The sequence below is a fragment of the Platichthys flesus genome, chromosome 15 (genome assembly GCF_949316205.1).
Source record: "Platichthys flesus chromosome 15, fPlaFle2.1, whole genome shotgun sequence".
In the NCBI taxonomy this organism is placed as follows: Eukaryota; Metazoa; Chordata; class Actinopteri; order Pleuronectiformes; family Pleuronectidae; genus Platichthys; species Platichthys flesus.
Window position 1 is genome coordinate 7,172,369 of NC_084959.1, and position 72,089 is coordinate 7,244,457.

Below are 72,089 nucleotides of genomic sequence, written 5' to 3' on the forward strand. Positions count from 1 at the left end.
CTGTCCAGGGTGCTGGACTGTGCTCCGCGAGGCAGAGGAAAGTAGAGGAGCTGTCCAGGGTGCTGAGAGCGTGACGTAAAGGAAGCCATGCCTGCTGCTCATTTCCGGGGTTTCCAAATACATCTATGGGGCATTAGGGCACACATGACACACACACACAACACACACACACACACACACACACACACACACACACACACACACACACACACACACACACACACTACCATGTACTTGAACTTCTATAATGCATCTGTATCTACAGTAAAAGCAATTCTTAAACCTAAAGCAGCTCATTGGAACTTGGTCAGAAATTGAGGTACCACCAAAAAGGTATCACTTTCCCAAAATGACTTCAGTCTGTATTACCTATAGGGTCAGACTAGTCCTCACAGAGATATCACAGGTTTGTGCAGCTATCCTTATAGAGACTTAGCATTGACTTATATTCATTGGTGACAGCCCAAATCTGTATCCCTAACCATTAAGGGACAGTTCACCAAAAGAATGAAAATTCACTCATTATCTACTCACCCCTATGCTGATGGAGTGGTTTGTGAAGTGTTTGAGCCCAAGGACATGCAGGTGCGTGGTAGCATCGCTACTTCCGGTAACGGACATTTAGGCTGAACTTCTTTTGTAAATTATGCCATTTCGGGTTGAATTTGATGTTGGTGCTTAGGGACACTTGGATCCCATCACAGCATTAAGGCATGTTATGCTTTTTTCTGTTGTTTATATACGTTTGAAGAAGGAGTCCCCATGTACTTCAATTGTATTGGATTTGAGTGCGAAGCTGTTTACCCCTGAAACTCCGTAGGTGTTTTGTGGACTCTAACACTTCACCCAAACCCTCCATCGACATAGTGGTGAGTAGATAATGAGTGAACTGTAGTTTGTTTGGTGAGCTATCCCTTTTACCTTAACCTAACCTATAACCACATTTCAGATCTTACCTCTAACATTAACCAGGGCCTCAGAAATAAAGTTACGACTGAGCTTTGGTCTGACAACGACCCAGCCAATGTTGGAAAAGATCCTTATGTGGTTGCAAAAATGATTTCAATACAGGTTATTTACATATCATAATCTGATGGTTTTACTTGTTTATACGTGTATGTAGGAAAACCAGTGGGCAGGAAAAATGATTTAACTGTGACATAACTTCAGTCTCTCATCATTAACCTGGTATACCTTGTGTATCACATTGTAAATGTAATTGTGTTATTTAATGGTAACTACTCTTACACCAGTGGACGATTGAAGATCAGTTTAAATATTTGTTTTAATGATAATATTTAAAGAATACCCCTGTGCTGGTGTTTATAAATAAAAAACAAGTGGAAACATTTAGCATAAAGCAGCAAACTCCAGCGTTTTCCTCCAGTTGTGTGGAGCTTCCGCCTGGTGAGACCACGCATGTGTTGATCGGTGCTGCGGCAACGTGCACCAGCTCCACTCTGACCCCGGAGTTAATCTGCATTCAGACCGAGGCTCCGCTGCTTTTCTCCGCTGCCTGATATTAGAGCCGGCTCATTACGTGGAGGGGGGCTCCGTCGTCTGTAGAAGGTTTTTTCAGGGCCCTGCTCGGCTCTAGATACAGAACAAGGAACAACAAAAAAAAGCCGATCGATGCCAAATCAAGCCTTCGACTAGCATCGCTTGTGTTTTGGCTGATTTCATCCCCACCGCGCGTCCGCCTCGGGTCTAGATCTGCAGACCCGCCGCTGCATACGAGCACAATGTATCGTTGAGAGGAAACACAGTGAATAGACGGACATCTGCACGAAAGAGAGAGACACACTCAGAGAGAGCGAGAGAGAGAGAGAGCGCGCGAGAGGGCGAGAGAGCGAGCGAGAGAGAGGAAACGAAGATGGTGATGATGGCTTCACCCAGTTTAGCCTCCAAATGCTCGGCAGCAATGGCGAAGCCTTCCCTGCCCCTGAAGCTGCTTCTCTGGGTGTTTATTGCCGTTAATCTCCCCGCAAGGTAAGAGACTGACGCGTGATATGTCCTCTTAAAAATTCCTCCATCGTGTGTGCGCTCCGTGTTCGGGCTGCGTGTTTGTCTTATATGTGCTTTTTGTCCCCCTGCGCCTCATCCATGTAACGGTAACACAAACCCGCTATTCGCACGACCGCAGCTGAGATTCGCCTTTATCAGAAACGCAATGTGGTGAAAATAGGGGCCTAGATTACAGGTGTGGATTTAACATGGAGGTGTGATATTGTGTTGTATGCGCCGCCACAGCGACACAAGCATCGGGTGCATCATCATATTTTTTTCCATAACACAAAACCGAAGCGAAAAACAGCTGCACGGCCACAAACATTCCTCCGTGGCCATCAGGGGATTTGATGCTGATTTGCTGGTGTTTATTTCTGTAAGGTTTGTCCAGTGTGTCTGTGACAATCTGTCCGGTGATGGAAATAGCTCAGTGGCTGAAGCTAAGGCTACACACAGCCTCTGCTAAGCTGTCTTCAAGGATCAGGTCTATTCTAAGAGCCAAAGCCTCGTTATTTAAAACGCACCGGTCGCATATGGCGTCCACAGTGGTCAGGAGAAGTAGCCTGTGATTGAGGACACACGTTTGATTCCCCACGCATTTGGAATAATAAAGAAGAAAAAAAGCCTTTTTTCAAAATGGCAGACAATCACACAGAGAATACAAGTGTAAAGGCACAATAAGGAGAAGGATAACACATATGACAGAGCCTTGTTTTCACAGAGGGAAGGGGAAGGGAGCTCCACTTGAGCTTTAAGACGCAGATTTTGAAGGGGGTTGTTGATGGAGGCTGCTCGGCCGCCCCTTATTATACATTATTCCCGTGTACTCAGATAAGGGCAGTCAGGGGGGGAAGCGGATGGTTAGGCTCCTCGCTTCGCCGTCCCCCTGTGCTGCCGGAGAGTGAAAAATGGAGGCAGATAAATCAGCCGGCGCTCAATCACCGTCTTGGTGATGGCAGCCACTGGGGGGCCCCCCCTTGCCCAGCCCCCCATTTCAGGGCCTGTGCATTTCTAATTGTATGCGCCCGTGTAGTTCACCGCATGCTTGAGTAAACACTGCACCTTGGCCCAATTGGATTACACCCAGCATTGAGATGAATGGGCAAGTTGTGCTTGAGTGACTGAAGCTTAATCAACAGAAGCAGATCAATGTCAGTGACATGTGGCTGCTTCTTAAACAACACCAACAACAACAACAGGGCTGAGTGAGAGCTCTCCTGCTTGAAGGTGATTTACATGGTTCAGAACTTGTCATCATCATCATCCCCGGGTGACAGCGAGATGTTCCTTCTTTTTGTTAAAAGTCTTGGCACTATGAAACGGTGATTGAAAGACAGCTGCATTGTAAGATGCATTGGAAGTGGTTTGTGATTCATGTATGAGACCTCTTACATAAGCCATCTCTCAAGGCCTCGGGCACGCTTTCAGTAATCTATGCTACTTTGTGACTCATTGACAGTTACTATGTGTGGCGATGCCCACAAGCACCACGGTACGTTAAGTGTGCAGCCGATTGTCGTTTCACATATGTCCAAATAAAAAATCACCAGGTTTGGCACATAAACACACCTCTGTGCTAGCCGACTAGGTATAGAGGACCCGGCACATTCAGGGTCATGGCAGGAGGAAGTGATGTCAGAGTGAGGAAGCTTTTGTCATGCTCCGGTGATTCAGTTGTGCAAACTCACCTCTATTATTTCAGATGGCAGGGGAAGCTGATTACATAACCACATTTGGAACACGCTGAACATTAGTTTAGTTTTATAGCTGCACTTGAATACATTTGACTTCTTATTTCTCATGAAGATATCGAAAATATTTATCTAAGATGCAAATAACAATAGTCACAACTGATAAAACACAAGTTTATGATTTTGAGCTTCTATAAGTGGCGATGATGTGAGACAAATGTTCACTGGAGAATCAACTACAATCCAACTTCATGAATTCAACCCTCACTCCCACCTGCCACTTGTTGCATCCCAGTCATCCCAGTTTGCCTGATTCATTATGAAATGGCCACTGTCTAGAAGGGAGCTGAGCTTCTCTAAAATACCATCACATACTATCTGCCTGTGGTCTTCTTTTTTGGATAATTGGGACATGTAAACTATCAACTTGTCATGTATCCCATAATGACTTTCCCCTCATTATCGTCTCAGATGTAATAAGCTAGAGTTCATAGTGTACAGATGTCAAAGCTCATATCGGGGCCTTGGCTTTACAATTTAGAGACAAGGATCACAAGAAACCTGAAGTAGAGTTGTAGTTACTGGGACATAACATGACTTTTTATTACAGAGCTAAAAGAGTCTTTTCACTAGGACCAATATCTGCCCTCCTCATATCACTGTCCATAAAAGACTGTGGATAAATATTTTAAGCTTCTTTTACTCCAAAGGGGTTGGTGAGATCCTTTCGGGATCTTTCGAGTACACAGCAGGTGAATCGAGGATCCTTTTATCTAGGTAGTCCTCGTCTTGGGGGAGATAACTGACAGTATTACTTACATTCACCGTAGCATGTTGACCAATCATATTTCACTGCAGTATCTACGTTCATGTCTAGAGCTAGACAAGTTTACACGCAGAATTTGAACCTTCTATCACTTTCTTATTGAACATCAAGTTTAATCCACCAAGTAAGGATCAATATCATATTCATATTTATGTTGCCGTTATGTTTACATCTAGTACATTTACATCTAGTACATTTACAGAAAAAAAAACTGTTTATGTCAGTGACGTTGCATTTTAACATCCCAATAAATTACTGATTGGACCTTTGAAGATATTGGCCCCATTGTGACTTTTGCCTAACCTGTTTTACTGTAGTTCACAGAAACAAGTCAACCTTGCACAGCACTGTAAACTAATATTTGTGATCTGAATCAGACTGGACTGAGTGGAGCCTGTACTGGTTCTCTCGGCCAGAGATCATAGAAGAAGAGCAGACCTGTATCTGAGCACCATACCTGCTTTGTATATTGTTTGCCAAACTGAAAACTTGACTTAATAAACCCCGAGTGGAAGTTAATGTTTCTTTTTAATGATTACAGTTTGTTTATAAGTGAAACCTAATCACTTATTAAAGGCAGAGCTTGTGAAATGAGCTCTGCGGCTATAAAATGATGAGGAAAGCTGGTTTGTTCTGTTGTTGCCATGAGCGCAGCACCAATTTTCTGTTGTGTATTAATAGCAGGATTCCTTTATTAGCTACGATATATAACATGCAAAGATAATAGCTCAAGGGAACCAGATGTGGACGCTAATGGTTGGCACGTTGTTGTACAGGATATTGCATCCTTTCCTTTCCGCCTTAGACCTTATTATGAATATGGCATAGGGCTGCCATACAGGCCACTGGCTGTCAGATTTACCTTTAGCTTCAGTGACCCTCAAGTTCGGCCTGAATGGTTGATCACAAGGCCAAAATTGTTAATGATGCTAAGGTGCACAACTGAAGTTATGTTCCTAGCTTCCGCTGCTTCTACATCTACTGGTAGCTGGTAACTTAGATTGTGCAGAAGACTGTACAAGGGATATTCACCATCATGTCCTGTACTTAAAAGGTAAAACTGCAGAGGAAGGGGAGGGGGAAGGGGATTGCCACGTTACATGAAGCCTGAGATGAGATTTGGTGTTGGATCGGCTCGATGGTTGAGACAGTTGTTTGTTGCATACAGAGCAGGTTAAGTTAAAGTGGTTCTCGTGGATGCCCAGGGTAGAATGCATGGAAGCTATCAGATCGGGTTCAATACGGGGAGCTGTGAGCACAACACTCCACGACTCTCCATCGTTAGACACACGGACACGGTCATACATATGCATGAAAAACAAACACAAACACACTGGTGCGTGCCTCTCTGTGGGCCTTCAGGTACCAAATTAGCAGGCAACCTCAGATCTGCCTGCAGTGGAGAACACATGGCTCTGCCTTTGATCTGCTCATCTTTGGAGCATTTCCATATATACAGAGCAACTCTGCAGGATGAATATAGATGATAGAACTGCAGTAACCTAAAAAAAGATGTTCAGGTTCTCACATCCCTCTGTACAGCTGGCTCCTCTACGGTCCGTCTGTCTGTCTCTCTGTCTGTGTCAGAGACACGCTTTCTCTATTTTGAAAAACATATATCTAAAAAGGGTTTCAGCCTGAGTAAAAATAATTTAACATTTAATGTTTTTAGGCTCTGGTGCTGTGATGGAGATGGATGGCACTTAATGAAGTCTGGGAAAGCGCGCTGGTCAAAACATTATTCCTCGCACCCAGCCTTTGAACACGAGAAAGCTATCAGGGCTTCTGTCCTTGTCCTTTACCATGGAAACTGTCTTCCTCTCACCATTTCCACTTTCGCCATTCTTTATTATTTCATTCAGACGTTGCTTTTCCTCTCGTTGCTATACAGCCCTGATGAAAGCTTGCGGTGTTTCAAGGTTGCTTTTTTGTGCTGTTGCCACTCGCCCTGGTCGGATCCAGTGGTTGCTGGAGGTGTTTGAGTGATCCAGAGCCGGGACAGATTGAGGATGTGACACAATCCACCTCTCCATTGCGTCTCTCTTTTTTCTCTGCAGTGTTTGTGATGCATTATGTGCCTAAATTAATCTGTGATTTATTTATTAGCTGCAAATACACGTTTGCTCTTATCTGAGACGCAGTGTGTATGTAATTAGAAGAGTAGGCATCTCTTTAATGCATATGCACATAGTAGGGATATTCTAATAACAGAGGCAACACTCTTAGTGCAGATAACATTATATAATGCTACGTCTATACTGCCATTGTCAAGGAAGCATGTTGCCACTGGAGACCATATTCCTCCATCTCCTATCCAGTTCTCTAAGGTGGAAGAAATCATTTACCAAGATCATTCTTGTGCTTGAGAAAGTACAAACATATTTATTGCTCCACCATAGTGGTGTTTGTGGTCAGGGGCTCTGGAGGCATCATTACCTTTTCACTCTAAGATGTCTGACATGGGGACGTAAAGGGAGGAAGATTGACATGTCCTCTTCAGCCTGCACAGAATCTCGGGGGCCATAAAAAATTATCTTTTATCTTTTAAACAATCTCTTTTATTATCCAACATATATTTCTTCCTCCAAGTTTTTAAACCCTGACGTCTACGAATTTATTCATCATTTTTTCGTGAGTCACTGGATTGAAAATGGAGGAGAGGTGTAACTGCAGCTCTTACATTGGGGTCGAGGCAGGTGTGTGGGTGGAAGATTAGATAACGTTTTGTTTTCAATGTTAAACTATACTCTGCAGTAATTGAACCATTATAAATCGTATTAGTAGAGCAAGTTTTACCTTAGTCACTAAGAAAGTATTCGGTTGTAGTAGAAGGAGTGGAAGTAGGTGTTTTGACAAAGATTTGACAAACTGAAAGGAGTGACATTCATTTTTAACTTGTCCAATTTTGTGATATGAAAGACAACAGGTTAAAAAATGGGTTATTTTGAATCTCTCACTGGACGGACCAGTTCGTCCAGTCCAGGTTCTGAGAAGTTAAAATAGCCTAGAGTTACCTCGCTTCTTATTTTACTTCTTTGAAGTCTTATCAGAACATTTCACATTGACAAAGACTTTGATTGAACTTGTTTCAATCTATACAGAGGAGGAGCTTTTTTAAATAAATCTTTACAGGTGTGAGTGGAACTTTACTTCTAATTAACTGGTGCTGTGTGCTAAAGCCAAAATTTCCTTTTCTGGGGCCATTTCACATTTTCTCACCTGTGTTAATCAAGGCCATGTCTCTGCTGATATTAGGCGTAAATGGAAACTTTCCTTGCATCTTTGTGGTTCTAGGCATGAGCTCCTCGCTTTGTCTCGGCCATCACACTCTCTCTCCTGTTTGCACTCGCTCCATTTCCTGTTCATATTTACTCTTTTTGTTTGTGTTGCCCTCAATGAAGCCCTGCCATTTCCTGCCTGCACCTGTGTTGTATGGAAGAAAGCAACATGAGAAAAATACTGCTGTTGACAGTGTAATATTAGGCACAACAAACAACATACACAGATGTTTAATAATATGAAATGTTTGTCACAGTAAATGTTGAGTGCACGGCGCTAACCCTAAACATTAACACCACATCTCAATGGTGAAAACAAGTGTTGAAGGCTAAACAGATTCACAGATTACTGTTGCTCAAGAAAACTCAATATATTGAATTATCTCATTAAACCATGTAATGGCTTTTTCCCTTCAGAGATAACATCATGTCCATCAACCAGAAGATGTCTATATGTCTACTTAATATCCTCTTACATGTTGATGTGCGTTTGAGCCTTATGCTATTTTCAGGTTATATGATTGATTTGTGCTTATGTAAGTTTTGCATCTCGGCAGCCATTGATACTGAGAACCATTGAATTATGAACAGTACAATTCAGATGTCGTCCTATGCATGCGGGGAATGCATAGATCCAAAGCAAATAGGTTCGTCCCTTTCATCTCATCAAACATCCGATAACACACTGTTTGTCTTATGTGCGATATAAATACATGAAGGGACTGGTCTTGTTATGTTCATGTTTTTCTCTATGAAAGAATAAAGATACCTGACAAGACTCTTCTTGCAAATTAAAATATTTGCTCAAGGTGGCAATGGTGCAAGAATTTAGAAATCTCAAGGTGAAAGAAACTGTTTAGACTATGGTGCATAAAAAAGAAACAGGATTATCACTCCGGGCAGCAGGGATGGGCAGACCAAACCAGTGTATTTGATTAATGAGATCCTCATAGTGTGAAACGATTGCATTGAACATGTATGTTCTCCATCACGTGTGCTTTGTTGAATTTGTACCGACTGTGTGTGAAATAACCGCGACAAAGAGGAAGGGGAAGATTCATCTCGGTGTGAGTGATGAAACGCTCAGAAAAATAACCCAAGTTTTATCTCCAGACCTTTGGTTGAGATCTTCAAACGACTTGTCACTCGCTGTGTCTCACATCTCCGAACTTGCCTCTGTGAAGGAAGCAGAGCAAGTGCTTGCTCTCCATTTGAAATAAATTATTGACTGCATTTCTCCCCCTCTCTCTCTCTCCCTCCGCTCGCCGCAGCTCCATCCAGAATGAGGACGACGATGAGGCGACTAACAAGACGTGGGTGCTGACTCCCAAAGTGTTTGAGAGTGACGTCACACACATCCTAAATAGCCTGCTAGATGGTTACGACAACAAACTCCGACCCGACATCGGAGGTGGGTGCTGATTCTTCTCAGATGATCTGTTCAGTCACAGGATCCACACTGCAGTCAAACACAAAGCTGTGCTCATGAACTGAAACACGCTCACACACGTGACCTTCAGCCATTAGGTTTAAGAAAAATAAGGATCTGCGATGTCAGCTGACTTCCAGAAGGGGCTGTGATCTTTTCACTTGTGAGAGGACTGCGTGAAGCCTGACACACTCGTTAATGAATCCCAGAATATACCTCTCTACTTGTTTAATGCCTCTTTAACTCAGTCACATGCCTTTGACTTAAGTCCGAATAAAGCCATGCGTCTGACTTTAAACATCATTTTTAGAAAAAAAGTGATTCATGGCTTCACTTGACAAAGACACATCTACTCTTAGATTATTAAGTGCATGTTAAAGTAGTAAATGCACATTTTGAAGAGCATTTATTAGTTCGGTAATTGTTCATCACCGGCATTGAATTTGGTAAAAAACAGGCATGAGTTGGACCCAAAACCTAAAGTGTTATATTTGGACTTGACTTTATACTCACAAGTTGCTTCACCTTTATTGATAGCTAGTAATGAGTCATGGTATCTGAGATGTATTTGAATATCTGTCATGCAGATCTCACATTTTTTTACTTCTTATGAGCAGAAGTAGAAACAATCGTAAAGTAGGATTTGCCTGTTCACATCCAATTGCTGCATTCAGGCTGAAGTCTGAGCACTGAGGATTTACCGCACACAGCACACAGTTCATTATAGTGACTGGCTGGGCAATATAAAGTGTGTCAGTGTTTGCCAGTGTCTACTCTATGTGTGTTTTGTGACATGCCATGGATTGTTATAAAGAGTGTGTACCTGTGTATACTTACGTGCATGTGTTACAGTGGGGATATCAGTCTGTCAAAGTCCCGCGAGCTTTCTCTTTTCAATGTGAGAAGTCGACAAGTAGCTTACCCCCCCCCCTCGCTGTGACAGACAGCTGGGCAGGGCTCTCCTGTCTGCACAAGAGCACATACATTCTAAAGCCTGTCACGTCCAGCTGCAAGTGCAGAATGGGGAGATGTTCAGCATCTTTGAATACGTGATTCATGGGTCAGTATTCCGGGGGAAACTGGTTTAAATCATAATGTGTCACACACACTCTTATAGAATGATAAAGATGTACCGCTCTCCATATGACAGCAGTGAAGGGCCTCTCCATCTCCTGTGGTGCTCGTGCTGGATTGGGGGAATCCGACGAGTGCGAAAGATAGTTTGAAAAGAGGGCCTCCGTTTTATCAGCTTACGTCAAAGAGTTACAGTTACTCTTTACATTTGTCTCTTTGGCCTAAATTAAATTGTGTTTCTTGTGGTGGACATGGGGAAACAAGTACAGCTCGCACCCTGGAAGCAACGGAGAACTCTTGGGTACTAATGCTGATACTAATATTAGGTACATCGCCCAATAAATGAAAAATATCAAACCCTTATATATTGAGCATAAATACAAAAATTTTCTAATGATCTAAGCAGGCACTTTTTCCACAGCCAAAATATTCAGCATGGTGTATTCTGTCATATAAAAAACAAGGTCAGGCTCTCATCTTTAATAGGATATTCATGAGCCACTGATGCGCAATCATTTCCTGTCAGGTTTCTTTTTTTAAGTTTTGTTTTGGTATTTTTTTCCCCATTTTCTCCTGATATGAAATTCACCGTGGTCTTCGCCGCCACACTCACCCCACCAGTGACATAAGGACAGAGTACATGTGCTGCCTCATCAATTTCACATCGGACTCTGAGAGGTTTATCCTATGCCCCCCCCCTCCCGATGCAGCTTTAAAGTACGACCAACGAACTGAAGGAAATGATGGCGCAAGATAAAGGAACGGAGTAACAGGGCTGTATAAAGTAAATCCCCATTGCGCTCAACTGCCTTCATGGCATTTCCATATATTGCATGATATGTGCGGCACCGCAGTCCAGTCCATGTGACACGTTTCATGAGCTGCATCATCTTTACTCTTAAGACTTTAGAAGTGGGCCTGTGCTATAAAGAGCAGCTCATATCTGCTTTGAGGTGCAGCTTCAACCCAGAGAGCCGCTGCGTCTCAGCCGTCTTCTTCAAACGCGCTGTGATGTCGAACTCTCTCAGCGTTGGTCCTCTTGCCGCTGCCAAGCTGCTCAGCTACAGAAGGATTATAATTAGCCGCATCTGAGCCACCAACCAACCAATCAACCAACCAACCAACCAACCAACCAACCAAACTGAGGCGAGGCAAAGTTTTGCGTTTCACTCCGCGGTGCAGTGAAATGCCGAGGATTTAGAATCACCGCTGATTGTGCCACAGTTTCCCTTTGAAGTCCACTGTGATGCATATTAAGCTGCAATGACCCTGCAGTCTGTAGATGTAAACTGAGGCAAATAGGACAGAGACAGTGAGAGATTAAGAATTTGACAAGGCCTTTTTCTAAATACATACAGAAAGAAGAGGTTTATGTTTAATAGAGTTACACTGAGGGTATAACACTATTGTGCTGAGAGATTAATGGATGTTATAAACAGGGTTAACAGGGTTCGTTACCGAAAACATACACGGTTGGTATCTACAGGACTGAATCCCGGTGCAGGTTTTGATGCTTCATTTCAGTCCTCTGTAATGAAATAGTTTCCTGGCTTTCAGGCAATTTAAACATGACCGCACATGCCCAGTGAACATCAAGCTTGACTCTCGTGGCAACACATTCCCTACATGGCTCTGGCTGGTAGCTGCCTCAAACCAAAGTCGACACCACAACAAAATGCCTCGAGCTGAATGGCTTGAAGCTAAGAAAAAGCTTCGGTTCTGGCCCAGGAACAGATTTAAAAGGTTTGATTCCGCATCGTTATCGGAAGAAAGAACAAACATCACGCAAATCCCAGGTTTAAATGATTGAAATGCATTTTGCTGCTTTCGATCATTCGGATTCTTTTTGCTAACTCTAGGATCCTTCCACCAGGAAGCCTGTGGTGGGTGTACTGGCATTTATTATGACGCCTCAAACTATTTCAGCTCAGCCACTTGATGTTCACTTGCTTCTTGGAGAGATGTTTCCCTGGCACCTGTTTGGGCGTTTATGAAAAGAACACTCGTTGCAGTTGGCTTCTTACAATAATTATTTTTGCTTTTAAATCCTGTTCAAGCCATGCCTGCGACTTAATATGAGGTTGTGCTACTAATGCAGTCCAGGCTTGTATATTTCAGGCATTGCTTTTTCAGTTACATAAATACCAATGATGCCAAGGTGATGCCAATAGCATGAACTTTTATTCTTAGTCACTCGCTAATGTATCCGGCCAAAAGCAACACCAACTTCTGTGTGTTTGTTCAGTTACGCGTGTGTGTGTGTGTGTGTGGGGGGGGGGGGGGGGGGGGGGGGGGGGTTGCAATGCACGCTCATGAAAAATGGATGCAAACCCGCACACTCTGCCCCTGTGTGTCTCTCACACTCACTATAGCTTTCACGTCAGTCCCGGAGGCCACGCGAGTCCTCCCTCAGACATTAGGGCCGCTCATCCATACACATACACATTAGACAAGCAGGCAAAGTGTAGAAGCGGGTCCGGACAGAGCACGGAGGTCCATTTGAATCAAGCTGCCCAGTTCCTTCAGCCATACGTTGTTGGACGTCTGGCCGTCCAACAAAGTATGGCCGCTGACGCCAAGTGGTGTAATTCATGGCGTTGGACGCGCAGAAAGATTATTTATTCGATGCACGCAAAGACGTCCATGTATTTGCATTTGTTTACTTGAAAGAACATTTTAAAAACCAAGAATTGCAAAGTGACATTTTCCTACTGTAGCTGCTGCTCCTGGGTCGTGTCATACATTTGTCCTACGTTGATCTCATTCGGCCAAGAATTGTCATCTTGCATCAGCATATTTATGCTCATAACCAACAAGTGCATCTCTTTGTTAGTGCAAAGCAAACAGCAGCAGGTCTGTGAGTAAAGAGAGTAAATGATTCACAAGCCTCCAGCGTGGAAGGACAGGAGGAAAAAAAAGAAAAGGGTTGGATGGGATGTTGCACCGGGCACAAAGGAATCCTGGTAAATGGGTCAGGAGTTTGGCCATAAATACCGACTAAGTGTGCGGTTCACTGACAGCCTGTTTGAAGAGGAAGTCGGATGTAGCCAGGTTTCTATATCGTCAGCACAAGTGAACATATCCTAGCAGAACCCCTGTAATGTAATACAGTTCTATAGATGTTGAATGGGGGTCCATTTTAATCATGAAACTTGCTGTGTATAGTTGAATGGAGTGAACAGAAGTCTTCCTTTAGAGGCATGTTTTTGTCTAATGCTCCTCTTTAGCTGCGTTTCGGCCAAAATCACCTCGAACCTCTGGTCCGAGGAACGTTTATCAAGGAGCTGAATGGTTCCTGCAGATCAAGGGGTCGGCAACCTTTACTATCGTAAGAGAAATTTTACCACCTCTTCCCCTAAATTAAATCTGTCTGGAGCCGCAAAAACATATTTGATAACACAGGTTATAAAGTTATATATATAGTTATACAATATACATAAAAACTATAGTTTGTTGCATTAATTACATTATAGAACGACTATAAATCGAACTGTAACAGGTAAAACAAATATGCCTGTTACAAAAAAGGAAAACACCAAACTCTTATGAAGAGGAGAACAAAATACATGTGTAGGCCTACTTTGAAATAAATGAAACACAGAACAATGCTTTTTTTGCTCATCCACAGCTTGGTACTTTAACAGAGGCTGTGTGCTTGCTCTGGAAATGTCTTTAAACAATAAACATTTTTGTTTGCCAATTCCTCGCCACATATCAAGCACACAGGTAAGTAAGCATCGTTGGCAGTGAAAGCAAATGAATCTGTCCCTGAGAATTAAACTCTCTATTTTCCTCACAGACTTTTATTTTTTTGGGATTTATCCATGGTTCTGTTACCGAGGCTGGGGGTCTGAAACTGTAGATTAGCGACCTGCAGGGAAAAGCGCCAGGACGTAATAGGATGTGACGCATATTTTAGCTGACGAAAAATGTTAACAAAACGTGAGAGCAGGTCAGACCAGGAACAAAGCAAATAAAAACACACAAAATGACAAAACTTAGGAAGCTGATTTCACGAGCTAATGCTATAGAATGAAAGGCTGAATTAAAACTTGGGTGTACTTGACCAATCAGGCATCTTCACTGCTGCAAGCCCCTCCCTAGAGGATAGTCCGTGTGGTGGAAACGCAGCACTTGTAATGAACTTGACTTGACAGTGTGCAGTACCAGGTGTTTCTCTACCGAAAACTGAGCAGGGATGTTTGCAAACAACTTCATATTGACACACACACATTTATTTTCCTCTTGTTGTTCAATCATGATGATGATAATTATGATGATAATGACAAAAAGTGACACGCATCTTGCTCTTGCGTGATAGATGACTCCTCATCCCAAAATTGTCCTGTGTTTCTTTGCAGTCAAACCGACAGTGATCCACACAGACATGTTCGTCAACAGCATCGGCCCGGTAAATGCCATCAATATGGTAAGTAGCGGTGAAATTTGATGTTTGTGTGTCATTGTTGTTATTAATACTGATACTGAATGTGTAACTAATACTAATGCATAGTGGGGAAGTATGTCTTTGGCCTGCCTCCATCCTCAGCGAGGGGAGAGTATCGAGATCCAGAGAGTCCTTCTCTTCTCTGACAGCGATTCCGTGTCTTGCTCTAGGACACTTCAGCAGGGGACAGGATTTCTGTCACCGCGCCGCCCCACTGCCCATGTAGTGTAGCAACACAAAAGCACAGGTGTCAATCAGCTGCTTAACCACTGCATTGGCCTTTGCACCGCAGCGGATGAATATGGTCCATTCCACACGTCGGATTCCATTAAACACCTCTTATTCTGAATTAGAACACTCATTAACAGCTAACCAGTTGTGTTGCTCGACACACGGGCCCAGGCTCAAAGTAGCATATTTGCAAATGAGTGTGTGCGCTGGCAAATCCGCCGATGTTCTCACTTTTCACTTGCCAAGACTTGCATCCGCTGCAATCTGAGGTGTCACCTGTTCAAGGACTTTGCAGTTCCTTCACAGAGATTCAACAATTTGTGATTTTCCTTGGATCTGGTTTGATAAAAAAAATTGTTCAGGTGTTTTGATTGATTTCAGTCTGTTGTTGTGGCTAGTGACAGATTCAATGTGGACTGGTAGCTCTACGTTTTTGCAGTGTTGTTCATTTTCTATAAACATTTGAGAAAACAGAAGAAAATATGTTTAAACCCCTTTAATACTTTATAAAGCTGTCTGTGTAACATTTGATAAATATTTTCGTTGTACAAAACATTGGAGCCTGAAATGGATTTTTTGGGGGACCAATGCTGCCATGAGTAATAAAAATGTATAATACATTTTTCCAATATAGATATATCTGCCAATACACACACACACACACACACATACATATATGTGGAAAAACAAATTGGCAACGACCCCTCAGATGTTGTTTTCAAGTTGAGGCTTGATATTTTACAGTTTTACCATAAACTTTATTATACCCGTTTATTATCCATCCATTATCCATACCGCTTTTCTTACTAAAGGTCACAGGGAGCTGGAGCCAATCCCAGCTGCCATTAGGGAATATCACCAAACATAGGCACGATACTGATACGTCTGTGAAAGGCTCATTTTTATCAGCTAACTAATAAATCGATCGTGCTCTATAAAAAGATATACAGAACTTGTTATTATCAGTGTATTTCTGAAAATGAAAATAAAAATTTTAGAGTTTAGATTTAGAAATGCAGGATTTCAACTGGCGGATTGCGATAGAAAGACCTGAGCCCATGATGCTCTTTTTATTACTGCTGGTGAGGTTGTAAATAACACAGTATCGGCAATAAAGGAACATTTAGCCGTCGTGCAGCTGTCATGACTGAAATAGGCCAGGACTGGCTGTGTGACAGCGGAGAGGGGAAAATGTTTATCTGAGACGAGGAAAGAATCATAAATTGGGTGTCTCGTAAAACTCACATCAGCATCGTTTTCGGTGTCTTTGTTTTCCTCTGCATGTCCCCGCGGAGAACCCGTTTCTGCTGTGATGCTGCAGAGCGGGCTGCTCTACATGGCGGTGGCGTTCCATTTCACTTAGTCCTAGCTGCGACGCCCACTCTCAGTAACTGCATTCACAGTGAAGTTGAAATTGATGGGATCAGGTAGAAAGTGTGCATATTGTGCGCACGTGAGGGAGTCTGCATGCATGGGTGGGCCTGTGTGTGTGTGTCCGTTTGTGTGTGTGTGTGTGTGTGTGTGTGTGTGTGTGTGTGTGTGACGAGGGCAGTCTGCTGACATGAAAGGTTGACTGATTGCTTTGCATTAATTTGTAATCAACGAGGTGGGGCCAGCGCGTTCAAGCCACCGTGTGACAAACGTGGTGTGTGTGTGTTGGGGGGGGGGGGGGGGGGGGGGGCATCTAGGCACTAACACTATTGGATTTTTTTGATCGCGTATTAAGGATCTTTGAAATAATTTTCATCTTGAGTGAGTGTGAACGAGGGGCAAGAGAGAAAACGAGAGAGAGCGAGAGGAAGATCAAGGTGTGAAGAAGAAAAGGAATCGTAAATGAATGCAGCCACTGGAGACGAGCGCCTCTTAGCCCTTCTCAGATGTTTGCAACCGCTCGAATTGAAACAAGTGTGATTCTGTGAAAGATCCCCGAGTATATTTAATATTAAAATAAATAAAAGATACCTATATCTCTCAGCAAGGGCCCAGTTGAGGATCCTAAGGCATTCAATCTCTCTCTCAACATTGGATCTAAACTGTATATGTGTCCTTTGTGGGGGGGAATTAAATAAATAAGGGGGGGTAGGTAGGAGTGTTGTCGAGTGAAATTTGTTGTTTTCAAATCTCGTTTAGGACTCTTTGGCATGGATTTTGACTTTATTGTTGGACTAAGCTTTGTCAGGAAGTTAATGCCTTTATGCCCTCTCGCTCACAAATCCCTATTTGTTTGTTTTCTTTCTCTCTCTCTGTGTCTCTCCTGCTGTACTTCACTTTGAACCATAGGGCTCATGTTCCGTTCTAACCCGGTCCTCACCAGTGGCCGAACCGGAGACAGAAGGTTTTGTGAGGCTCACGACAAAGCAGCCGAGTATGAAGTCAGATTAAACTCCAGCCAAACAATGGGAGTTCTTAATTGCACTGTTGAACATTTCCTTTTCAGGCGGGGTGGTCTTCTTTCAACAGGAAACTCTTTAGTAGTGACAAAGGGACTTTTTTGCAGAGGCTAGGAAATGTATCTTAAAATGTGTTCCTGCATTGACTTCCCACGGGTGGAGGAACAGCAGCAGAGTGTTTCTGGAGCGCAGGCTTTTGATTTGATGGCATCGCTTCTTGCAGTTAAAACCCGCGCCGGTGACAGCAGCGGCTCCCATACAATGCTGTTTTGTACGCTGCGAGGCTTTTCCTGACAAAATTTTATCTGGTGTTCAGCATTTAAACTGAAGTCAAACATAACGGTTGCGGGTGGATCTGTGTTTTGTCTGTCGTCAGGAATACACCATCGACATCTTCTTCGCCCAGACCTGGTACGACAGGAGGCTGAAATTCAACAGCACGATGAAGGTGCTGCGTCTCAACAGCAACATGGTCGGGAAGATCTGGATCCCCGATACGTTTTTCCGCAACTCGAAGAAGGCCGACGCCCACTGGATCACCACGCCCAATCGCATGCTCCGGATCTGGAACGATGGTCGAATACTCTACACCCTCAGGTAAAGCTCGGCGGATTACTGAGGTGGGAATCTGAGGAGCTGATTTAGGTATTTCTCATTCATATGTGACCCGAAGCTTGATTGATCGTGTGATTGGGCGGCGGGCTAATCCAATTTGATGGTTATCACTGCTTTGTTATCATATTCACAGTTCAATTGTCAATTGTTGTTACATATTCATTTGCTTCGAGGAAATTTATAATTTTCCTTAACACTTCAAGATTTATCATCGTTCTTCAGGGAACGTTTTGTAGATCTTGAAAGGCTGACATATTTGAGATAGTTTGGCCTCTACTGAGTTTTCTATTTTTATAAATGAGTTTTCATTGAGGTCCATCTGGGTCTTCATGGAGTTTACCAAAAACAACAAGCGGAGTGTGCACTATAGAGAGCAATCTGAAGTACCCGACCAATTAGGGCCCCTCTGCATTAATGATTTATGATGCTGATTATCCTGAACAGGCCCTGGGCAACCTTAAATTTCAGCATTTTAAAGTTGACATGAATTAGCATGCAGGAAATCTGTCTTGCCGAATGAGGCTGGAAGTTGTTATGTGGGAAGGGAACACTGGAACTACGTCGCCCTGGGCTTATTATTTTAGGTGCTCTTGCATGGAGGCTCGAGAAAAATCATTTTAAATTTTGCTTTCCTATTTGAGTGGTTTGACCGTCTGAACTCCTCTGATGCTTTTTTTTTAGAATTTACTAAATATCATACCAATTGTAAATATCTGCAATATTGTCTGATGACTCATTATTGCCTGAAGATCTTGAGACTTTAGGATCACATCCAATTCAGATGGAAGTGACTATAAATATGTGTCATGTGTAAAACAGCAGTGGAGATTAAAGGGAAATATGAATGTGCTTATTATCATATTTTGCGGGCCATCATAAATACAGCGGAGGTTCACACTGACAACACAATACATCACGGGTGGTAATAAGAGAGAAAGTGGACTCTTCTGGACTCAATCAAGCCGTGATGGATGTTGTCCATAGCAGAACACCACCCCTCCACTTCATTAATTTGTTAAGGAACTCTAACCACTGGTTAATTAGGATGACCGCTGCGATGCCGAGGACAATGATACATGACAATAGCGAGCACATGGGTGGGTAAAGTCATTTAAGGTCATTCTGTCATTAAGGGGAAGTTTAATGACTTTGCCTGCGAACTCTCTCAAGTGTGAAGAGGAGAGACAGATGTGTTGCCGTGGAAAACATGAATTTATTTGAGTGAAATTTTAATTAATGACGCCAGGTGTTTCTACCGATAAGGTTAGAGGTTTAATTCTGACTATTTCAACACAAACTTTAGGTTTATTGTTGTTTCTGAATTGTCTATAGAAGGTAAGTGAGCAGATCCTAATACTGTGTCTCTGCAGGTTGACCATCGACGCCGAGTGCCAACTTAAACTGAACAACTTCCCCATGGATGAGCACTCATGTCCCCTGGAGTTTTCAAGCTGTAAGTCTGGCCATGTGCTGATGCCCCACTGTCTTACCCCTCCCCCTGTTCCTCTGTTCCATCTCAAGGACACACAGACACACACAAACAGACAAACACACACAATGAGGCCTTGAAAATGCGACATGTGAGCCTAACAGAGACACAATTTAATGAAAAATTATGCAACAGGCCAAAACCAAGGAATTTGAGCTGCAGTAATCGCCGAATTTATTTTTTCTCCTGAAAAACAATCACATGCATCACATGTGAATTTAAATTGACCCCATTGCTGCGCATATGAAAGTGTGCGTGCATTTGCAGTATGCACAGAACATCTCACAGTCTCTGCCTGCTAGAATGCTCTCTCAGTCTATAAAGAGCTTTATTAAGAAAATTATATAAAAACTTTAACAATATGCATTCATTCATAAAGACGCAAATAATAAAATGTGTTAAACCATCCATCCATTAAAGGTACAGTACGTACTGGCATTCAGTAAAGGTATTTAATAATAGATGGTTCATTACCCACTCGATCAAAGCCAGAGAGGTGATTGATTTCCCTGCACGAAGTCGATGCTGTTCCAAAAGGTGACCTGTCCATGTTTGTCAGTACCACAGTGCGACGCCCAGCCGGGGGGGGGGGGGGGCAAGTTATGCTAATGAGGCTGCCACGGATCTAGAGAGAGACGCACCATGGGACGCTCTCCAGATAACGCTTCCTAAATAGCTCCAGAGCAACAAGAAAGAGAAACCGGGGGGCTGGTGGGGGGGAGGGCGAGCAGCCTAAGAAATGGAACAGAGGCCTTCATGTAAATTTGATGAAAGCCACGGATGTTTTCCGAACTTTGAAACTCACTTGATGTACACACATGAGCTGGATCTCAGAAGACGCAGGCGGGGCAGTGTGCCGCTTTTCCTCACGTGGCCGTGCTCTCTCAACACGTGCCACGGAGCGGCCTCTTCACTGAGCGACTTATAGACGCCTAGATGAATTCCAGCTGCTCATTTAAATATCTTAATTAACGCTTCGACTTGCACAAGTGGCTCCAGAGTGACATCCGGACACCGAGCTCCAGGAGCACTCTGGCTCCCCAAAAAGACACTAAAAGAATCCTTTGCCCCTCATGCATTGCCGGTGAGGGAGCCGACTGCCCGCCTGGCCGGCAGTAATGTGGCAAATGGGCCGATCCTTCCATCCCCTGCTCCTGTGAGATCCGGCATTATTGGATGTCTGAGAGCACTTTAGTCGTAAAGCCGTTTTTTAAGTTTGCATCCGAGGAAAGCTCATGTGCATTATTCAATGGCTCACCGCGAGAGTGAAGACGACACCGGAGTGAAATCTGAAGAGGTTTGGCCGAAGATCGTTAAAGTCCAACTTAAATCTCTGCTTTTGGGAACAGTTAGTGAGGTCCATTCACAGCAGAAGAGTCAGGAGCCTTCAAGGTCCGGCTTAAATATTTTTGAATTTAGCTACAAGATAGAAATTCAATAACAACAAATATGATTATATATTATAGTAATGCATCTACTCATCTAAGTGAATCAGTATCAGACATTTGAGATTACTTATTATATTCTCATCTCTTGATGTAATAGAATTACAGAAATCGACCTCATCATCAGCCGTGGATCAAAGTTGTAATCGTGAGTGTTTCAGCGTTGAAGTTATCCTGAAAGATAATTTTCGTCCCCACAGTTGGAGTAGTCTGTTAAATACTTAACAAATATATGAACACAATACTTTTACTCAAGTTTTTTAGGAGTAATAATAGTCTTCTCTCAAAATATTTTTGTGAGAGGCGTATTAACTATTAACTTTTGTTCTTCTCTTTTTCCAGGATAATAAATTGACTAAGTTTATCAACAAGCTGCTTACAAAGCATAGTCTTTCACATGTGGGCCGTAGTCAAGTGTTTTATTCCTTGAATATTGGAAGTTCTGGTTTATTGCAGTTTTTTTTATACTTAAAATTTAAATGATCTAGCATGTTGTGTTTATATTTCTCTTCAGTGCGTCATGCTTCCCACTTCAAACTGTTTATTTGTACGGTAGCTCACTTTGTAAGTATGGGTGAAATGAGACTTATTTCATATTGACCAGTCTGGCTGAGAGCCTATCAAGTCTGGACACATTTCCTAAAAGGGATGAAAATGATCCTTTGAAAAGCATGCTGCTGTTCTTTTGCACCGAGCCTCCCTCCTCTGAGTTTCTGCTGAGCTCCATGTCACACTGACTCTGTTCTCTCGTGCTCAGACGGCTACCCCAGGGAGGAGATTGTGTACAAGTGGAAACGGAGCTCGGTGGAGGTTGGGGACATTCGCTCCTGGAGGCTGTACCAGTTCTCCTTCGTGGGCCTGAGGAACACCTCTGAGATCGTCAGGACCGTGTCAGGTAAGAAACCGGACTATTTCGTTTGATTACAAACAAGTCTCAAAGACATATAATTATAATCTTAAAACTTAACTATGCATGGTAATGATCAAATAACAAGACTGGAGCTGGTTCTGGTTCATATCTGGAGGTTAGAACATAAACTCCTGGAGAAATAGATGTGCCCTTCTCTGTTTTTACCCATTTTTCACCCTCGTTGCCAAAAAGTAAAATCCATAAGGGCGACTGACTGGCCGGTCTCTCTCACTTCCCCTATGGGATCCATGCTCAATAGAAACCCCCCCACCCCCCCCCCCCCCCCCACCCCCCGCTGAGGCAAGCATAAAAGTACTTTTTTTCCCCTCAACCTGATGGTCCAACTCGAGAGCATTTGAAAGGCAGTTTTGAATGTGTGTGACAATTTAGAAGGTTTTATTATTCTGCTTTCATAACAGAGATTCAACTCGTTCTGAGTCAAGGACCTGGGATGAGATATGGACCAGTTACATTTCATCCAATTTTAAAACCTTTATGGGAGTTATAATAGTAATAATGTTCTTTAGAAAAAGTGAGTGAAATATTGACTTTCTCACCTGTAATCCTCTCCCATGTATCTTACCTGAGTCGATAAACCTACATGTCATGATCTGACGAGAGTGGATGGATTAATCAAATGCTTTGCTTATTAAATATCACAGAGAAGGAACAGGTGTGTCAGTCATACAGTGTTTCCATGACGGGATCCCATTCACAAACGCTGCAGGAATATAAACGTAGGCTCGAGTAGAAACAACTGCTTCCCCTGCAAAGTGCTGGTGCTTCAGCGAAGGGCCCAAAGTGTGTTTGCATGTGCACGCATGTTTGCTCATGTTTATATGAATGAGATGTCAGGGAGTTGTGTTTGCAATGTTACGGGAAGGAAATGCATGTTTTCGTTCTGCTTGTCTCGGGTGTGAAATCAAGGAAAGTAGAGCCGCAGAGACAAACTTTGGCCGGAGGAGGATTCGTTCTCATTAGATCAGCCGCAGCATCCAGAGGAGCCGACTGAAATTTCAAATAAGGGCCTGTTATATACTTTCAGGTCAAATAAATCATACTGTTTAAATTCTAAGGAGACATTTGAGCTTTTTCTTTTTTTAAACTCAACTTGAACTTGAAACCTTACTGACAATAAACGCAGTAAGGTTTCAGTCTTTTCTTGTTTTTACCTTCAACTCAATTCCCTTTTTTATGAGATATTGAATTAACCGTGGAGTATTTATCGCAGGCAGCGGGATGTTGTCCTGGCCGGCCTCCATCTGCTTAAAATATACTGCTGGCTGGAAGGCTAAAGGGACGTTATTGTATCGGACATGAGTCAGCGGGGTCATTATTCTTGCAATCATTTGTAGATCAGTGTGTCTAGTCCTTTACAGCTGTGTACGGCGTCTCTTTCACAATAAGAGTATTGTGAGACCTAATTGTGTTATACTAAAAGATACAGTATGACGCACTTATGACATGTTTTTGTAGATAAATGATAATGAAGATAAGGATTTTAATAACACAGTTACGTAATGTGCATCAGTATATGAAAGCTCAGTGTTTGGCAGTGGAACTAATGAACAGTGCTCTCCCATGATGAGCAGTTTGTTTGGAGGTAATGTGGTTTTTGAAGTGTTTACTCGGGCTGTAAGAGCTGTTATGTATGCCAGTGTTCTGAAAAGGTGAAAAAACAAAACTGTGACAAAAAACATCTGCTGTTACAGTAAATATTGTATTTTATGTTTTAATCACAGTGCAGTTGCTATTTAAATAAATATGTATTTACCGGCCACTGCGATGCTGTTTATTCCTATGTATTATTTTAACTATCAAATGTAGAGATCTAATTTCGGTCTGAATAAAATGCTCAACCGAGCTCTATCATAAATACTGAGAACCACACTTGTACACAAAGTAGTTGAGGGATTAACTGAGTTCACCCAGTCGTTCTGTAATTTGCCACAGTTCACCAGAGTGTCACCGCCACATGACGCTCACACGCACGCATACGCAAAGAATGCTTTTGCATGTACATCGGCATCGCAAGACCAAATGCTTAGACCCAGGCCGTGCAAGGTGATTTAAATATAAATAGAAGGCTACCTTTAAATGCTGTTTGTTTGAATCAAAACATTTCTCGAGTGACAACAGGAAAGGGCGACGCGTGTGGGAGGATGAGCCTCGTGTGGTGGAGGGTGAGCAGCGTCCTCCGACTCGCCTCTGGTTTGTTTCCACGAGCAGCCATCTGCTCTGTTGTTAGAGCGGAGAACCTTGACTGTGGCGGTGAGACCCCACGTCTCATTCTGCAGTCAGTTTGTGTTTCTGTTTCAAGATTCATGAACACAACATCTGTCTCCGAAAGCAATCAGCGACTTCTTAATATGCTGCTTCATCAGCAGCTTGTTTTGTGCATTTCAACGATATAATGATATAGTAAACACGTATACTAGTCAGTTAGAAGTTGAGTTACTTTCATAATAAATTATTATTATAAGTATATAATGTTATTGATATCAATGAATTTAATTCTGAGGTAAATGTAAGACAATTTCAAGAAATCTAATAATTTGACTCATACTTTTGAGTTGGTTTATTATGTAATTCATGATTTCATGGTCTATTATCAGTATTTCCTATTCCCTTTATAATTTTAGTCAAGCCTACTTTCATCTTTAAAGAAATATGTTGTTACCAAGAATTTAAACACATTTATAATCTATTAAATCTGCTACATAAGGTGGTTTTGTCATTTTAAACATATTTTTCATAAAGGTGCCACATAATATGATTTTTTTTAATTGAAACAATAACTTGATTTATTGTTGCTAAAGATTTTTCTGACATTAACTTAGAGTTATGCGTAACGCCACTGTGGTGTTGACTGCCGCATTTTCCTGACTGTAATTCTGCAGCGGGTGGCTGTGGCTGGTGGTGTAGTGAGCAGGGGGCTCGTCCTCCAATCACACGTCCTCTGGGTCAAGTTTTCTACTCAGGGACACTCTGCCAGCTGAAGAGCTCTGTGTATTTGTCCTGCCTGGAAGGTTATAATTAAGTTCCAGTTATTCTCATTCAAGGCAAAGCAAAGAAAACTTTTTTTTGTCAAGCACGTATCAAACACCAGGGAAATTCAACGCTTTACCGGGTTAAGAAATGCGACAAGGGAAAAAATGTGAGCTTGAAAAGTTTGAAAGTGCGATTTTAAAATGAACTTTTAGCGATAACCAAGATGTAAAGTCGTGTCAGAATGTCTAATAACCAGGGAAGTTATTCCAGGTCTGTGTTTCAGAATGATGCTGCATCACCGTGTTTAGTTGAACACTGTAACACACCGACGGGCTCGTCCCAGGCATCCTGAGGCTTCTGAGCCTCATTCAGCATTAAATCAGGTTTAATTGGGCCCATAGACACAAATGGATTTGTGCAAAAGCAGTGGGATATCGAAGTCAATTCTTTGACTGACAGTGTAAAGATTTTAGTGCCGTTGTGATGTGTTTGTATTTCCCCCCTATATGCGGGGGGGGGGGGGGGATCTTCAGGGAACTTAGCTGTTTTTGAGCTTTTCTCAATCTCACCTGGAAACTCTTGTCAGCAGACGAGAGCAGATGCTCAAGCACACTGTGAGGTCTCAGTTAAACTCTGTTTGAAATGGGTCAGGTGAGGTAAGGTAGAGAACACGTAACGGTAAGCCCAGCAGACAAGCAGGCAGGTGAATCGGCCTGAGCCGGACGGACAGTGAGGACAAAGCCAGAGGAAGAGATCCTCTCTCATTCTCCCCGACAAGCCAGTCACGCCCGGGTTCAAGTTGTCACAGCGTCCCTCCGCGGCGTCCACGCATCTGTGCTCGTGCTCCCGGATTTTTTGTTGTTGCTGTAGGATGAAAAAAAAAAAATGGATGCATGATTAAAGAACGATTGAGTGATATTTAAATAAAAGGCCACTGGGGGAAGGGGATGTCCACATCCCATCTGCTGCTCTGATGCAGTCGAACTTGAGCCTTTTTTGTATCTTTTAGAAAGGCTGTGTCTGTTTTTATTCGTTTTTCCTCCCTCAGCCAGTGTCCAAAGGCTTAGTCCCTCAACATGTCACTTCACATCAGAGCTGTCCCCGCTGCCTGGAAGCCAATACCTGCATTTACAAACACAGACACGCACACACACATTTGTATGCACACACACAGACACGCTGTTGCTTATGACAAGCAAGAGCCACTGCAAGGACACCAGTGCACAGACTAGGTAGAAGCGTTGCAGAGTATTATAAGACAACCACAGAGGTAAACCCTTGGAATGGTTTAAACTTGGTGCTGGCTGCTGGGTACTAAGTTCTCACTGGTCTGCCTGGCTGGAGTGTAGAGATGGTCAGAACATCATTGTGCAGACAGGCACAGAGGCAAATGATGAAAGCGAGAATGAAATTGAAAATGAAGTTAGTCATGGCCTTTTTTTGTGACTGCAAAGGAAAATTACTGAACAGAATCCATGTTAGACAAGTGGTTCTTGTTTACAAAGGGGAGTTTGAGGCTTTGAGCAAAGGACTTGGATTTGCTTTATCTGAGGAAAACATTTGTGGGATTCGTGTCTCAGTAAGAATATCAGAAAACCAGTAATGGGAAGGTTTTTGACAATTTGCTGACATGTACATACAGTAACTGTATGTATAAACTATGCATGGAGATTTTAAAATGTTCTTTAACATATGCTCAGGGTTAGACAGAAGTAGAACATGACGCATCGGTAACCACCGAGTTGCATTCAAAGTAGGCAAATGAAGATTAAGCCTTGAGAACGAGGACCAATCATTTTAGTGATTTGTCTTATCAGAAATCGGGTGATTGGTCTTCTTGTGTTAAGCCTCAGATGAATGTAGCCATTGTGGCGCATTTACATTCACCATCAAATACAATCACATTGATCTCCATGCAGCCGTTAGCCATCTTCCATGTGCATTAGCAGAATAAATGAGATTTAAAACATTGCTCGGTCGGTCAGTGGTGTCTCCCTTCATAAAGTCAGTGCAGTTTTCCTTCCTTTCTTGCGACCAGTCTCCCTCGTCCTCAGCAGTGAATCACGGGGTGGTTGGAGCAGGACATGGGGTGGTTAATCTGCTGTCCCTTTAGCCGAGCACCCCTGTATGCTGAGGGAGTCAGCCAGTGGAACATATATCTCTGTGTTTGACAGTAGAGTGCTTTGGTGTGCGCCAGTGTCCATGAATTAATGCATGCTCCTACGTGTCCATTTGCCTGCATGCACATTTCAGCGTGGCGCTCTCCACTGGATACAAGTCTTTTTTTTATGTATTGAAGGCTATTCTTAGAGTGACCCTCCAAAAGCCATGGCGTGCAGCCCTGTTGTCTGTGTGCGCCCGCCTGTGTGATCCAGTTTGAGTGGAGAAAGCCCTGGGACACATCAGTGGCCCTCTCCAGATTACCCAGCTCCACAGTTCGCAGATGATTCTTTGATGGGGCGAATCTGGAGGCACTGTGGTTGAAAAGCAAGTCGCCCGGCAAGAGGAAGCAGTCAGCACAACAAACACATGAATACCCATGCACATGAAACACACAAATACACAGAGCTATATTTATATATGAGGGGTGCAGCGGTTCTGAGACATTAACCAATAACAGTACAACAAACCATTGCCTGTGCAGCCTGTTGAGGTTTCATTGCTTCATGAATGTAAAAATATATATATTCTTTTCATCATAAATTAAATCACATGTAAACCATGAAACATGTAATCGGTTTAGTCGGGGCAGGCTGCATATTGTTTTAAATAGTACACATTACACCACGCGTCACATGACCGTTTGGATCCAATCGTGTGAGCAGAGTTAATCTCTGATATTCCAAAGGATTCACCTCATAGCATGGCAGTGAGTGCATCACTGCGCTATATTTAGGCTCTGTGTGCAGCGAATAGAGACCTACACCACAATTTTATCCTCAGCTACACTAACAACACACTATGAAACACACACATTCAAATAGATGCTGTTTCCCTGTGAGGAGAAGAGTCATATCGGAATGAGCCGTGAAGATGGAATCCTAAGAATATACACAAGGTTTTAATGCCACATTCAGTCAGTGGCCAAGAGTGGTTTCTTCTTTCCTCCTCCTTTCTTTCTGATATCCCTTTAAGCTCCATATATCCTATCGAAGGGTCTCTGCAGAAGCAAATCATTGTTACTGGAGCCTCATATTACATTTGAGCTTTGAGTCTCCAGCTTGTTTTGATGAATCTATATTAATAATCTGTTTTTATAAGGAAATAAACAAAGTTAGGCCCGTAGACTGCAAGGGGCAATATTATCTCAGTGTCAGGAGCTCTGAGAAACCTCCCAGTGGTGAGGTGGTCATGTTTGTGCCACTCACACAGTTGTAGTGGCAGAGAGTCAAAGCAAATTAAAGAGGAAAAGCTATCAAATTCCGTGAAAAGATGATACCAGTGAGACGGCGGCACTTGTAACCAGCTGCCTGATTTAATCACGAAAATACGGAGCGAGACAAAAAACAATAAATCCAAATGCCAATAGTTTTTTTATTGTTACTGAGACATTTCGTCCCTGATCGAATAAAACACCTGCGGATGCTCAGCCATGCTGTCTGAAATGATTCTATTTTCCATTGCTTTAATGAGTAACATTTCATATAATTGCAGAATTAAAATGCAAAAAATGTGAACAGACGCAATATGCAGATGATAAAAGTTCAAATATGAGTTAATGATCGTGCTAATATAAAGTATTTCAGCGATGCTTTGTTCTACCCAATAAATCCACACAGCCTTTGTTTGTTTTTCCATAAAAATCTCTATTTAAAAGACAAATAAAAGCTAAAAGAAGTAATTGTTTTGTGCTAATTTTCAAACAATGAAATATTTGCCGCACGTGATGTCGCCCCTGACTTCAGGCTGTATAATAAAAGAGTAATTTAATCACAGTCATAGGACGTCGCGGCTTTTTATCAGATGACAATCACTCCATCTTGTTGAAGGAAAAAGGTTAAGAAGCGCTGAAACAATCCATTAGCCACGGCGGCTCTCTGCTGCTATAATAGCCGCTTCTCTCCCTCTAATCTTCCCTTCCCTTCATCCCCCCTCTCTCTCTAATTCTCTCTCTCTGTCTCTCTCTCTCTCGCTCTCTGTCTCTCTCTCTCTCTCTCTCTCTCTCTCTCTCTGTCTCTCATTCTCTCTTTTTCTCTCCACTTTGTCCCTCTTGCTTCTGGGTGATAGCTGTGATGGGCAGGAGTGGGAGGACAAATGCTCTGACTCAGCCAGAATCCTCCTTTTGAGAAGTTAAATACCAATTTACACTCCTCCCCGCCCCTCTCCCATCCTAACCCACCCGATACACTGACAATATTCCCATTAACAGGTGCCTGCTCAATGCACCCCCCACCACCCAACCACCACCACTACTGCAGCCCCACCTTCTCCACTGCTCCGTCTCGCAATTTTTTTATTGGTGCTTCCGTGTCCTAGTTTTTACAAACACAAACCCACCAATCTTCCCCCCACTCACGTTCTCCCACCACCCCTCTCTTTCTCCGTCTGCCCTTCTTAGTTGACGGCCTAATGATCCACTAATTAACACCTGAAAACAGGGAATGGTTGATCGGCTGTAGGAGCAGAGATTGTCCAGGGGAAGTTAGGTTTCTTGTTTTCCGTCCCATTGACCAACGCCTGCATATAGAACAGCACCAGGGGCAAAGCAGAGGAGTGCAGATGTTCTTTTGTGATATGTTTCGTCTTTTGTCTTCTCAATGTTTTTTAAAGACGGTGGACATGCACCGATGAGTGAAGGTCGAGCTCCACTCCTGCAGCTTACTTACAGCACAACCTCTCCTCTACCTCAATTTGTGACTGTAGGTGTCCTTGTGTCTTTTATGGCACAATACATTTCCCACAGCCCAACTGCAATTGCAACATGAGCTTCAGAGCGATAAACTAGGACACTGGCATACACTCAGTGCAAAATTAAAATCATCTAATTTGCAAGAGAGGGGGGGGAAGTAAGTGGATTTAAATAAGTGAGTCGAGTGTTAGTTCCTGTTTTTTCGGGTGAGAGGCAAAGATTGAGGTCAACAGGGAGAGAGCTGCACAAATAATAAGGGGGGAAAAAAAGGAGGAGAGGAAAAAGAGGAGTATATGGAGCCAATACCAAAAGAGGTCAGAGCTGTCAGAGACACTGTTTTGTTTTTTGGGGGATGGTTTGTGTCCCTCTTGACTTCTGCTGCTGCGGCCGTCATTCTGAAAAATGTGACACTGGAAGGTCAAACGTGATGTCGCCGTTCGAAGATTTTAAGGACGGGACAAGAGACTTAAGGTCGTTTCATACTTTCCACGTCTGCCTGTCTGGGGTAAATGTCATCGTCTGCGAGGGTCAGCGCGGACCCACAGATACAGACGTCCTCGTGAAGCGCACAATTTGCGACTACGCGGACTACACACGCTCCAGATAACAAAATGGATTCTCTATGGTGATGTGGTTCATTAATTCAGAAGACCCTCAAGCCTTTAGTAAGCCTGGAGGTGGATGAGGGAGACAGTCGGACATATTCTGAATTTTGAGTTGGACGGTCTTATTGGATGCCCGGAAAGTAATAATCACTCCTCCACTGCCCATGTTACAGATACAATATCCTATTGCTCATATTCCAATATGACTACAACGGTTGAAATTAAACAAATTGTGATTTTTTTATTGCAAATAATAGACACCGATAGAACAATCTGTATTTTGATCGAATCCCCTCAGAGAGTTGCAAATGATGTGGGATTTTAGAAATCTTACAGCTATCAATAAAGTTAAGTTTAGTAGAAATGTTTTGTATCCAGACAAATTGAACAGTCTCTTCCTGGTGCCCTCTTCCAACAGACAGCAGGTTCAGAGGCTAGAAACAGTTCAAGGTCGATGCCACTCCATGGAGCAGTTGTTCCAAGGCCGAGGCCCGGTGGCCAAATAAATGATTATAAAGTTTCGTGCTCCGGTTTTTGGATTACACAAGTCTCATTCAGCTTATTGGCCCCACATAATATTCTGCAACCCTGGGTTTCAGAGTAATTAGCCATTAGAAATGAGGAGAGAGCGGATGTGGATCATTACGTGTGTGGTTGTTTAATACGCAGCATAAGAGGATACGTCTCAGAATTGTAATAATAAATCTTAATGGTGTTCCACAGCACACCACCTGAATACAAGGAGGAAGCATTAACACAGATAAATGTTTTTTTCCTGTCTTATCGGTATTACAACTCCACTAAATCCACATTTATAAATCATATGTGGCCCGTGAAGCCATGGGAAGCGCACAGCATTTATATTATCTGTGCTTAGTATGCTAATACATGTCACAGATACCATAATGTATCTGGGGATTAAAAGGCATATAGGCTATTGGTGAAATTAAATTTCAAGTCATCTAAGCTGGCCGCTCCGTTTACTAAGTGGTTTAACCTGCCTCAATGCAAACACTTACCTTCAGTGACACTGCCCATGAATCTCTATGAGGGGAGCTGCAATGGTTGTGCATGCTGAGTAGCTGGGATCCTGTTTGAAGTCAAGAAAGAGGTGAACATTCTCTTATTCGGCCAACTGAACTCACAATACATCTTAAGGTGCTTTAAAGGAAACACGGTTTAATCAGAGTTTGCACAGGCATAAATCAGCATTGTAGTTTTGGGCAACTCAGTCAGTATGTTGATAATGAATAATTTGATTTTAAAGCTTAAAACCTGTTATCCACAATTCTAATTTGGACGAGCACAAAGCCTTTGGCAAAGACATGGACACTGATTGTCTTGGCTCACACAGCTTATCCTTCCAATTTAGATTTAAATTGCATTAATGCTATTATTCATTGTGTCATTGTGTCTGAAAAGTCGTCCTGTGGTAGTGACAGTTCTTCCTGACTTATGGCTCATTAAAGCACATATTAGAGTTTGATGAGACAGCGAATGTTTTTTCTGATTTCACTTGTTGTATTCTGTGCAGAACTTGTATCCATAAAAACAGCATTAAATGTCTGGATTTAAAATTTTTTATTGTTGTAGTTAGTGAGTCTAATCGGTACGGCTCCGTTCAAATGCTCTGCAATATAAAAACACACAATTGCCATGTTTATATAGCGTCATGGTCAATCATAAATGGGAACATCTGGGAAGATAAACTGTTACTGCTGTGCTGTTTTTGCACAAGTTCATTTTCACAGTTGTTGAAAATACACTCGGTGCTGTGACATCCTTGCCCTTCAGTCTCTCTATGTGAAGTGTTTTTTGCTCCACTGACGTTAACTAGTAGTGGACGAGTGCATCTTGTATTTACTGCAAATAAATCCTCCTCTTGATGTAACACTTGTTTGCAAAAGGCACAAATAACAGTACAGTGTATAAATAGATATATAGATATATATTCTAAATCGTAGCTAATCTCTGCTTTTAAAGAAGTACAAGAGGAACAAATCCGGCCAGCCATCGGTGTCATGATTGTTAATTGTGGATAAGACCCGTTACCTGGCCACAATGAGTAGAACATGACAAAATAAGAAGTGATATTTTAACCACGGGAAGAAAGGAGAATGAAAGTTAAATTGAAGGACTTGGCGCTTACCTAACAAGTGTGAAACGCATCCCTGCTCATTGTGTGAATAAGAAATAATGAAGCCATTTTTAGACAAGGGAAGTCGGAGTGCAGATAAAATGGAGAGACACGCAGATATGTGAGAATGTGTTGGCCTTGTTTTTAATTAAATGACGGCGTGGAAATGAACACACTCATGGAGTTTTAAGCTTTTACATATCAACAGAGAAATATAACAAGTGGAACAAAGACTGGAATAAACTGGATTTTGTGTCTGCGGCATGAATATAAAAAGCACAAAAAGTGTTGGAATTGTTTTTTTAAAAGAAATTAAGGCAAATACCAGCTGAATAAATAAGGAAACTGTTTGGTGATTTGATTAAAGTTCAAATATGAGACAATTCTAAATAACAACCTTTGTCACATCACTTTTTGAGTATACAAATTATCCCAAATATGTTGTACACAATTATATTCAAGGTTAAGCGCGATTCATTTTGTCATCACATTTTAAATGTGTAGTATCCATTTTACTGATGTATAATGAAGATAAAACACTCTGCTAGTTAGCCGGTGAACCACTTGGCTGTTATTTCATTCCACTGTTTGAACTGGTCGCTCGGATCACGATTATGCCATATGCTGCTTAACATGAAGTCGTATTAGTTTCATTTTAATCAGCAGTGATGGTGAAGATGACAACTCCCATGATCCCTTGCTGCTTCACAATATTATTAAACTAGTCCTTTTTGTTACGGTTTCAACTGAGAGACACCTTGTGGCCGAAGCTACGTATTGCACATTTGATTACTAATTTGTTTGGGCATGATGCAGCATGAAATGTCACACACATAATTTAAACTTAGACATAGGGTTGCAACTGCTTTGTATCCAATCTGTAGGCCTCGTCTTATAGTGGGTCCGTCTCAAATGAAGTGTTAATACAAATACAACCACATATCACACATTCACACAGCAGACAGGGTGGTGTAGTAATCCAACGTAGAAATAATGGTTGATTTCAGCGGCTCTGTGCAAAATGTGTGTAATCCTGTGATGCTCAAAAGGGGCCCACTGCTCCTCAGTAGGTTAATCCATCCTAGATCGCATGTAACTTAAAAAAAATCTTTTATCAACTTTCCACTGAACTCTTCGATAACGGTCAGGGGAAACCATTTTGGGCAGATTCTTACCACCTGTCACAAATCCCGCCCTCAATGATGTGAGAGCCATTACTGCGTCTGGGAGAAGGCTAATCATCTGTCCCTGTCACAGTGAACACAATGTTAACAACGAGGCAATCAAACGCCGTCACCTCCTGTCTGCTGTTTAATCATGCCGCTGTGTTGCCGCAGTTACTCACCGTGACCCAGCCGTGGCTTTTTATTAATTTATTTTTGTATTATTCCCACGGTGACATCATCTCGCCTCCCACTGCCGGGCAGGAATAGCTGCAGTCGAGCGCGGAGGGGAGAATGCAAAGCTGGTAACTGGTTAATCGCTCACACATAGCCCCGAGTCATGTCACAGGAAGTGGTGAGTTAACATCGTCTCTAAGTATTGTTGACCCCAGAAAGCAGCCGTGGCATAACCCGGGTCATTAGAGAAGCTCCTGTCTTTTCTCAGACACACACACACACACACACACACACGCATGCATGAACACACTAGCATGCGCTGTCACCTCTGATATTTATGACCCTTGACAGCAGAGGAGCTCAGTGAGACAGCCTGTCAGCAGCTCTGCAATGTGTCTGGCCTGTCTCCCTTCATTGGATGGCCAGCATGTGCCTTAGGTCTCTCCTGCCCATCTATATCCACACCAATTTACAGCCTGGCTGCTGACAGAATGATATTCTCATGTGACATCTTTCTCTTTTTTTTATCTGGTCAGCACTCCTGAATTCCCATGTTTCCTTCCCAAGAATCTCCCCCCGTGGCTGTTCTGCAGATAATGTAGCGCCTCGCAGGGACCAGGCCCCTCCCCATAGGTTCAATACTGAGCAATTACGGGATCTTATAACAATTTCAGTGTTCTATGATAATAAAACATCCATCTTTTTTTATTTCCACCCTGGTAGTGGGCTCATATTTGAAGAATGATGTTTTTTTTTTGTCTTTCTCCTGCTGCTGCTGCTGCTGTTTGTGTATTTGTGTGTGTGTGTGTGTGTGTGTGTGTGTGTGTGTGTGTGTGTGTGTGTGTGATTCTGTTGAGTCTGTTGTCTTTGTGGCTTTTAACAACGATGCAACACAGTTCTCTGATGAATGATCGTCCCCGCCAAGTTTTTATTGCTTTCCCGAGATTACATCAGCTCGCGGTAAATCCCTTTTTCCCGCTGATATGTGTGATCCTAATAAAAAATACTTCAAATCACATCTTAATACAAACAATAGTTTTGAGCTGTTTTGTGCATAGTTGATTTTTTTTCCCACACGCAGCTGCTGTCAACATTTGTCGTTCATGAATTACAGACAGAAGGGGACAGACTACATTGATACCAATGTAATTGCAGCAATGAAATAGAGAAGAGTGGATAAATTAGAGCTTTATGCGGTTTTAATAAGAAAGATGCAAAGAGTTCTGTACTCTGTGTTCTTGTTGCCGGAGAGAAATCAGCCCATTATTGGAACGAAGCTGCCTGTGGGATCACTGGAGATGTGGGCGCTGCCTGATGCAGGAGAACGGCTGTGAGATCACAGACGCTACCTTCTTTACATTCAGTGTCGATCCCCAGAAGGAAACGTTGACCTCCATAGTAGCAGCCTTATAAAAAAGGGAGCTATCTATTCAGACGCTGTGAGGCTTGAGTGTGAAGCGGCTCGTGACCACACCCTCGTCTGCTGGTGTGCTAACAGATGGGGAGCTCACCAGCTTGTCCGAGGGCTCCTGTTAAAGAGGAATGACGGCTCGAAAGGCCTGAATGGTTGGATATGGCTGCTGCATTCTTATGAGTCGTAAACTGGGACCTTATATACACAACTCGTATGCTGGTGTGCAAATCATGAACCTCGCTTTTACAGCACATTCAAATGTACAAGAATGTGGCGAGAACCCAACGGTTCCACCTGACTCAAATAAAGGATGCCACGATTGCAGGAGAGAAACCAGCTTCCTAAAGCTTCCTATTCGATATTCATTTAAATTGAAGACCCCTATGTATAGGATTCAAACATATCTGACACTGGTGACCCCTAGTGGTAGGTATGCACACTAATAACACCCCCACCCACTCCACACACAGGGATCATATACCTTTTTTTTTTAAGAAAAAGGTGCCGACAGAATAATCTGAACGATGGTAGAACCAAATAAGAAATTAAAATTCACCCCAGCTGACAATCGAGTATAAACAGGCATCGGGCATAGTAGTGTAATGAAGATGATCACATGGTCCAGTAATTGTGTTGGGACTGTCTGTCTGGAACACTCAACTGTTTGCTCCCCCATACGGTAATGTTGTGAAATCCCAGCCAGGCACTCAAAGCCAGAGAGGGAACTGGAAACCATTTTGTTTTGAGTGGAAATCAGGAAGTCATTAAGAAACACATGCATTACGATGGAGCGGTAATGGCAGGTGGTCTGATACTGATACATCAGCCTGCCAGAAGGGAGGGCATCGGTCGATAGTACCTCCTCAAAGTGTCTTCCTGGCAAGCGCCGTGGCCTCTAATGAAACTGGCACAGAGACGGAGGAGAGGGGCGTAAGACGGGGGGGTCTTACTCCAGCCGACCTCCCTCCTGAGGTGGAGAGCCCATTATCATTAAGAGCCTGAGTAAGTATGAAGGAGGCTTTGTGCTGCTGACCAAGCTGGAATAAGTGTATTAAGCAGCAGTTTATCAGCTGTCTGGGGTCTCGGTTTCGGGCCCCTGCTAATGAAATGTTAATAAAAACAAAATAGTGGGCTGAGGGACCCCTGAGAGAGCAGCCTTCATGTACTCCTACAAACACTGTAATATCCCCAGCACCTGCCTGCATCAGCAGAAAAGGCACATGGTGATACGAGCGCTTATAGTTGTGCAGCCGGGGTTATTGCACTTGGTCTATTTACTAATGCCGTCAATGGCTGCGCGCTGTAGTAAATCACAAAGAGGTCGGGGCGCCGCGAGGACTCGACGCACACGCGCCACGTGCACACACGCGTTCCGCAGACATTATGCACCCTGACAGTCTGAGCTCCCTCTCCCTCCGTCTCCCATCACCACACAAACACACAGATGTTGCCTGTTTTTCAATAAACCGCGTGTTGTGCGCCCTTTTCTCATGAGGAAAATTATTAGCCAGCTGTTCGTTCCCCAGCTGAGGAGACAATTCGGTGTGCCTGGAGTACTTCAACAAACACACACACACACACACGTACACATACAAACACACTCACGCACTGCAGACACATGGCTGAGAGAGAGTAGGTTTGTGCCCTGCAGGTTACAAGGCACAGCGAGAGGCCAGGCGAGGTTTCCGACTCTGTTGACGGTCTGACGTTAATCAATTAGCCAACAACTGAGAGAGGGGACGCCGTTAATGATCTGCCATTTAAACCCACAATATCAGGCAGACAGGTGAAAAGGACAGCAGCTATTGGCAGGTGTGTGTGTGGATGTAAAATTGTTCTTTTATATATTCTCCCTGATTACAAGGGGGTTCGAAGTACATTTGCAAGTGTGTGTGTGTGTGTGTGTGTGTGTGTGTGTGTGTGTGTGTGTGTGTGTATGTGTGTGCAGTGCGAGAGGGTTGAGGCGTGTGCGTTTGTGTGCGCATACATGCTTCGCTTGCATTTTAAACAGGCAGCCCACATGATCTATACTGTCGGGTCGTGTCTATCTGGGCTCAGCTAACCTCAGCCTCAGCAGACCTAACATCTGCTGGGGTCAGACAGCCGGCCCGAGGAAGGGCTCATCATCAGCTGGATGCTGGTGTTTCATGTTGCGGCTAAGCACTGGGACTAGGGGGGTGCGAGTGAATCCGAGCGAGTCCGGCCCCGGCTGCCTGAATTTCATTTTAGATTTCCAAGCTGCCTCACAGTGAAGTTTTTTGTTGAATTATGCACTTATCATTTTGTATCATTAATGATATGAACCTTGCCCCTTCATAGAAACTCTGTATCCCTTGATGTTTGACTGTATTTCCAGCCTGTCCTCACTCTGTCTTCTCTCTCGTTCTGTCTCTCTCCAGGAGACTACGTGGTGCTGACCGTCTTCTTTGACCTGAGCAGGAGGATGGGATACTTCACCATCCAGACCTACATCCCCTGCACCCTGATCGTTGTCCTCTCCTGGGTCTCATTCTGGATCAACAAGGATGCAGTCCCTGCCCGGACGTCATTAGGTATCAAATGAATGAACCAAGAATTATATTCCCCATGAGATTTAAATTATTCTCTTTATATAAAGGCTTCATGTGTAATATCTTACTTCAGTCTATTAATAGAATCAGTCAACCGAACCCAAACCCACACATGGTTTAGTTTTGCCTCGGAGGTTCATTAGACATCCAGGCTTTAATTATGCTGCGAAAAATATCAAGAACTGGGTGCTGTAGTTACACACCACCATATATTAGAAAAGCCCTCTGTCCTCTTTCCTGCTGTTCTCCCCATTCCCTTCCTTTCTCCTCCTTTTCCCCTCGGAGACAGGGCAGCTGCGAAGGAATATGGTCCATCTTGATTAGAAGAGCCTATCCCGGCACATATGTTTTCATGCATGCCTTAATGAGGCATTAATTATGCATTGGAGCGAGGGAGATGCAGAGACGCAGCCTCAGCACAAAAGTAATACAGGTGGCCTCCTCGCCGAATGCAAAAGAGGGACACGGGAGAGGAAAAAGGGCAAAAGTGAGGTTTTCAAGGAAATCTGTCAGCTTCTGAACTTGCCCTTGGCGTTAGTGGACATCCTCAGAAGTTCACTCGCGATGTAGTTACGTACATATTCCTTAGTCAGCTTTCCCTTTGAATCCTTAAGGCTGCGAGTCCTGACCTCAAGTACACACGATGTGATCATTAGTGTGCGCGCACTGAATGCAAAGCAACCCCTTCAGGCAGACGCACTCCTTCCTCCTCCCGATCATCGTTCCATTGTCTGTCATTAATCTCCGCTAAAAATAGCTTGTTGTGTTTTCTTGTGCAGCTCAAGATTTGCAGGCGAAATAATAACGTCGTTAAAGCCCTGCTCAAATTGTACAGGGAGTCAAACATCTTAATTTCCTCTGTGCAGGATGATGCGGGAGGTGCAGGCGGCCTGGTGGTAGGAAAGCAGATTAACGCAGATGGCATAATTCTTAATATTTCAATGCTTTCCAGAAATATATCAATTCACTCACAATGGTGCGCCGGTAATTCTGACGCAGATGCAGACAGATGTCTTTCAGTCCGTGTTAAATTTAGACAAAAATCATCCTTTGTGTAAAAAAAAAGGCAGCTCCTCCTCACATGGTCTATTTAAAGGAAGGAGGCGGCGCCGGTAGTCGCTTGTTTGTTTGTGTTCAGGAGGGGGTTGTGATGCTGCTGTTGGTAATCTGTTGTACCAGTGTACTTATAAAGGCCTTTCCTCATCATGTGCCATCACTCCACCTCCATCTGCATCATCATTAGAGGCAGACAGGGTAGAGTATCAAAGGGGAGCGGGCCACCAGCTGCTGCGTATAGGCATGCAGTATGTCAGTGTGGTGGTCAATGGCTCCTGGACAGTAAAGCAGAAGAGAATGTGGATCAAGGGGACGATAAAACAGCTGCTTACTCCTCCCTCACGGCCGGCTGACTGTTAAGCACTCGCAATTAAACAGCACAACAATAATCCTCTTTTATTATGCAGTATATATATATATATATGTGTGTGTCAGTCACCCGACTTCATATCCCCCACACAGCACTGCTGGTAAAAAACAATTTATATGTCCTGTGTAAAACCATTCATAATTCATTTTGATTTAGATCTGTGGTTTTTATCCCCATTGGCAGAAGATAGAGGATTCTTCTTTCTTGAGAAATGTATTAACCCAAGGCTGAAAAATCATTCACTCCGGGTTTGAGTCCTCGCTGGGATTTAAGCTGAGAAACTACTACAAACAACACCTGATTAAATGTCTGAATGAAGCTGTGAGCATCATGCAAATTGTGCTCAACTTCATGAAAGATTTAAGTGACATTAAGGACTAAAATATGCCTGAATTAATGTGATAACAAACATTCAAACATTCCGGTTTGGAAATCTCCATAACATTTTGTTCTAAGGAAATAAGGATTTTATGTATAATAACTAAATGATCCCATTTCTTTACGTAATCTGTAACTGACGATATGAGCTCCATGCAACAAAGTAAAATTTAAAACGTGCTTCAGTCTTTTACTCCTGTTGCCTGTTTGCTGTGACGTGGTCTCTTCCCCAGGCATCACCACGGTGCTGACCATGACCACGCTGAGTACCATTGCCAGGAAGTCCCTTCCGAAAGTGTCCTATGTGACCGCCATGGACCTGTTCGTGTCCGTGTGCTTCATCTTCGTCTTCGCCGCGCTCATAGAGTACGGCACGCTGCACTACTTCGTCAGCAACAGGAAGCCGAGCGCCAAAAAGGACAGGAAGAAGAAAAACCCGGTGAGTGACATTCAAAAACTAAGTGAAGGGAAACGATTATAAGTACTTGACGTAAATGTTTTCCCCCAATAGCCATGTAGCTCCAAACAACACTATACTTTGATTCATGTACTGTATGAGTGTGTAAAATCTCTCCTCTGGTCAGTGTCCTGTATTTAGGTGAGAGGTCGAGATTTCCTCGTTCGCCATCTACTGTATATATACTAGTACTGGGATAAGCCTTTAGAAAACAACAACACATCGCTAAGTATCCCAAAGGGAGCATCTTCCTGAGGGCCGCCTCGTCAAATTACTCAATGAGCAAGGCATGCGGCTCCAACCTAATCCCCCACACATCTGTTCCAGTTGTAATTTAGACCCATGTCACATGACGGGGGGGTTGGTCTGATATGAGCATTGAATCCCTCAAGAGATGGCCTCATCTCATAAACACAGGATTACCACAAACACATTTATAGTTTCATACAGAAGAGGAAACAATTTTATTTGTCACTTTTTCGACAGATCGCACATTTTTTAATTCATCAGAACGTCTCAAGATTTAACAGCAAACTTTCAATTCTTCATAAAAGTAATTGCCATTTTTGTAATTTACATAATTCAAAGATACAACTTATTTATGCCTAAGATTTTCATTATTTTTCTTTTTAAACTGTATTCCCTAATCAGTCAGTGTCTAGACATGAGGACTTCTAATGAAATTAGTCCCAATTACAACTTGATGTCATCTAAGCGAAAAAGTTTGTCTTTACGAGTTTATTTTTTGGATAACTGAGCACTTTTGCGAAAATTGAAACACATCTTTGAAGTCAAAGCAGGTTTTTGGAATGGATTCACAAGACCTGAAAGATATTAAATCTTAAACCTCTGGGTATACTGCGCTTGGGCGAACAGGAGTATTGGACTGGAACTTCGGGGGGGAAAGTGGGGCGCTCTCTAGTTTCAGCCTCGAAAGCGAAGGTTGGGCACATGGTCCAACTGTCCCGTGGACGGATGAATGAATAATGAAGTGGAAGGTGTAAAGCCAGCTTGCCATCTCAGAGGAGCTTTTCTAGGCTCTCTGCATGACTCGCCGAGATGCAGGAAGAGGCCAGGAGAGGTCTTTGACTGAAAATTCTTCTGATGCTCATTAATGTTTTTAAAAAATAAGTCAATAAGAAGAAATCATGGAACTACATATGAAGAACTTCAGACGCCTGTTTAGCTAGTTCAGAGCCGATTCAGTTTCATGTGATGTGAGTTTTCTCCTTAAAGTTCAGAGCAGTTTTTGAGGATCACTTTGACTCCTTTGAGTTCAGTTTATTTTTGTTTATCACGCATCACCACAGCCTGTGTAACTCAGACTAAACATATGCCGCTGACGTAAAGTGAAATCGTGATAATTACAGTATTTCAATTCTGAATAATGGATCATGTGTACTTCCCTCTTTTAGTTTTTCTGAATTCTGATATATATACTGGTGTAAGAATCATGTGAGATACATATATCCTACCATGCATCCCCCCCTCCATGTCTGTTTGTAACATGTGTGTCTCTCTACAGTATATTTCCTCTTTCTCCACTTTGAGTTAGATTCTCCAGTAATTGTAAATTTCCATGCATTAGCTTGTGTTTCTGTTGATTTCCCCTTTATTGATGTTTTCTCTCTGTTCACATGTCTTCTTTGTTTTTTTGTAACTCTCTCTCAACTCCACGTATTCTTTGTTTCCTGTCTGGACAAAAGCTCCTCCGGCTATTTTCCTCAAAGGTATATTGCCTGTGTCTGACTGCATGTGTCTGCTGCACTTCGGCTCCTCGAGCCCCCGGCACCTCACTGCTCCTCTGCCTGTTCTGCAGCAGATATGCCTCTCTCTCTCTACTCCCTCTTTATCCTTTACCTGCATTCTTAATGTCCTCCTCCTCAGTTACTAAATAGGTATCAGAGATAGCATTACAAAGGGGGGGGGGGGGGGTGATCTGCAGTGCACAGTGCGGAGGCAGCCAGCCAGACGTACTTATGCAGTTTTCAAAACAATTCAAATAAGCATCCCACACATCCCCTGTCCAGAGGAACGTAACAGTCCGGGTCCCGGTGTGGACTCACTCTGGCTCCCTCTGTCCTGTTTCACTCTCTGTTGTTGTTGTACCCACCGTGAATTAGCAGCTGCTGCCACGGCTTCCTCTTCTTCCCCTTCTCCCGCCAGTAAATCTCTACCTGTGTGTTTTGTTGGGCTTCTCGACCTGACGCTTCCTGCAGAGTCAGCAGAGCCTTAACAGACTGAAACAGACAACCCCTGCACCTTGCTAAGTCTAATTAGAGTTGGAGGTCCATTCGGGGGGGATTAACACACGCTAATCTTTAAACATCCGAAAAAAAGCATCCCAGGGTGGGGGGGCGGGGGCTGGCAAAGACCTACATTTAACTTGAAACACACAATTCTCTACTTTTTTTTTTAACACATATTTGTAAGTTAGGATAAGTTGGATTTTCAGCCTGGAAACACTAACATCAAATTTCCAGCTACACAACCGAGGGATCGTCCAGTATATGATCCTCGTGTTTCCACCTTTTCTCTTCTCCGAGAGGTTGTCTACTTTCAGCCAGTTAAAGTTGCCAGTGCCACTGTGTTGTTTTTGTGTTTCTTTCTTGAATATTCTTTTTATATATTTTGAATTTTTTTTTTGCTAACACCGACCCAGCACAGCCCCAGCTTGACCCCGGCCCTGCGGCAGGATGCTGTTAACGCTCCTCCTCCTGCTTGAGCTCCCCCTGCGCCTCCTCCAGTGCAAACCAATCCCCTTTGAGAACCGAGTCATAACATGTTCGGCGTATCCCCTTATTAACTCAACATACTGTCCGTCAATGAGGACAGAGATGCTGAGACCAACCCCGTACGCTGCTGTGTCTGTGGTTATGCATCGTTTTCAAAGGGACGGCAGGTTTGTGCACTCGCGCTGGGCACGATGAGAAGTTGCAGGGAATGAACGGCTCAGTCCAGTTGTTCAGTATTTGCAGCTTGTTGGAGGATTGCATGCTTACTGCAGATACTGTTATGTCCCAACTAAAACTGCCTCAGTTCTTGCAGCAGAGCATGCCTATAGATACGTTTAAGTTGGGGGGGGGGGGAACGGACATATATTTGCTTTTATGTGATGTTTGTTGCAATTTATTAAAAGGAAGTTATTAATATTAGCAAGTATCTACATGAATACGTGCATAGTGAAACTAATCCAGATTATTTTTCTTATCTTCTAAGAACAAAGTAAAACGATGAGGGGAAAGCGGCGACAAGAAATTCTTAGAAGTTGACCTCCGGAGTACGCACGACTCTCTACACTGAGTCTGTTTTTAAATGATGAGCTCGACACTCTAGTTTATCAGCAAGGTCAAGGGAGCTTCCATTTCTACAAAGGGGTGGGTGGGTGGGGGGGTGCGAGGGGCAGTTTAATCTGCCAAACAGCCAGAATTCCAATTTGTGCTAAGGTGACATGGCAGTCGGAAGATAAAAGCTGATGAAAACTGTCTATTTGAATACTAATTGTCTCCCCGTAGAATGACGGGGCCGCAGACTCACTGATGTCACCGTCCTATTTTAGGAAATCGTCACAGAGGCGCATGGCCTCCAGTGGTGAGCGCTGTTTGAAAGGGAGGTTTATTTCCATCCAGTGACAGGCAGAGTGGGCCGGAGAAAGATAGAGCTGCGTGCTGCACATCTGCCAACACATGCTCCTCCCTAAGCTTAGCTTTACGGTGCATCATAAGCCAGTTACAACATATCCTATAAATGCATTCCATAAAAAAGAAAAATACAAAACATTACAACACCCGTACATGTCGAAATTACAAAATTTCTTTCACTCGTCGCACGTTAAGAACATTATAAAAACTCTCCTTTGGGCAAATGACGAGGCAGTAGATTTATACAACAGCTCAATGTAGTAATATGGACGACTATCCTAAAATTATACATGATTTCCTCAGCCATCAGCTTAAAATGCTGCAACATGCAGCATTGGTTTCACAGGGTCTGACCCTTTGCCACTATAAGCCTCAGTAATTACATCCACAGGTGGTAGTCATGGGTCTATTTGTATTTTCTCGACATCGGCAAGTTGAATGTGCAAATCACATTTTGCTGACCGCTGTCCAAATTAAACGGGAGACAGAGAAGTGGCAGCTCAAATGAGGTCCCCCTGCTACTGTCAGCTTGGTTGTGCTGCTCCGAGGCTCCGGTGGCTAACTGTGTGGTTTCTGTCCCTGGTTTAAAGCAGACACCCACGGTCGACATCCGTCCACGCTCCGCCACGGCCATCCAAATGAACAACGCCACGCACATGCACGAGCGAGACGAGGAGTACGGCTACGAGTGCTTGGACGGGAAGGACTGCACCAGCTTCTTCTGCTGCTTCGAGGACTGCCGCTCCGGAGCCTGGCGGCACGGCAGGTTGCATATCCACGTCGCCAAGATAGACTCGTACGCACGCATCTTCTTCCCCACCGCGTTCGGTCTCTTCAACCTGGTCTACTGGGTCTCCTATCTCTATCTCTAGGCCCTGGTGTGCGACCGGCCTCATCATACACTTCATTATATTCTACACATGCTCAGCGCCAGCAAGGGACATTTTTTGAGAAGGGGACCCCACTGAAACACCCAATGAATTGATTTCGAGCTTTTCTTTTAATTCCCTGGTTTTAATCTCTTTGCAAAAGTGAAAAGTTATTTTTGACTTTAACAGACATTGCAAATGTTGTAGCATTACATCTTACTGGCATGGAGAGGTGTGTAGATGTGTTTTGAAAATATTGATTGTGTGAGCAATTCAGAATCTACGTTTTTTTGTGACTTTTTTTAATTTAAATTTCCTTTTTATTTCTTTAAATTGGTATGAATTGATTACTTTAATAAAAAAACATTCCTTCAACAATAAACAATTAAAATAAATAGTAAATCAGGCCACATCAATCACCCATCAGAGAAATATGAATTATATTATGTATGTCTTATCCCAATTTTTTTTACATTCTAAAACACTGAATCTGAAGCACTTTAATAGAGCTATGTTAGGCAGTGACATTGAAATCCATTTTGGTAATGCTAATTTATTCTTTAATTTATTTAGCTAACATATTAGCACAATTAAAAATGGCATTTTTTCCCGTGTGGTCAGGCAGCACGGATGCTGTTTAAATGCTTAACTGTACAGACACTGTATTTTACAATTACATAGTGGTTTACATTTATTGCATGCACATTTCAGACCAAAAAATCTACATGTTTTATGGTCTTCTACTGTTGGATATGGAAACTAATAAACGAGCACTGTTGATTATCATTCAGGACTTAATTATACATTTTTCTAGAAAAATTCAGAAAATCTAATGATTTAAAAAATATATAATATGTGCCCACTTCATGCTTTTGATTTGAGGAATCATTTTTGCATACAAGTGGGAAGATCAGTCCAGAAAACAGGTTTAATCTTTTTTCTCCGCGGCCGCTCGGTTACAGTACAGACAGAACTGACCTCCGATCCTCTCCTCCACTCGCTGTTAAAAGAGTGCATTTACATAATCACACACTGCTGTTGTATTTCGGTTATGCAAACCTTTACAAAAGAAGCTGCTCTAAAGCAAGGGAGGTTATAAAACCGTTTTGCCCCCGGAGGTCAGCAGCGGTATGTTAACAGTGGTGGAGATGTTGCATCATATAGAAATTATTCAGGCTAATCTACAAATGTGACCACAGATAGATTTAAGGTTTTTTTTTTTTTTTAAATCTCCACATCAGAACAGTGTTCGTTCTTCTAAGATGAGAAACAAACAAAAAAAAAGAGACAAAATGAATTGCTAATAAATCCACTTGAGATCTTCATTCAAGTATAAAGTGGATCTGATTGTACCGAGCTCAACAGACGTGTAGGCATTAGTCTCAAGCCTCCCACTTCCTGTCCCTTTGAAAACACACTGAGGATTGGAATTATCACAATCTGAGGAAATCCATTCACTGGTTGGGCTGACGTTCTGTATTTTCCTTTTTTATTTCATTTTTTACTTTTCCCTTGAAATGTCTTTGGAATGCTGTGTTACAGAGCAGAGGACACAGCAGAGGCATCTGAATTGTAAATGTTGTGTATGATACGATACAACGCACATGAGTAAGCACCCCCCCCCCTCACAGAGAACTTTTGATAAGACACCAGTATGCAACAGGTGGAGACAATGCTGGAGTATGATTTGTAAACTTCATGAGGAACGGGATGTGTAAATCAGATTTGTTCTTTTTGTACATAGATTATAAACAGAAGAAAAACATTTGTCGGGCCCTTGGGATTTTGTAAAAGGGAAATATATTTTGTAATTACAGCATAGTTACAGTATATCATCATACAGTATATTAGACTTATTGTATTTTGCTGGACTGACCATGTAGAATACTTAGGGGGTAATGGGGGTATTTATTTATTTATTTAATTATCCATTGATGGTATTTATTTATTCTGTTCAAAAGAAAATGTATGTTATGTTCATATAGCCCCTGAAAAAGAAACACAGAATGCTGTCATCTATATCAAAGATTACATTTCCGTTCTATGTGTCAGTGGAGCTTGAGCTTATTTATCTTGTGTTTTCTATGTTGTGATCAATGTGCACTACTCTCACTCACTGCCTGTCAAACTGTTCTATCTGTTGAGTTTAGCGAGTTGCAACATTACCTGTAGTGCAGCCTCCCGAGTACTAGACTTCAATATTTTTCAGGGGGGTTAAAGAAAAGAAAACACAAAAAAAAAGTTCCCACGCCACAAGAAGGAGAAGTGACGAGTCATTATTTCCACCACCCCCCACCACATGGGCTGTCATCGGCCTCTGATATTCCCCATCATTAATTAAGCATCAGTGATGACACTGATTGCATTTTAGCAGATTATCTCAGATTTCCTGCCGTTCTCTCCCTTTCTGTATTAGGCGGTGGTCCTGTTTGTGTTCCGATCTGCCAGCGTGCACACACCCTCACACCTGTAGGACCGTGAGTCGGTCGATAGCCACGTAGACAGGGCGTCGTCAGTGTTCAGTAGATTCAAAAAAGTGTAACGGAGTGATTACATCTTGTAAAAGTGCCAAACTGACACATGCAATAGAGAATATATCAGATTATTATATAACGTCTGTGAGTCAGGTGAGCGTTTTCCTCAAGGAATTGCTCAACAGCCACACCGATGTTCCCTCAGAAGCGGATTTGCAGATGCTCTTTATTTTTTTTCAAATGGTAAAAAGTGTCCCATTCAAACTGTACCTGTCTCTATTTACAAACCTATCATAACGATGACAGAGCATGTTTTGGTGTTTTCACAGTGATGCAGAAAACAAATATGATTTATTTTCCATGAAGGTTGAAGCCTGTTTTATGATATGTTAATTCTAGTTTCAAGTTTCAAGGAATGAAGGTACAGGGGAATGTTTGAGTTCAGCGGTTTGCATGTGGAACGAGCTTTCAGTCGACCAGGGACGTCTCTGAGGAATCTGGACTCAAGCATCACGTCATCTTATCCTTCTCCTGCATCGATTTTATCATTTTGGAAAATATTTATTTTGGGACCCACAAATGAGAGACATATATGTGAACAGCACATGTAGATATTTTCTATTGTTATGTATTTTGTCAAAATGCAGAACAAAAAAGAACACAAAAAAAACCACGCTGGAATTACAGAACTTAGTAAAAAGGTATCCAAGAGCAAACTCATTTCATATGATTCTCCTTCATACAATATGTTAGTCGTTTGCCATCTATGTACATTTGAGTATTGTATAAAAGGGGCACTGATGAATTCTGTTTGGGGCTGCATAATATCCTATACATGTACTGGAAAAACATCCTTTTCATAAGGGAATTGCACATAGCTGTGGAATTTTACAATAAAATGGTTGCATTTATCAGTGCGTTTAAGTTCATTCTTACTATTTTATTATAATTGGTTGTGCAGGATTATTTCAGTGGCATACTTTGTTTTACAGAATGATGTGTTTTATTGTGTTCTACTGGAAACTACTGGATATTAACCAGAGCAGGACATTAAGGGGAGCAGAAGGAATTGCTGTGATGGTGCCATGGAGCCTGGGTCAGATTGGCAAAAAAACAATTTCCCAGCTCTCTTTGGAGTAATGGAAACTTAGAAATTTAATGTAAAACTATTTTTGGCCGTCTCACAGCTGTAAACTAATTTCAGTTATTTTATAAACACTATACAAAAGTGACAGGCTATTCCAAAGTTCAAGCTTCAGATTGTGCTGCTCATACCAGCCTCTCTACAAAGGAGAGGTTGACGCTGATGGTGAATGGCTCTCTCAAATATTTTAGAGCTACGATAACAAGCAGCAAGTTCCAGAAGGCAAGCCGCGAGTGATATACTAAAAAGTTATGATGATTTTATGTGTGACAGAAAACTTCTGCTGAAGTTTAGAGTTCAAGTGCATAATAGTTTGTCGTTCCCCTCCACTGCAGTCCCCCCTCCCCCCCCACCCCCCCTCTCCTGCTACAGACCCACCCACTTAAAAAAAGGTTGAAAATAAGTTTGAACTCCTCTGCGGGCAGCGTCTGCTACAAGTTGTAATTACAATAAACTATGATAAACATAAATACCCCCTTGCATTGTCATTCGATCTAAAGTCGAGTCACTTTAATTATAAGTTACAAATTACAACTGACGCGTTGAGACATTTTAATGGCTACGTCTGCAAATTGTTAAGCGACGCTGGATGGAAATGATACTCATTTACCCCTCGCAGCAGAAAAACACATTTAACCGTCCGGCTCTGTTCAGCCGGATGGATTTACACTTCATCACAACACAGTCATCGTGAGGAGCCGTCGAAATCCAAAAACATAAAAGTATGGTGAACCAACTGTGTAATATTAAAAGTCTTGTGTACTTTTATTGCTAAATATCGAGCCATGATTTCAAACTATGTGCATCTGTGTATTATGAAACACGATTAAACAAAATACATTACTGAACTGCTTTTATGGAAACACCTAAGGACGTTTGTTTAGTCGTGATAAAACTAGAACAGCTTGTCCGTGTCCTGTGCACTGATTTGTCTTCCTTCCTGGAAAACGCACTTGAATCAGAGCAGCAGTTGGCGAACGGACCCCTGTGCTGGCACCTCTCCCTCCACTGGGCAGGGCGGCAGCTGCGGAGGACAGCCACTGTATCCCTCTGATTATTACACAACCGCCTGCAATGTACCACAGCAGTGTGCCGCCGTGGCAAGGCCCCTTTCATCAGCTGCGGTACAGGCTCTTCAGAGAGGGCTCGGCTGCCGGTGCAGGGACTCCAGCATGAATAATGCAACCTGCACATGGCTCCCTTTTTTTGGACTTCGCCCTCTTGCTTTCATCACCATGTGCCATGAGATAACCAGAACATTGATATACAGACTGCGGTTGTCTTTTTTATTTCAGTAAAATCACAGTGAGCATATTCTGGCCACCATGAAAAACTTGGTAGCACAAACTCTAATTATATAAAAATTCAATTAAATCGGCCATTTAAAAAAATTCTCCAGAGAGTTAATAACTGTGCTACCGACATAAAGTCGCCACATAAATTAATAATTTGTGCAAACAGTATTTTCACTTTTCACAGCTTGCAGAGTTTGAACCCAGCAACACTGGGATCCTGCTAATTGGTGGATGAACTTGTAACGTAATGTTATTCTATCTCATTCACTGTTTCCAAAGAGACTAAAGTGAATACTGTGTAAAGTTCATCTGAGATCAGGAGCATTTCAATCACCGGTTCAAACACAACTGATTCATTCACAGACACTAAAACCATGAGATCCGACGATGACCTCTTTCAAAAGCAATATTTAAAAAGCCTTGATACTTGAGATACCACAATGTGTCATCAGTGACTTCATTACACATGACATTTGAAGATTTTTCAAGCGTGGACTCAATGATGCACGTTGTAAAATGTCAGCTATAAAGTAATTTGACCTTTCACATTCATTTGGACTGAGCCCTGTGTGTTAGCACTGAGGGACAGTGGGTGTGACTGTAAAGGTCCACACAGGTATTCTCCCTTGTTCTCCCCCAGCATGTCCGCCTGTGTTTCACTGCCTGTGCATGTTACCGCCTGGTTTCCTGCACCCCTCATTAACAGCTCAGATGTGATCTGTACGGGGCTGGTAACAGTGTGAGCAGGGAAACAGAGAGATGGTTGCATAACTTCTGTTTAGCCGAGACACTGAATAAACAGGGATTAATTACCAGGGCTTACTGTCAAGATACTGCAATCCAGCAGCATCACAGGGGGATGACAAACAGGGTCCTGATGCACAAGGACTACTGACGACACACACACACACACACAAACACACACACACACGCACACACATATGTAACCTAGTATTATTTTTTTCACTTCTGATCCTATTAAGAGAAATAAAGCATCAATTTTATTTGTTTACTGCTGAAGCTACTTATTTCGGGAATGATTCATTACATAAATGGAACTTGTATCGCTGGCCCACATCTCATAATGATGTTAAACATCTCTTACTTCAAAAGGCCAAAAATAACTTAATATCCTACAAGAGAAATAAGATTGGATTAGATCGACAGATTAGATTAGAGACTTTAATGTAGAGACCTCTGATAATCAGGACTTTTAAGATACCACTCAGCTTCTTTCCTTATATTTAAGTTTGTCTCCCCCGTGATCTTTGCTTACTGAGTGAATTTGGTAAAGAGGAGTAGGAAGTAATCAGGGCGGCAATAAGCAATGGGAAACTACTGTGATACGATAAGAAAGCTGTCAATAAAGCATTAACTCCCCCAAAAGATGTCCCTAAATGCCATCTAGTCATTCTTAGTTCAAAGAGAATCCCTGTTATGTTTCAAGATTTATAAAACCCTCTATTCTCAGCTGCTAATTGAGTCTCCAGTGACTGAGAGTAAAGAAAAACCAACCATACGGAAAATCTATAAAATGCCACTGAAGTGATTTGGAGTTTTTTTCCAAAGTGCATGACAAATACACTGTATTTGAGAGAGAGAATGATTATAATATGGGCACCTTATTTTTCTCTTTCACCTTTTGCTAAGCACAGATCTGACCGACATTAAAACAAAAACTCTTATCTTCCCCTTTTCAATGTGAGGGCTCAGATCCAACACAGTATGACAACCTTGCACAATGTCTTTTTGCAGACATGGTACATTTACCAGGAACTGAAGGCTCCATAAACCACATGTTTTATGGGCAACTTAAGTTCAATGACCCTTGCTGCTTGCTGCTGTGCACCCTAGGCTTCCCAGGGTCCACTGGTAAAGGTGCTCTGTGCTTTTCAGCTTACCTTCCTGCAGCTTGGCATGTGTTAGGGATTGATGGTAAAATAACAAACATAATAAAAACTATTAATATGATTACCTTATATATCAATAGACTAGAAGATAGAAGAAAATTAGAAGATATTAGATTTCAATATATCTACTGTTGAAGAGACCTTGATTAACTAGTAAAGATTCAATCTGTATTTCTATGCTGTTTCTTTTTGCATACTGGTGTATATTTCATGTGACAACTCAAAAAAAGTGATCTCATCCTTTATTACACCAAGTTTCTTTTACTAATTATTTTGTACCACCTCAATAAAATGTAAATTTAAACCAAAAAATATGAAATATAGCCAATCTGCTCCAACTGTTGAAACGTTAAAAGCATTGGCAAAAGTCTGCCTGTGAAAAGACAAGTTCTCTCCAGAAATGGCTTCGGCGAGTTTCTAATTTTAAAGCGAAAACACTCACACTTAAGGCGCTAAAAACACCCAGCAGCTGAAAACCAAGGTCATAATGCTGGTCACCCAAAGCCACAAGGGTAAACCTGGGCCGGCACAGAGTTAGCACTTTGTGATGCCGAATGCAACCTTCTGTCATTAGCAAATCTGACAGGATCAGCATAATTTACATCTGCTTACAACAAGGATTCTACACATCTTATAAAGGTGTGCGGAGAGAAGCTGGGATAAAGACAATGTGGCAAATCAGGAAAACCTGCGATGATGCAATGGTCAATCAGGCATCATTAGAAAGGAATCATATAAGTACATTAGCTTCAAAAAAGCCAAACTACAGAGTGCTTCAGTTAAGTTTAATATATACGTGTAACTTGACTTTGACCATCTTCGTAGCCAAGGTGTACTCATAGGAGATGTGTGTTCAGGCTGCGGTGGAAGATGTGTAGACTTTCTGCTGTCCTGATGTCTACGGGGAGCTCGTTCCACCATTTGGGATCCAGGACAGCAATCAGTGGTGATTTTGTTGAGGGGCTGGGTGTCCCCTCGCAGTGAGGGGAAGCTAGGCAAAATCTTGCTGTGGAGCAAAAAGTTCACTGGCGTTTTGTTTCAAACTCAGAGGATGAGCCATATCCACAGGGCGATTGTGCAAACACTTCATTAATATTTATATTCTTTCTTTCAGTCTTTCGGTAAGTGATATAACTATAAGGGTGCGATGAATTTCAACAAGTATCTCCACTACTAACAAGAGGCAGGAGACCGCATCTTCGATCACTCTGTAATGACTAGTCTGTGGGAAACCGGTGGATGTGTGGTCGAGCTGAGTCGGGCCCCCTGCAGGCAGCTGCAGAGGAGAGACCAAGGACTTCACTGCAGCCTGAATAGTAATCTACCCGGCACCCACACCGGGTAGAAAGTTATCACCTTAATCCTTCTTCCCATCATCTATCTGAGGCTTAACTTGCAGCAATCATTTGCCAGTAGACATAACACTACGTATGTCCCAGAGCTGTATGTGAATGGGCCATCTGTGTATCCATTCTATTTTAAAGGGGACATATTATGAAAATTCCACTTTTGTAGTGCTTCTTCACGTTAATTTGGGTATCTGGCATGTCTACCGTCCCAAAAACTCTGGAAAAAAACAACTCCCGCGTTTGTTGCGGTTCCTCTATGTCAGAAACGATACGCTAGAGTGCGTCGAATGGGATTATGAGCGAAAAATACGTCATAGTCACAACATGCCAATGTAGGGAGTCTCGCTACGTGGCCTTGGACCAACCCCCACCATCATTTCACCGGCCTGGGCTCCACCAGCACGGCTCCCCGGCTAGCGTTAGCTTGCGAGCTAACGTGAGAGGGGGGCGGGGCACTCAAAACAGGTCAATCTGAGGGGGGGCTGTTTTAGATGATCCTTGTGATATTTTGACCAAAAAATACGATGGGTCCTTTAATGCTACTTCTCTTTGCAGTATCCTGTTGCTATTTCTGAGTTTCCTCCCCTCGGTGATCATTAAAGATTCATCGTATCTTAAGTACGAGGTGGAGGTGAAGTTGTTAAGTTGTTACTCAGGCTGAAAATCTTCACCATTTCACATTCAGTGTAGAATGAGGTCGCTTCAGATCTCCCCTGTCAAGGAAGCCTCGGGTGTTGCTCTCTCCCTCTCTTCCCCGAGTGGGTGGCAGGGAGACAAACAGCTTTTTTGTTGCAGATTATAACATTCACATATTTTATTTATGAACGGCTGCCTGGCTTTGACCAACTTGAAATAGGATTTCATGGTATTCTGTGTCTGTGTAAATCAAAGCAATAGTGGCAGGTGGAGGTTGATTTAGATTCTTAACATACAGTCAATTCATGGTGTCAAATAATCAAATTAAATTATGATTATTGCTGTTGTTGACTTGTTTTCATTTAATTTATAAATACATATGACATTAAAGACCTAACGTTGCAGGTTTATGGATTTATTGGGGAAAGGACGTGTGGCCTCACAGAAGAAAATCCACATTCAGAGCTGTGAAGGATCCAGACTCCTGTTTTCTGTCCCTCAGCTGTCAGTCACATCTACAAACCACCAAATGAGTTTCTGTTGATTTAATCCTATTTATCTCTTTTATTTTTACATTTTTATAGTATTTTTAAACATTCATACGGCAAACATGGGCAACAGTCTTTATATTTTGAGTTTGGCCAAGTCCACAAATCAACATTAATTAGCAACAGCTGACTTTGCCAGGAACAGTCAAAATCACAGCCAACAAAACTATTTACCTCCGAAGATTCATTAAAAAGTGAGTTTGTTACCTTTGAGTAAGGATTTAATTTGGCATCAACGACTGTATAAAGTTCGTCAACACTTTGTGACAGAAATAATTAGACAAAGGTATTTATAAGGATTTTGATTATGTTCCAAGAAATAATAACTTTTTGCTGCGAGAAAATAAAAGTTAACCTGCAATGGCGAAGTAGGTAGTTATGAAAAATACATTAAAGATGACATTTGAGATATCCTGAGGTACGACTACAACGTACAACAGTCCTGTTGGAAGTCACTCTCAAAAAGATTATTATAGTGAAAAATATATATTTTAAAGTCTCTGTCGTGAATAATCCCACTTCAGAACCTCGTGGACCCTGTGAATCCACTCTGTTCCTTATAAGCACAGCCCTACAGCGAGAGAGGGAGGGAGGAGAGAGAGAGAGAGAGAGAGAGAGAGAGAGAGAGAGAGAGAGAGAGAGAGAGAGAGAGAGCTGCAGGTGTGGAGATGTTTTAAATCTCTAATCCTGTCACTGCTTCACTGTGACTAAATCTGTGAAATTAGACCAATCTGTTGCTTGGGGGTTAGTCTCCAGATAACAGTGCATTCTGGCTGATGTTGATCAAAGCAGACTAGAACAACTTTACAGAGATGTTCCTTGTTTAGAAACGACTTTGCAGTTCAAATAAATATATTATAAATATAATATTTAACAGCACCGATAAAAGATTTGTGTTTTTCTTCGGATCATCTCCACTCTTCCCTTAGCGGACAGACTGTAGCGTTCGGTCTTCCTGACTCATTGATATTTATGAGCGATGAACAGAAGAGTAAGGCAATCACCAGGCTCCTCACATCATTGTTTGCACAGCATCAGACATAATAGAAGCCTGATAAGTCAGGCCAACACCATTACCGGGCCCTTTTTCACAGATTGGTTTCAACATTAGCCGCGGCAATGAGCTTTGACAGGACTGATGGAGCGCGTCCACAGGAACGACACAATGTTATACACAGTCCCCCCCCCCCCCAGCAACACGACTGCTTCACCTATAGGATATGGGTTGTGAGAAGGAGCTGAAGGTGCTTTGACAGTGAGGCGCTTGAGATCTGATATACTACATTACTACTACTATACACACTCACACACTCATACACACAGTAATACACAAACACAGAGAAGCCAACAATGGCAACATTTTCTTGCTAAAACTTGGAAATAGATTTCGGTGACACATACTCTCACCCTGACTAAGTTCTGTGTCAGTATCACATTGCATATCTGTCTTTTCTCAATCGCGGCAGTGATGCGACGACTGTGGACACACCAGCTCCCCCTCCAGGTTCACATTCATCAGGCTGCCACACCAAGCACCAGTGGCAAACACATCAGCTCAGATTAATACTGCACGCGCACAAAACATCGGACACCATAAAAATGGAGACCTTCAAATGCAACACAATTGAAGAATAAACATATGTGACGATAGACACTAACATGTTGCGACAATGGAACATGCACTGGCGGGAGTGGCGTGACAGATATGTTCATAGCCCGCTACGTACATGTCAAACACACACATGCACACAAGCAGTTGTGCGGTACCTTCGGCAGCTGCCTTTTCTCATCTACCCACCGGGGGGGATGAGCTGATCTGTCAGGTCTGGGCTCGGTTCAGTGGTTGGTCACACAGACTGTCAGGTAGGTTTCAAGGCACCGGCGCAGCATTTGAAGTTGTATGTTTTCACGGATCAAAATCATTATGCATTCAAATGGTGGGAAAACAAAATTTTTGGTGCTTGGGTTATCTCAGAAACAGCTTGTTAACATGTTGCCGAGAATATGAACCTGTGAGCAAAACGCTGACAGGGCAGAGCAGGAGCTGAGGCAGAAGAATCTGTTGCTTACACAGCATCGAATGAGGTCAAATGAAATGTTATCCGTTCCTCTGCACGTCATACATCTAGACTGAACATTATTATTAACCTATCTCAAAAAACATGTTTTATTTCCTGAAAAATGCACGTAGCTAAAATCTATAAAATCGAACTGACCATTTCAGCGAGATGAATTGTGAGTATTTGTGTATCATCATATTTGATCCCCTATTTGACCTTAGTATCGTATCGTGCATCCCTGTCTGTATTCTAAACTATGTGTGATGCTTTGAATGGCTGTTGGACCGCGCTGCCCTTGACTGCCCTCGCCCCACGTGACCGTCGCTGCCTGGACTCCCCCGAGGCAATGGCGCTCCAGCATCAGACCTGTCTGGTCGAGAGAAGTGGCCCTGTCTCTCCCAGCAGAGCGAAGGCCTGTGGTTGGATGCCTTAGATATCTCCTCTGCTGGCGGTCAAATCCCCGAGGTCCCACGGACTCACCCAAGCACACAGCTGAGTCACTCCCAAAGGGGGAAACACAAAGAAGACACAGGCACAAACATTCTGCGAAACCAAATGATATTTTATATTTTCTGATTCATAAATGTTTTTTGACTGGTGGGAATGTGTAGATTTTTAAGGACATTCACTCAAAAGTGTTACATTTTGTAAATGGTTGAATGTACGTTACGGCCTTGTTCACAGTCATCCATCTATTCCTATTCAGGGCACGGAACACAGCAGCAGCAGGGCAAGCAACCATGGAATCCACAGACACTTCCTTCAATCCTTCTGGAGGTTCTTGAGGCATTGAGGCCTGATAAAATAAATAATCCCCCCAGCATGTTGTGGGTCTGCTCCTGGGGTTCTCTTCAAAATGGATGTTGCCAGACTACCTCCACAAAAGGCTTTAAGGAGTTATACTGATCAGATGCTCGAAACTCAGCTGACGCCTTTCGTCCAGTAGTGGTCGGGTTGGAGTGCACTTCTACTCCAGACGACTGACTTTCTAACCTTATGATGTCACTGTTTCCATGACACAAGGATATACATTTGCCATTACAAAAGTAAAAGGTTTCATTGTGATATCTCAAAAAGAGGGGGCCACACTACCTACCCCCATTAAAAAAAAACTTATATATTACCCTATTATCCAGTCCATCAGCCCTGTCCTTGATATGCAATCACATCAGGTATGAAGGAATGATTAAAGGCTGGCAAGCTTCTGCTAGACATATGGTTGCCGATGATGTTATCTAAGTCTATTATTTGTCCTGTTCCAGTGCAAGGTATTATTCTAGGACAAAAACACCTCTTGCGTTCGAGTCCACCTTCTTCTCTAATCATCTTCTCCAGATGTCACTTCCCACGGTCCACCAGCAACAGTGGCACAATACTTCAAACTGCTCTCCTGCACATGGGCATCAGTGAGATTTAATAAACCTGCACAGTCTCTCATTGAGAGGATCTCAAGCCCAGCAGTGTATCAGCAATACTTTGAAACTATACTCCAGACAACTCTCAGTTTGTATATGGAGGCAGTGCCGTCACAATTCCTTTCCAGAGAAAGAAGGGATCAGATAACTTAATCTGAATGCACAGTGTAGGCAATGTATGGGTTAATATATGGAGGGATTCAAGATCAATCAACACAGTACATTAACTTAGACAAACATGCACGCACTAATGACCACCCCATATAGCGAATGACCGTCCTTTCAGCTTTTCAGTTCTATTAAGGACATCTCAATGGTATAATTATAATATGGATCATACACATATGCCTGCACACTCCATAGACCTTGAAACTGTACTAACGCATTCATGCATGCCTAGAAGTGTCATCCGTGTGACGATTAAATGTAGAGTAGCATCTTCCAGGAAGTTTCTGTCCTGCAATTAAGTCTGGCAGGGAGAGCGATGAGGGGGAAGGCAGCTGGAACATAGGCATTCATAACTGTATCTGTGTGCGTGCCTCAGATTCTGAGCTACGTGGGGGGACAAGTTTTGAATTAAGCCAGTTGATTGCAACTTTCACAGGGACATAATTAAGTGTCTCAAGTTTTAATGTCATTACATTCAGCAACTATTAAATGCTTTATGTATTCAATAGGCAGCGTGAAGAGGTTAGCACATTCTACAAACATGTGCATTAGTCTCCTTCGTGAGCTTCCATCCATGTAAGATGAATTAGAACGTCTATGTTGATGCTGTGAATATGATTGTGTAAGACCCAGGCCTCTTGCCCATTGCATGCTGGAATAATCTCCAGCAATCACACCACAATGAACAGGAAAAGCGGTTTAGAAAATGAATGAATAAAGGGAGGATTTCATTGGCATTATGTCAAGGTATGTGTCACTTAGGGTTAATGTTAGCCTTAGCATCCAGGGGAAGAAATGTGCCCTTAAACGACCTAACTTCAGTATTAGTGTTCAGATTTGAACATATGTTTCTACATCATTGTTAATGTACGTTTGTGTATCCACATTCAGTTTTGGAGTGAAACAGTTGGTCAGCTGTGATACAATCTTTTTTTAAATGTATGTGTCAGAGTGGATGTTGGAATGAGCCTAATCTTTGAATCCAGATGACTGTCTATGTCAAGTAAGAGGATGAATTGTGGCCATCGACAGAAGGTCAGGGGTATAAGGAGCTTTTTATTAAATTCTTTACTCTCAAACTAAAAATACCTCCACAGGATACATGGGCGTTGCATGGCCTTTAGGAATGTGATCAGCGAGGCGCCATTGATTTATGAGATTCCTCTGGATGCTAATGTTAGTTTAATCAGGTTTGATTTGATTGGCTTCCTGATTTCTCTCTCTCTCTCTCTCTCTCTCTCATTACGCTGCATGCTTGGCACTCAAATGATGACTGATAAAAAAAACCTGAATGCATGATGCAAGTTATAGGTAAGCTGCTTTGCATTTGATGAACCTTCTAGAATAAGTCTGTTGCGTGCCTGGCAGATGGAAACGCAAACCGTCACATCAGGTCTATTCAGTGTAACACATTGAGCAATACACAACAAAACTCAGCTGTGACTCAAGCATGAGTTGGTTTCACTGAATAAGATTTGAGCGCCACAATTTGACGATGTGCGTTTTCTGATTGGAAATTTACTGAAAAGCAATAAAATATGAAAAAAGAACACAGGTTTTCACCTCAACAATGACTATTATTAACTTTGTAGATGAGGTCGGATAAGCTTACAATCTCTTTTCCTCCTGCAATCCCCCAGGATACCCGAACTTTTTGGCGTCTGGGGGGATGAAAGAAATACAGCATGACAGAGTGCATGAAAGCGAAGCAGGAGACAACTAAACCAAAAAAGGTTTGATGAAAATTGAATGAGCCAGCTGCTAAACCGTGTTTTGTCATGAATAACCAACAAGCATTAAACTTCAGCTCCTGTTTGCATTGCTTAAAATAGGTGATATGAATATCACGGCGTACATTATATAAGAGAAGATAACACAATTATGCTTTGACTCAATAGTTGTTTTTTCTCTCTCCCACCAACTCTGTTTACATTCATATGTGTGGACATTTTCACCTGGAAGCTGCAGCCACAGGTTTCTAATGTTGATAAGTGAACATCTCCCTCAGCTGTAGTCGGGTCGAATTTGGCGCCTGACTGAAGGAGAAGCCCAACAAATAGTCTTTGGTCTGGTTTGTTATATAGTTATTTTATTGTAATAACCCAAATCTAAATTATGAATTTGAATCTGGAGGTTAAACCTGATGTGACACCGCAAACTGATGTTGGGCATTTCTGTGAAATCAGTCCCTTGTGGTGCTGCATTGTTCTCTATTATGACCACGTCAAGCTTCCGCTCTTCCCCAGGGCAAAGGGAATGATGCAAAACTCATTGAAATGTTGCACCACTCTTTCTTTTATCCTTTTGTCTATTCTGTTTCCCGCATGAAAGCGAGTGGTAGTGGTGCGCTCTGGCCCCTCAGGTGCAGGCTGAAAGACATTGCATTTTAATCTTTTTTGCATTTTATTTTTCTTTTGTGATCTACTTGACCCCACCTAGAAACTCTAAAGATAGATGGATTTTTTCTTCACTACTTTTTCGTTGTTTTTGGTCAATACTATGCATGTAGGAATCAAACTGGCCCAATCAACAAATTCTAAAAAGTTTCTCCACTTGCAGACGCTGTTGTCGTTGTACGACAAAATCCTGCGATAATTATATCATTCCCGGCACAGAGAAAGTGTCGAAAGGGTTTATTTTTCTTTTCCCGATAACTTTATAGTCCTGTATCCTCGGAAACAACCTTAAGTTATGTTGTCGTGCACAACCACATTAGGTTTTAATAGCACTTGAAGTATTTAAACCAATGAGCTGCAGAATCCAAACATGGCAAAAATAAAAGAGGAAGGAAGAGCAGATGTAACATTAAGTATCACTCACTACTTAAGTAATCATGGGTTGGGTGTGACTGCCATAAAGGCACCAAAGGTCTGAGATGCTTCCACTTAATTACCCAGAACAACTCTTCCTTCGCCTGTGTGCGACCTTTCTGTGTTGTCCAGATGGCTGTCAAGCTCCACTTTACTCTCCTCCATTCGCCTGATTCATCTCCTATGTTGAGGGGGAGGAAAGGGAAGTGGAGATGAAGGCAGGTGGACTTTTATCTCTAGCACAAAAAAATGCTGCTGACTCTTCGGATGGAGGCATTGTAATTGATGCTTTTACATAATCCAGTGTTTAAACACTGTTGAATCCATTTATCCTCACAGCACCCCTCTACATGGGTTTCTTTTTCTGGTACTCTAAAGTCTCATTAGACAAATGCATTTACCAGCTCCCTAAGAGAGAAAATTGCTGAAAATGTTTTTCTCCTCTTTGGTCTAAAGCAAAACCAATCTCTAATGGTGGCTCCATTAGTCTGTTTATACCTGAAAAATGTGAAAAATGATTTAATATACCTGGATATAACTAATTGGAAATGTTTTTGTTGCTGCTGTCAGCTGTTTATTCTCTTGCCAACAAAATCTATAAATCTACACTGAAATATACAAACAAGATTTTGCTAAGACTAATATTAAAATACAAAAATTAATTTCTAACCATCTGTTAAACACTCCTCTCATCTATACTGAAATTAACATAACTAACCACAATGTATTTTTATACAAGGTGTCATGGCAAACTGGTATCACCCATAAGAAAGATATGGTAAGCCCCCCGCATAGTGCACCTGATGAGCCAGCAGGGGAAGGTGCGTCCCAAGCTGAGCCCGTAAAAGCAGATTTTTCCCAAACTAGTGGAGCAATAGGAAATAATTATCTGACGGATGAGATGGACTCAGAGGATGAAAGTTCTCAAGGGGAAGCGGAGGATGAACCTAAAGTTCTTAAAGATCCAAGCGTGCACCCTAAAAATCGTAAGCGAACACAAAGTGATGAGTCTGCTAAATCAAAAAAATTGAAGCCTGCACGAGGCATAAATAAAACTCAGTAGAAAGTGACTTAGAGTCTGACTGTAGTGTGGATTGTAGCTTGTGCAAGGGTGGCTATACTATCCAAGATTACACCGTAGAAGACATTAAACATTTTCTGAGTGAAACAAAGAATGTCAGAAATGTTCGTATTGATGATTTTTTCCCTGATCTTGATCATTTCATGTCTAAAACAAAGCAGTTAATTTCAGACCAAGTTCCTTACAAAGTTAAATACCCTTCTCGGTAAAAACAGTAAATCAAAGAAGGCAGCACCCAAACAAGCAGCAAAATGATTGTAATCATATAGGTTATTTTTATTTATTTTTTGGTTTTGATGATGGGTGATTTTCGTGTAGCCTCCCTAAATATCATTGGAGCCAGGGATCCCTTGAAAAAAGCACAGCTTCACCTGTTGTCACGTATTAAGCGTCGAGACGTTCTTCTATTGCAAGAGACACAAAGTGATGAAACTAACGCAGCTGATTGGGCACTAGAGTTGGAGGGTCTTACTCTTTTGAGCCACAATTCCAACGTTAGTAGGGGAGTTGCATGTCTGTTTGCTAAAAGTTTTATTCCCATTTCTTATGAAGTGGTTGAAGTTCTGGAGGGAAGATTACTAAAGGTTATAGCCTGTTCTGAAAATTACGTTTTTGTTTTTGTTTGTGTGTATCCCCCAACCACTGCAGCAGAAAGAGTGGCTTTTTTAGAAACATTGTCCACTGTTATTTCTGGATGCAATGGTGATGAATATCTGTTTATTGGAGGGGGATTTTAATTGCACAGAGCAAAACATGGACAGAAATCATGTTGAGCCACTTAGGCAGTGTATGCAGACACATGACCTAAGCAATGTATGGAGAAATTTTGACAAGGGGCAAAAACCATTTACTTGGACTCATGTCCGTAGTATTACGATTTCCTTAGCAAGGCTTGACAGGTTTTACTGTTTTAAATATCATCTTAATATGTTTAAGAATTGTGATATTACTCCTGTAAGCTTTTCAGATCATAGTTTGGTTGTGTGCAGTGTTTTCTTGAACTCAGTGAAGCCAAAGAGTGCTTATTGGCATTTTAACACCACTTTGACCCATGATAAGGATTTAGGGATGTTTCCAAGCCTTTTGGGAAGGTTTTTGTAAGTGCAACGCATCTTTTATTTCTTTACAACAGTGGTGGGACTTTGGCAAAATGCATATCCAACAATTGTGTAAACAGTATACACGAAACATCACAAGTGACAGAACCCGGTCAATTGAGATTCTAGAAGCAGAATTAGTAGGATAATGAAGACGTTGACGATCTGTTAAACAAGAAGGGCGCCCTAGCTGAGCTGTTAGGTCTTAATGCACAAGGGGCTTTGGTCCGCTCACGCTTTCAGTGTATAGATCAGATTGATGTACCTTCAAAATGTTTCTTAAGCTTGGAGAAGAAAAATGGCCAGAAGAAATGTATTCATTCTTTGAAATCTGAATCTGGAACCCTTTTGACCAGTGTGCATGATATTCGAAGTAGAGCTACACGGTTTGATGAAGATCTATACAGGAGCGAACTAAGCGGTGAACAGGCTGACAGTGTGTTCATGGAGGGATTGCCTCAGGTTTCAGCGGAATCCTTGATTCAGCTCTGACGTTGGAGGAACTTGAGAGGGCCTTTCAAGGTATGGAGTGTGGCTAGGCCCCTGGCCTGTATGGAATCCCTATAGACTTTTATAAATCTTATCGGTCTGTGCTGGGGGAGGATTTGCTTGCAGTGCTCAATGACAGTCTTACTGGAGGACTCCTGCCGGTGAGATGTCGTAGGGCAGTCCTCACACTTCTAACTAAGAAGGGTGACCTCACTGATATAAAGTGCTGGAGACCCGTGTCGCTCCTGTTTACTGACTATAAATACTTATCCAAGGCCAAGGCACCCAGATAACTTAAGATGGAGAAAAGATGGGTCCAAGTATTTGGGCATCATTCTGGGTAATGATGAAGTCATGGGGAGAAATTCGGAGGGGGCGGTTGAAAGTGTTTAGTGGAGGCTTGAAAAGTGGAAGTGGCTTTTGTCAAAAATGTCTTACAGGGGGTGTGTACTCATCATTAACAATCTGGTAGCTTCATCCTTCTGGCGTAGATTAGCCTATGTAGACCCTCCACCTGACATGCTACAGAAGATGAAGTCTGTTTTGGGGAATTTTTTGGGGGATGGGCTGCTTTGGGTACCTCAGTCTGTTTTGTTTTTGCCAAAAAATGAGGGGGGGGGGGGCAGGGCCTCATGCACTTACATAGTAGGACTGCAGCTTTTAGACTGCAGTTTGTAAAAAGGCTCTTGACTGGGCCTACAGATGTTGCATGGAGGGGTTTGAGCTGTGCAATACTGAAAATGGGGGGGAATTTGGGGTTAGACAAATCCTTGTATTTGATGAAACCAGATGTGAGGTTGTTTTCAAAGTTGCCACCGTCTTGCAAGAGCCTGTGGTTGGAGGTGCTCGTCTGGATGTCTCCTCAACCAACTTCCTGGCGCTACAGAAGATGCTGTGTGGTGCCAGGATCGTCACTTTGAAAGATGTAGTGGATTTGACGGGGCCACACTTTGGGAATAGGAGGGGGTTTGATGATTATTTTAATGTTGTTTGTTTATCTTTTTTAAATCTCTATTTTGATGGAAAGGAATAATTGATTGCCCTACTCTTGTTCTGTAAAACTGAATAAAGTAGGGTATTAATGGATTAATTAAATCAAATCTCTCTTTCTCTCTCTCTCTGTATACCCAGAAGTCAAAGGATCTCACAAGGAAAGACCCTGCAGAGGAATTCCTTGCAATGTACAGTGATTCACCGCCCTCAGTCATTCATCATGATAAGTCTGCCAAAGACAGTGGTTGAATTAAACCGGGAGATCCAAGACCTGAAAGAAGAGAATGCCAATTTGTGGGAGTTGCTTGTCCAAGGTATCACTTCTTATCAGTTATTTAACAATTAGACAACCAAAACACTTTAAAAAATCACTTTAGCCTACTTTACATTATACTAAAGAATGATGTTCCATTTTTGTTTGCGATCTGCTGTGGATAGATGTGCCTGAACTCCTAACGACCATGAAGAATGTAATTGATTTGGCTGAACCTCCTAAGAGATCCAGTTCAGAGCTGACCACACCACGACTGCCCCCCCAAAGTTCTCCGCAGTCCAGGCCTGGCTCATCATCTGCAGATTCACAATTGTCCCTCCCCAGATCTTCACCGTCTAGCTCCACATCAGAGTCTGTCATTCCATCGTCCGAAGTAATTGATTTTTAAAGAATACATAAATACAGTGCATAAATTGGATCTACTGCTTCTCAGATGTACATGTATGAGTATGGCAGATCTAATTTTAGTTTTAATGTCTTCAGTCTCTAGGGGTGAGCAAATTATATTTGAACCCTCAATACTCATCATGTCTCCTTGTTTAAATAGGTGGAGATCCATCCTGGGACTGGAGTCATGGTAGAGAAACTGGCGTGGGCCTATGCAGTCAATGCAAATTCGGCTACAGTATTTGTGAGGCATCCCAGTGGAGACACTGCTGGTGAGTAATCTTCGATGGGGGAAACGAGGCAGAGGAGATGCTTGTCTAACTCTGGACAAAAGTAAACTGGATGCTATCTACAGTAAGTTTTCAACCTTTTATGATATTTGTTTTGACAATAGTCCATGCTTTTTGTTGCTGATTTCAGACGAGGAATATGTATAGTCATACACCATACCAGCATTCTACATTGTCAGACTTTAGTGGCAGTTGTGTGACATTTTATGAGAGGCATGGAGAACATATCTACCCACAGAGGCAACTGTTCTGCCTCTGTCAAATGGAAGAACCTAATTGATAGAATACAGTCTGATCTTCCTTCTCTTTCTTTATATGCACATGTGTAATATTGGTCCCCTCATGACATGGTATTGTAGGCTACCACTTTCTCTGCTGTTTCAAGTGCCTCTGAAATCTTTTTATTGTTTTGTCCAACAGCAAATACACAAATGAACACATTTAGGTAAATAAGTTGTTTCCAGTCTGAAGTATAATCTTGCATTTGATAGAGGCATTTCTTTATCAAAGGTCATACAGTGTGATGTATTTCTTTTTAGTTAAGTTCTCCATGTATCTCCAATACAGTGCAATAGAGCCGGCACCATAAGACATTAATATAATGTTATGATGCTTTTTTATTGGTTGTTTCAAGATCAATAATGTACTGTTATTCTTTTCCATTTCCCCCTATTCTTGGGTTCATAATATAAAGGTGCAATGCTTGAGAGGTAGCCTGGCCAGCAACATGATTCTTATGCAATTCTTTTTATTATATTGTATGAAAAGAATGCAAAAGTGGCCACTTTAGGGAGTAAATCATATATTACTTATATGATGCACAATACATGAAACATAAACTGGAGGTGATGGAAAGTTATATTTTTTTTTTATAAGTTTCTTTATTTCTTTTCCATATGGGCAAAGATGAGAGCAAAGTCGACAATGAGATCCAGATCTCCAAGGAGATTAGGGCTGGTTATTGCCTACAACCTCGCGATACGGAGGTAGGGTCCTTTCTTCTCTTACAGGGTGGGGAAGAACCAGTGTCAGCCTTTTCTTGTTCTGTTACATGGTTCTGGTGCTTCTGAAATTCGAACATACAAATGTACTTATAACCATATACTGTATATAAAGCTTATAACCAAGACCACATAGCATTCATAAATACAAAAATGAGTCACAGTTGTATAGTTATGTCATTACATTATACTGCACAACCTGCTGTACCAAAGTCAAGTGAAAATTTGTTTTTTTTTTTACGGACCAAAAAAGACTTTGTAAACTAAGGTAAATGAACCCTCACCTGAGAAATCCGCGCTGCCTCTGCTGCCACGGTGGTATATGTGTCCTGTCTTTGGTCCTCTTCCAGGAAGTGCAACGCTTTAAAGCGTGGATCTAGTGCTGAGGCGATGCACAGAAAAGCTCTTTCGCTCAAGTACCTCTTCCCAAGATCGCCAGAGACAGTCTTTTTAATTCTTCGTAACGGCCGAGTCTGTTGCCAGCACATGAGCGCCGTTGCACAGCTGGGCGTGCAGCGGTACTATAACCGACAGAGTAGGGGTCTTTTCTTCTGACATAACCAGTGTCGCCACCTTTAGCGGCTTCAGGGCTTTGGCCACATCCTCAGCACAGGCCAGGTCCGTAGCAGATAAAGTCCACAACTCGCTGGCATTCTTCTGCACATCAAGTGAGAGTAATGCTGCGCAAATTGCTGGCTGCTGCTCTAAGAAGCGCTCCAACATATCACAGGCGCTGTTCCACTTCGTAGCGACATCCGTCATGAGCTTGTGTTGGGGGAGATTTAGTAGCTTCTGCTTTTCAATTAGGACATGGCTTGCAATTGTGCTTTTCCAGACTCCAAAGATGAGAGCAAAGTATCCCATGAGATCCAGATCTCCAAGGAGATTAGGGCTGGGTATTGCCTACAACCTCGCAATACGGAGGTAGAGTCCTTTCTTCTCTTGCAGGGTTGGGAAAACCAGTGTCATCCTTTTCTTGTTCTGTTACATGGTTCTGGTGCTTCTGAAATTCGAACATACAAATGTACTTATAACCATATACTGTATTTAAAGCTTATAACCAAGACCACATAGCATTCATAAATACAAAAGATGAGTCACAGTTGTAGTTATATCATTACATTATACTGCACAACCTGCTGTACCAAAGTAGGACACCACATAGAAGTCCACAAATCTCAGGGCAGGCCCAGGGTGACGCACCTGCCAGCTCTACCTGTGTCTGGAAAACAACTCCTCAGGCTCTCACATGTCAAGTGGTCAACCTGAGAAGGACATGGATACATTATAATGTCTGAAAAATTAAGAAAATGTTTTCCTCTGTACTGCACCTAGAGTTGAGAACTATTTGGATGTGTGTTTCTTTTTAAAACCTTTTGAAAATTATTATGATTACGAAGTATGAATTAATACATTAAAAAATACATGATAAACTTACCAAATTCTAATAGTGGTCCCAAATGTCCACATATAAAACAGAGGGAGAACAACTCATAGTGAACATGATCACACCATTAAGGATCAACACATAAAACTTCTGAAAAGAATTATTAAAATGACAAATAATGAAATACTAGATCCATAATGATTATAAATGATTAACAATGACAATGTGTGATAATAACAATAATATTAAATATTTCTCACCTTATCAGTGGAGCAGCTTTTTAAGCAGCTCACTCTTCTCTGCAAGTCTGTCTATCACCGAGTCAGAGTCCAAGGCCATGAGAATGTCTTTCTCTCAACATAAATGCCTCCAATTTGTCAGGTAAGGGTGCTTCTGAGTCTGTTTTTAATAAACTTCAGGATTGAAAATGTGCGCTCACAAGCCACTTGCGTGAGGAATAATGTAAGCAGGTATTTATAAGCAAGGCCTAGGACAGGGTATGCATCTGTTAGCAACAGTAAACGACGCTAGCAGCTCTTAGCTAGCTTAGCTAAATCATCTGAACAATAATAACCCATAATATCACAATTCGGCATATTAAAACAAAATCAAAAACGTTTTCTACTTTGTTTTGGACATGTCTCAAAAATGTAGCCTAGCCAGCCCCAGGCCAACGTTACTAACCATGTCTGCCTCCACTCGCTCATCATTGTCGAGTCCTCCTCGCTTGTCTCCCGGCGCACCTGCTGCTGCTGGGCTGGTGAACCCGGCACCAAATAGGTCCGTCCATTTAGCAGCCTCCACCTCCAGAGACTTCAGCTTTTTTTCTCCAATGCTTCTCAGCGCCACCCGGGCGTTTTTCACTCTTATTATCCATTTTAAGTTTCTGTCTCAGCAGCAGCCCCTCCCGCGACTCCACCCGCCAATGCCATGAGGTCCCGCCCCACCCTGGTTTGTGTTGTGATTGACAGCACTGTCAGGGCTCTCTGAGCCTGTCAGCCCATGACTGACGGACAATGACAAACAATGTGTACAAGTCTTTACATATAAAGCATAAAAGTGCATTTGTGATCTTCTTAGCCCGTTGGGATGTTGAGGGGAATTTTTGGTTGAAAGCCTCATTCAGGGTTGGTTGAGACGAGTCAGATGACACACGTTGTGTAGTACCTGTTGCTAGCGGCTGATCAGCGTGGTGTCTTGTCACATGAAGACAGAGGTTGGTCGTGTTGCTGCAGTATTTGACTTCTGAAATACTCCCATATCTTTGTCTAGAGTTTTGCCGGCGGAGGAAACAGTTTTTCAGGGGTTCCTTCCATGTTTGTTCTGAATAAACATGCTGCCACCTATTGGCTTTATTGTGCACTGCACCATAGGTGATGTTTCGCTTTCTAAGCAGCCGTCACAGCATTTGATGCCGTATCAATACAGCAGTATCGGCATTGATGCGCGCATCGGCATGACGACGTCACGATATATCGGCATATCGATTTTTTGAGCACAGCCCTAAAGGAGATCCAAATCTCCAAGGAGATCCAAATCTCCAAAGAGGAGAGTCAAAACTCCACAGACCGGAGCAAAGTCTCCAAGGATATCTATATCTCCAATGAGAACCAGATCTCAAATGAGATCTCGAAAGAGATCCTTCTCTCCAATGAGATCTCGAAAGAGATCCTAATCTCCAATGAGATCAAGATCTCCAATGATATCCCAATCTCCAAAAATGAGAGCCATGCATCCAAAGATGAGAGCAAAGACGAGAGGGAGGTCGCCAAGGAGATCCAAACGTCCAAACACATGCACAGACATGCAAAGGCACACTCATGCAGGTAGGGAAATTGAATCTCTGCTTTTGACCCATCTGGGGCAGGACACACAGAGCAGTGAGCGACCATGTACGGCGCTCGGGGAGATGTTGGGGGAGTAATGTGCCTTGCTCAGGGGCACTAGACAGGGTAGGGAGACAACAATTATGTCATTGACGAAATTCTTAATGATCAATTAATCGATCGTCGATTAATTATGCCCCTCCCTATTACATATATACAGATAAGACAAACCTCCACTTTAACTATATAATGTGAGTGAGGATTTACTTTGTATTTCTATACATACAGAAGGAATGTACTGAGAACGAATAAAGTTTTCAGTGAACCCACCCAATGCTGTGTGAACCCAAATCATCGCCAGCAATACAATACAGAGCCCTTTTGACCGTTTCAGAACCTATTTTTAATCTATTTTCCTCCAAATCTATTAAGTCCACTAACATCTTTGACCATTTCAAAAGCATCCTGGTACAGAATAGGCTTTTGACATCCTGGATTTTCAATGAAGTACTAGTGGGAATTAAAGATGTGACCATCACTTATGACACCAAAATCATCTGATTCTGTTTCTCAAGACTGTTGTGACACAGAATTCCTCCAAAATTCTGATTCTAATAAGCTATTTACGGTTTGTTTGACGGGTATCTAGTAAGCAAACCTTTCTGTCATATTTTCAGAATTTCCTATTTTCATAATGTTATTTTTTTTAGGTTCTATGTATTTGAACATCTTTTTGTACGTCTGAGTTCTTAAATATGTTGACTGTTAGACACATCATCTTTTACAAGTGAATGATGTTTACTTAAAGTGTAATCCTGTCCCAACTCATGCACATTTTGCATCTCTTCGACAATCGTCTGTATTGTTGAGGCTGGAAGAAGGAGCTTCCCTTGAAAGTTTTGGTAGATTAGACCTAATTCCTGAGAAAGGTGTCATTCAAATTCTATGCCAAATCAATGCTTTAATTTATTGTCGCATCATTTGAGCTCTGGGACGCATCTACACATGCAATGACAGAAGAAGACTGACAAATAGTTTCCCTGTACTTGTCACTTATGCTATCATATATCAATATCAATATTATTATACATGCATGCTTTGACATTAACGTTGTGTAGAACCCCGGTTGTGAACTGTTTAGAATTTTCCCTTTTCTGAGCCCCCTGGCACTCCTATGATAGGTAGATTGTATCATCCTCTTCTAGTGCTGATCGCCATTCTTCTCCTGTTGTTTTTTGGTTAAAATGTTCGTATCAAGTCTCCATCGCCTCCAAGCAGGTATCCAAGTCATTCAGCCCTTCATGCTAACGGAGTTTGTCACTGCATTCATCTAGGGCAGTTTTTAGCAGAGAGATCTCTTCACGGAAACCGCTATTCTCTTCTTGAATAACTTCATTGACAATATCCCGGAATGCATGTAGCATGCTAGCATCCGCAGTGTTCTTGCTCTAGTAGGCTTAGCGTCCTTGTCGTTAGTCAGCACGGTTTTAGAAAACTGGGGAGGCATTTTTTGTTCAGAAGATTCGACCAACTACTTTGTTGACTCTCCAAATACCTCAATGAAATAATTATTTACGCAGGCTATTAACGAATTATAACTTATTTATGTGTCAAAGTTGGGACTTTGTGGTTTACATGTCTAGTCCCTCACTCCCTCTGTGTTAAGTTTGACTCCCTGTTCAACGTTGCTAAAAAAAAACTAAAAAGTTACATAAAAGTTAAGGTATATCTTGAATGAACATTGTGCCTCAAAATTCTGATCAAACTTTCCCGTAGGTCTTCTTTAACATAAAACGTGTAATGAGTCATCTGATCCTAATATTTTTACTAAATGGGTTCAATAATACCTGTCAAACCACACTGGATATCATCGCCCATTACACCTCTCCAATGGTTTTAACAGGCTACGAGAACTTAAAAGGCTGTGCAGAAAAAACAAACGTAACTGGAAAAAGATCAAACTACCTAAATACGAATAAAACTCTTAACTTCCTATAATGACAAACTAAAATTTGCAAGAGCCTACTATTTCTTGAAACGAATCACTAGTAATTACCATAATAACCTTATTATGTGTTCATCCTTAAATGCTGGCTCATTGTGGAACTGTTGGGTTTATCTACGAACTTAAAGTCTTGTCCTTATTATGTTATGATTTAGCTCTTAAATTAATGTTTGCCATGGACTTTTGTGTGAATAACTTTGTAACCTTGTTTAGATAAGTGCTACACAAATAAAGTTATCATTACAATTATCATTTTTATGACCCTACTGATATACTGTTAAATATAGGCCCAATTCTAAACAGACACAACACCTGGTTATTTAAACCCCTCATATTAACATAATATAGCTGTATTTGTACATATAATTATCTGTTAACTAGATCATATCAATTCATAAAGTGTAATCCAGTTTTGTTCTGTAAAAAAATATTTTTAGCTCTGTCATGTTGTAATTTTAATTGTATTGTATTGCATTTTGTATTACAGTTTACTTTGTTTAGATAACAGTAATCTGTAAATTCTCGAAAGAAATACGATTATTAGAGATGAGCCGGATACTCGGCTGAAACGAGTATCCGGTACGGATAAGGCACTTTTGCCGAGCACGAGTATTATACGAGTAATACGAGTCAATATCTGTGCTCGGACTGAATCAAAATCCTCACACAGCGTCACAGCGCTCCTCCCCTTCACACACCGCTCTGCTCACTCACTCACAGAACAGCTCTCTGTCTCTCAGTCACTCAGGTTCGCGGGTCTTTAAGTTTGTTTTTATTTCAGTTTGTACTTACTTATTAACCAGTAGAGGTCTGTTAAACGTGGGTTCGTTCAGACGTGGTGCTGGTAGAAAGCGACTCACGTTGCGTATCTGCCTGTCGGAGATTTTTTTTTTTTTTTTTACTTCACGCATTGAGTGTCTGACTACTCTCTAGCGTCTGGC

At 42.2% G+C, this 72,089-nt stretch overlaps 1 protein-coding gene across 2 annotated transcripts; it reads left to right on the forward strand.

The window, feature by feature from the left end:
* The first annotated feature begins 1,433 nt into the window (after window positions 1-1,433).
* gabrg2 (gamma-aminobutyric acid type A receptor subunit gamma2) lies at window positions 1,434-47,884 on the forward strand. 2 transcript variants are annotated; one of them, XM_062406883.1, is made up of 10 exons: window positions 1,434-1,989; window positions 9,074-9,213; window positions 14,667-14,734; window positions 17,750-17,970; window positions 19,359-19,441; window positions 21,680-21,817; window positions 37,568-37,720; window positions 39,776-39,981; window positions 41,706-41,729; window positions 44,231-47,884. In XM_062406883.1, the coding sequence occupies exons 1-10, from the start codon at window positions 1,874-1,876 to the stop codon at window positions 44,510-44,512; spliced, it is 1,431 nt and encodes a 476-aa protein (XP_062262867.1). In that variant the 5' UTR covers window positions 1,434-1,873; the 3' UTR covers window positions 44,513-47,884. The 2 variants fall into 2 exon arrangements, with proteins under 2 accessions (XP_062262867.1, XP_062262868.1); XM_062406884.1 differs by having other exon boundaries at window positions 44,234-47,884.
* The last annotated feature ends 24,205 nt before the right edge of the window (window positions 47,885-72,089 follow it).

What these genes read in the sequence shown, in the direction of transcription:
- gabrg2 (XM_062406883.1), top strand. Translation starts at nt 1,874, where the DNA reads ATGGTGATGATGGCTTCACCCAGTTTAGCCTCCAAATGCTCGGCAGCA. An exon ending in TCCCCTGGAGTTTTCAAGCT is followed by an intron (nt 19,442 to 21,679) that starts GTAAGTCTGGCC and finishes TCTCGTGCTCAG; the next exon opens with ACGGCTACCCCAGGGAGGAG. An exon ending in CCCTGCCCGGACGTCATTAG is followed by an intron (nt 37,721 to 39,775) that starts GTATCAAATGAA and finishes TCTCTTCCCCAG; the next exon opens with GCATCACCACGGTGCTGACC.